The 72,089-nt window shown below is 33.4% G+C and overlaps 5 protein-coding genes and 1 long non-coding RNA gene across 6 annotated transcripts; 5 read left to right on the forward strand and 1 right to left on the reverse strand.

The window, feature by feature from the left end:
- The first annotated feature begins 27,173 nt into the window (after positions 1-27,173).
- LOC145569321 (uncharacterized) lies at positions 27,174-28,454 on the forward strand. The gene is made up of 2 exons (XM_081628674.1): positions 27,174-28,128; positions 28,228-28,454. Exons 1-2 carry the CDS (start codon positions 27,174-27,176, stop codon positions 28,452-28,454), a joined length of 1,182 nt encoding a protein of 393 aa, XP_081484800.1.
- Positions 28,455-30,245: 1,791 nt separating this feature from the next.
- On the forward strand, positions 30,246-31,579 carry LOC145569331 (uncharacterized). Its single transcript, XM_081628684.1, has 3 exons — positions 30,246-30,925; positions 31,017-31,223; positions 31,328-31,579. Exons 1-3 carry the CDS (start codon positions 30,641-30,643, stop codon positions 31,577-31,579), a joined length of 744 nt encoding a protein of 247 aa, XP_081484810.1. The 5' UTR covers positions 30,246-30,640.
- Positions 31,580-32,911: 1,332 nt separating this feature from the next.
- LOC145583770 (uncharacterized) lies at positions 32,912-33,733 on the reverse strand. The gene is made up of 3 exons (XM_081640750.1): positions 33,639-33,733; positions 33,329-33,543; positions 32,912-33,075 (listed from the first exon to the last, which is right to left on the reverse strand). Exons 1-3 carry the CDS (start codon positions 33,702-33,704, stop codon positions 33,000-33,002), a joined length of 357 nt encoding a protein of 118 aa, XP_081496876.1. The 5' UTR covers positions 33,705-33,733; the 3' UTR covers positions 32,912-32,999.
- A 4,075-nt stretch (positions 33,734-37,808) lies between these two features.
- LOC145583778 (uncharacterized) lies at positions 37,809-41,296 on the forward strand. The gene is made up of 3 exons (XR_014100313.1): positions 37,809-39,085; positions 39,174-39,359; positions 41,117-41,296. It is a non-coding gene; the product is annotated as an uncharacterized LOC145583778 (long non-coding RNA).
- Positions 41,297-42,652: 1,356 nt separating this feature from the next.
- On the forward strand, positions 42,653-43,825 carry LOC145569341 (protein FAR1-RELATED SEQUENCE 5-like). Its single transcript, XM_081628695.1, has 3 exons — positions 42,653-42,727; positions 42,994-43,466; positions 43,570-43,825. The coding sequence occupies exons 1-3, from the start codon at positions 42,653-42,655 to the stop codon at positions 43,823-43,825; spliced, it is 804 nt and encodes a 267-aa protein (XP_081484821.1).
- A 29-nt stretch (positions 43,826-43,854) lies between these two features.
- Positions 43,855-45,300, forward strand: LOC145569352 (protein FAR1-RELATED SEQUENCE 5-like). Its single transcript, XM_081628703.1, has 2 exons — positions 43,855-44,392; positions 45,191-45,300. The coding sequence occupies exons 1-2, from the start codon at positions 43,855-43,857 to the stop codon at positions 45,298-45,300; spliced, it is 648 nt and encodes a 215-aa protein (XP_081484829.1).
- The last annotated feature ends 26,789 nt before the right edge of the window (positions 45,301-72,089 follow it).

Genomic DNA, 72,089 nt, shown 5'->3' on the forward strand with positions numbered 1-72,089 from the left:
ATTAGTATTTACCATACTTTAAAATGTCTACATGCCACCATAACAGTTTCGCCACATTGGGCCAAAATACATGCTTGTACCCACATAATAATTTACTACTTAAAATGTCTTAGGATCATAGTTGAGAAAACAAAAATACAACAATAATAGTATATAGTTCCCTCGCATACATAGATCGATACATAGACGAAGCCTAAGTATCATAGAAGTCTTCATTTCCAGAATCATCATCTTCTTCAACAGGTGTAGAAGGAGCCTTTTGTACTCTCCTAGAGTGGTCGCCCTCACCATCACCTACATCTTCATCGTCAGCAATATCTTCATCTTCCCAACAAAGAACAAATGTAATTCGGTTAAATGTCAGTAATTGATACTGAAAAAAAAGGGGTAATAACACTAAAAACATATGGTTATTACCCATTTATATACAAAACATACTTGTTATGTAGAATTCAGCAATACAAGTACACTACAAAATGCAGTTATTCAATTATATAAATGACAAAATAGGTGTACACTACAACTATTTTTTATTTATGAATGGTACAATATACAACTATGTTTAAGGTCATTACGTGAGATTGAATAAGTGCATTAAATTATAAATAAAAAAATACCAGTATGTCACTGGAACTGAAATTAACATAAAAAAATTGTCAGGTAATAACCCGAAAAATTATTAGTAATTATCTGTTTAATATTAAAACATAGTATTTTTATCAGGCATTCATCAATATAAATGATTTTCAAAATCAGGTAATCACCAGTGACAAAACAGAGAACAACCAGATCACAAACTAATAGGCAATGTAATATAACATATAAGGTCATTACATATAGGATCATATATGATTTTAAGGTCGACATGACCAGAATGTCCATAGAAAATTAAGCGCAAGGACAATATAAAAAAGGCTATAACATGAAATATAGTTAGTCATTCCCCATGGTTTTACAAAATAGAAATGTAACATGCATTCATTAATATAGGTTATAACCTAACATTATAAAATATATATCAAATGAAAAAACAGATAAAACCTTAACATCACAATACATAATTGGCAACGTACAACAGCATAAAATGTAATTACATATGTAATTAGACATGAGATTAAGGTTAACAATGCCAGAAATTCAACAGAAAATGAAACATAAGGACAGTAGATACCTGAGTTCTCATTAAGGGCATCTATTCGAGACTGTATGGTCTCTTGGACCTCAAGCATAACAACATTAGTGAAGATATCCTGCCTAATGCGCTTTAACATTTCTTGCACAGTCATGCTTTCACGTATGACAGCTTCAAAGGATGTCGCATAACGGTTTCCTTTACCATTTTCCTCAGATAAATCTTTACCCTCTTCTTCCTCAACACGCTGCCGCTTTCGAACAAGAGCACGCGGCACCTCTTTATTTACCCACCTTTCATTGTCGCCATCATATACATAACCCAAAGCATTATGAATTGTATTTGAGTTGAATGGTTGTTTTGGTCTAATTTTACTCACTTTATCGGATAAATCGACCTCAAAACTCTCAAACACCTTGGTCAACCACATACCATAAGGAAGGAACAACCCTACCTTTGTTCCCTTTTGAACGGTAATCATGTAATCAATCATCATCCTCGGCATATTCATCTTCACATCGACAAGGACAAAGTACATGACCAACATGTCTAGGTATGTTAAGGAGGATAGTCTCCCCTTTCGCATAATGAAGGACTTGAAGAGAATCAAATGCAAAAGTCGAGTTTGTAGCGGCAGTTCATACACTTCTGGCTTTTTATCTCTGCCAGATTCATCTTCCATAAGCATAAGATTGAGACATTTCTCAACATCAAATTCTATTTGTGTACTCCATTTTTTCCCCGGGAGCTTAGCTTACACCCCTTGTCTGGGAATATTCAAGATGCGGCTCAAGGTAACTTCATCCAACTTTATATCCTTCCCCTTCACCCAAGTGTATATTACTCCATCTTGTTTGTTTGCATGATCGAAGTGGGTGTAGAACTGTCTAACAAGCTCGAGGTATATGGGGTAATTTTCTGTGAGCAATTCCTCCCATCCTCGGTATTTAAACCACTTTCGTAAAAAATCAGCATGTGCTAAGTCAAGGGAGTCAAAGTCTACATGTTTCCCTTCACAAATTTTTCGTTTCGCAAATGTCTTAAAGTACAATTCACGGTACAGGGAGGACTTGAACCTTTCATCACCAGTTGATGTTTGGCCTCTATTACTGCCCTCGGGAGCAGTAGAGGGTGGGGTAGTAGAGGAAGAAGCTTGCCTTCTTGACCTTGTAGTTGGTGAGTTGGTCGGTTGAATGCTAATGATTGTATGTGGCCCTGTTCTTTTACGCGGGTTTTGTCGCCTTGCTGTTTGCTTCATTCTAGCCATTTTGCTAAAAATAAATAAATAAATGTAGCATAATAAGAAACAAAACACATAAAGGGAAAAAAAAGGGCCTAACATGATGACAAGACTTTTAAAGAATGACAGGTAATCACCAATACACACAAAGGTCATTGCCAACACAAAATTAAGATTATATCATGCTTTTAAATAAAGACAGGTATTAACCAATATGCCTAAAGGTCATTGCTAACACAAACACAATATGTAGTTGTAGGGAATAATTTCAAGCCGTTAATCCCACTAGCTTGAACCCCACTGTGAATATACACTAAAGTACGGTGACGTCCAAAAGGGAAGAAGATAGAGCAAAAGAGTCGCCAACAAGTTTTTTAGGAACTTGTAAACCATTCACGAGGTGAAGGTTACACCCCTTAACGATCCAAGAGATCGTCAACTCCCTAAGGTCTAGAACCAAATAAGGGTTCGGGGATTAAGGTACAAATCCAACCTAAAAGAGATTGAACCTGCCCTAATAATAGGCCTCTACTTTATTCTGATCGTATTCATGTGCGCTTTTTAATTAACATGCAATCAATAAGTTTACCCTAAACCTGTTTATCTATGTTAGTTGAATATAATGCACAAATAAATCTAATATTGACGATCACTTGAAATCATAATCAAATTAACCTAACAAGATTATTAATTATCTTATTAAGTGTGATTACAAGTACCAAATTCCCTTTAAACATGCATAAAAGGCGTGATCAAGCAATAACAATAAATAAATATCAAGCAACATAATATTCATAAATAATAATTATAACAATTATAATAATCATCATAAACATGTTAAAGCATAATATTAATAGCAAGATCCTAGGCATGATACTAACAAGATTAATAACAAACCCTAGCATGTCACTAAGCAATAAAAATCAAAGCTTTAACCCTAACATGATACTACAATCATAAATATTAGGAAGAACATAGGAAGTATCGTAACAATCATATTTAATATTAAAAATACCCTAGACATGATACTAGGAATATCATAATAACAATATAAACATGATTTCTACATCATAATATCAATTAAAACCAGTAAAGTACTTACTTTGATGCCTCGTACCTCTTTCTAATAACAAAATACACACGTTAGTAACTTCAAGGAAAATAATTGAAAGAGAGATTTGGGACCAAACCCTCATAAATTAAACCTTTCACGTCTAGGGCGAAGGCAACTTCGAATATGGCTAGGTGTTTCTAGATCTTGTGAATGCGGAATTTTGTATTTAAAAGCAAGGTTTAGAAAAAGAAAGAGAGATGAATGTATGATTATAGAAAAGAATGAGAGAGAATTGGAGAATTAAAGATTGCGAATGAAAAACTGATTGTTGATTGAGAATTCGTGAGAATTGGTGAATCATTAGTGAATGAAAACGGAGTTTTTAATACGATATTTATAGAGAAAATCAGCTAAAAAGATAAATTAAACAAAACAGAGTCTGACGCACAGAAAACAGAGCTGGCGCCACCCTTGGCTAACTAGCGCCAGGCACCATCACTAGCGCCAGGCGCCAAGGCCTGGGGTTAGGCGCCAAGCTTATTTCCAACGCGTTTTCAAAAATCAGATAAGTTTACCGTACTGGAGGATAAAATCATATAATTTTCTCGAAAATGGTATTTGATTTTGATTAAAACTCTGAAAAGTCAACAAAAGTCAATTTATCAATACTAATTGAATTAGGAATGAAAAGAACCTTCTAGAAGATTCTAGAAGACTAAAACCATTCCTAATTGCATTAGGAATGATAAATCATATTAGGCCCTCCCCTAGATCATTGGGCCGTATATAAGGCTCAAACCGGGCCCAGTTTAGTAAATTGGCCATAACTTCCTCAATATTCATCGGAATTGGGCTTATAATATATCGTTGGAAAGGTCTTTGCAAGCCCCATCCAACTACACTACTATTGGACCCATATCATGGACCAACCAAACTAGATTGGCTGTTTTCTTAAAATAAGTTTTCAAAAACAGAGAGAAGAGAAAAGAAAATAAAACTTTCCGCAACACTAGACTTTCCACACTTTCACTTCATTCATTATGATTCGACGTGAAAGGTACTCATCACTGGGTTTGGTTTTGGGGAGACACAAATGGGTGTCTACAGAAGCCCCCACTTTGACTGAGTTTGGAGAAACGCAAGTTTTGAAAACAAAAGTCAAAGTAGTGATAGGGACGGAGAATGATTCAGAACGTTCTGCGATCCTAAATCACTCTTGTAACGCCGATACCTGCAAAACTAGCGTTAGTTAAAAAGATAAAAGAGTTAAGAAACGCGTATCTTGCACCGTCGAGCACACGTCTCTGAAAGTAACCGATTTGCTGCTTTACTGTTGTTTTGATGTTTTGATGACCTCCTATAAGCTAGAGAATGCCATCCCGCTTGAAAATCGCTACGCCCGTAACTGCTTCCAAATATAGAAGATTGCTTTGCCTGAAACGATCCTCATCCGCATTGATAATATTCCACGTCCAAGGGAATACCATCGAAGATTGCTTCTCTTGAAACAAACCCTCATCCGTATTGATAATATTCCACGTCCAAGGGAATACTATCGAAGATAACTTCGCCCGAAATTACCTCCAGTTGTTCGTGACAACTCTCCGCAAGCTAGGGAATGCTGCCTTGCTGTTTCGATGTTCACTTGCCTCTGAACAAAGAGCTTATTTTGATATGACTCCAATTTCCGCTGTGATAGTCTTCGAAAAGATCACTGCTTCTTAATGTTTGCTATGCCAGTACGTCGGCGCTTTGCTGCTTGTGAACCAGTATGTCGGTGCTTTTGCTGTGATGACGATCCTCTTTTCTTTGGGAATAGTTGCAAACACAACTCTTGTATGATGTATGACAATCTGATTTAGGGAAAGTTATCAATGCCACGTAACAATCCATCCTTGGAAATGTTGCCACGATGAAGCGACAATCCGTATCTCGGAAAATTTATCAAAATCCAATCATTGGAAAAGTTGCCAATGCTTCGTAACAATCTTTTATAAGAATTTTGCTACGATTGACAATCCACATCTTGGAATATAACTCTTGCAAGCAATCCACCTTAGAATTTTGCCAACGCTATGCGACAATCCTTTTAGGAAAATATTGCCACAATTGACAATCCGTGTCTTGGAACATTTGCAAAAAAGAGTCGACCGACAATCCACTTCGGGAAAATTTTCCACTTACTGAAATGAATGACAATCCACGTTGAGGAACCTTAGCCGAAATTTATGATGAATAGAGACCTACAACAATCCTTTGGGAAATTTTGCCATAGGGAACTAGGTGTATGACAATTTAAACTCGGAAAACTTGCCAACGAGCCGATGAATGTATGACAATCCGAACTTGGAAAAACTTGCCAATAAAGAAGGAGCACGACAATCCACGCTTGGAAGCTTTGCCAGAGATGACAATCCAATCTTGGAAAAATTGTCGTTGAAGAAGATGCACGACAATCCATTTTTGGAAATATTGTCAGTTGGGGATGACAATCCAATTTTTGGAAATATTGTCGTTTTAGTGCTTGCTTTTAAACCGATTGTAATGACCCAGTGTTTTAGGCGCTTAAGCTAAGTGAGACGATATTTCGTCAGGTCGATCACTTAGACTGTAATCAAACCGACTACTTAATCATGTCAAATTGCTTATAGGGGCTAACTAGCGTACCAAGGAACCCGAAGTTGTTGTATGAAGTCGAAATCACCTTTTGGAGAGGCTCCAAGCTCTATCGCTGCTGAGATATCTCTGGCGCCAGGCGCTGGAGTAGGGTCTTCCCTGTTCTGCCGCACCTGTATTTATTTTGACTATAGAACTTTGCCAATCTTTTTAATCATCTTAGGGTTGACCTAAGGCTTAAAATGTTGCTTGACTCATCGACTTGGCACGACTCAAGGCATAAACTTGACTCGCTGTGATCAACTGACTCGAGGTTGACTCGACTCAAAGTGAAATGACACGTGTGACTCGTGACCCGTGTGTGCATAGTGTTGATTATGCGACTCGAAAATGCAAAAAGCAAAAATTTTCCGTCATTTTTGTGGAGGGTACCGACTTTCTCCCGAAAAAGAAAGACGTGAAAAAGAATCGAAGTTTTCGAATGCATGTTGAATGAGCTTAGTCAAATGTTGTTTGATACTAATCCATCCTAGGCTATCTCAATGGTTGACTCAATGATGAAAGTATTTGGGTAACTTAGGCACGGAGGCTAAGCACTTCATACTTCGTGATGCAATGATGATTATGATTGATGAGTGATTTTGATATGACAAGGCATGCTTCAGCGTTGTGTTAAGATTCCATGACAAAGGGTTCCTAAGGGAAGTATATTTGGTCATGTATCTGTGATGTGTGTGAAAGTGACACTAAAGTTAGGCCGCAAGGGCTAAGTGTGTGGAAAAATATATTGAAAAGAGCCAAATGGTGGTGACTCTTAGGCTAGGTAAGCTAATGATGTAGAGATCAAGCCCCCAAGTCTATCTCTAAATGAAAAGGGATGAGCATAGGGAATCCCTTGATATGATCATGGTGTGAGTGTGTGAATGTGAATATGAATGTATGTTTATTACGGCCGCACCTCGATGTGAGGTTGCCTACGTATCCGTTAGGAATCAGGCCGAACGTAGCTCTATTCGAACCTCGCACAAGTGTGTATACCTCAAAAAGGTATTTTTAAGGGTTGTAACGTGGTTAGGCTAAAGGTTTAAAGAAGAAGGGGATAAAGGCTCAAGACCCTAGATAAGCCCCCAAGGTGTGCGATCTTGCTTTTGAATCTTTGAGTTTCTACTCTTTTTTAGCTCTCTTTGTTTTAGAATTTATTTCATTTTTATAAGTGTGGGAAATCCCGATCATGCGGTCTATCACTCACTTGGCATTCATGTTTCTCAGGCACGGTACCGAGCACTCGATAAGAGACGCAATCTGAGACGTGTTCATATCAAAGATATTTTCATATCAAAGACATTGGAACACTTGCCCTTTTGTACACTTTATTTATTTATTTTTGCTGTTTTATTCTTTTGAATTTGCTCAAGCTTTCTTTAGAATTGCAAAAGTTGCACACCATCCCATCCCAAGGTTAGGTAGATGTAGGTTGAAAAAAGAAAGGTCTATCGTTAGATGAGGCTCAAAGTGGTTTATGAAGAAAGGATTGCATATTTGAAAGGTGAAAGGAGATATGAAGTGGCTACAAGGGTTGCCTTAAATCATTGGTATACCTTGTGTTTAATTCGACATTGTTTTTTTTTTTTTTTTTTTTTTTTTTTTTTTTTTTTGCAAAATAATGAAATGATCATATGTAAGGAAATAAATGCTCATTTTATTAAAGGAAAATAAATAATGATCCTACAAAATAAATCTAAGGGAAAAGAAAGGTGCTATGCTAGACTTATTGGGGAAAGGAAAAAATGAAAAAGAAATAGAAAAAGATGTCTCGAAATCTTGTCGTTGAAGCTCGCCTCTTGTCTTGTGTTGTTCCCTTTATCATCACTCGCTCTTCTCGCTAGCTAGAGGCAATGGGACCTTGTTTGCTTCTATGAGATCTTGAATGAGGTTTTGAAACTTGCAGAATTCATCAGTAGTATGACCGCGCCCTCGATGGTACTTGCAATAGGAGTTTGGATTCCATCTCGAAGATCAATTTTCTGGTGTTGGATCCTCGGTAGGGCCAATAGGTTTGATTAATCCTCGATCGTAAAGACGATCGAAAGCAGCATCGTAGGTCATTCCAATGGGTGTGAACTCTCGCCTTGGTTTCTTTTTAGATCCTTGATTGTCCATGGCTAAGACACCACTATGGTCAAAGGTACTAACATTATTACTAGAGTGGGCGTTTTCGGAAGAAGAAGGATTGTCGTTCTTCTTTCCTTTCCAGTCACCGTGGTTACTATTGTTAGTAGCTTTTTGCTTTGCGAGGTCGTCTTCGATCTCGATACCTATGTCATAGACGGCTCTGAAAGTATTCAAGTTGTGTTGATATTTTAAGTGCTTTGAATACTTCTCTTGAAGATTCTTGATAAACATCCTCACAGACTCCTTTTCGGTGGGGACTTCAATCATCTTGGCGGAAGTTTCCCTCCATTTATTAAAGAAAGAAGTAAAGCCTTCATTCTCTTTTTGTCTTAGAATCTCAAGTTGTCTATGATCGGTTTCAACTTGAATATTGCACTTGTATCTACCAACGAAAGCGTTTACTATCGATTCCCAGGTAGAGGTTTTCTCCTTGTCAAGGGAGAAGTACCATTGTTGGCAAACAGTTTCAAGAGATAGTGAGAACAGAGAAGGGAACACCTTCTTATCGATACCCTTAATACTCATTATGGTTTCAAAAGCTCTTAGATGAAAGTAAGGATTATCCGTTGCCTTGAATTTTGGGATGTCAGTGGCGTTGAACTTATGCGGAAGAAGTTCCTTGTCCTGCGAGACCCCTTATGATGTAAGCTCTTGAAACTTGTAATCGCTAGACAACTAGCTTAAGCTCTCTTGCATGAGGTCCATCTGTTGTTGCTTCACGGGGTCATCGATCTTGAGTGCGAGAAGCTTCAGTGTTTCAGTCACTGTAGCCAGTTGGTTCTTAAGATCATTGACTTCTTCTTGAGTTGCCATTATCTTCTTAGTCTTCCTCTTTTGGTGAATCGGTTTATCAAAAAGTGAGACTTGAATAAAGAGGTTGTCCTTGATTAATCGCCCTTCTCTCCTTGACCAAGTACTGTGGAAAAGGAATTTGGGGATACTTATTGTTAATTATTTGACTCAAACTTTATTCAACATGCAATGGATGGAGGAAGTGAAGAAATATGGAAGAATGTGAAGAAGATTTAGGTGGAGGGATATGAAGAATTAGGAATAAAATGTACCCCCCAACTCAAATGACGGAAAGACTGACTCATGCATGGACCTAAGACATGGTCATGGTGATGTACTCAAAGTGTGTGCTAAGACTAGTGAGTGTAGGTGATATGTTAAGACTCGTGTCATGACCATGTGGCTAGACTATGTGACTTAGACTCGATTAATGACTCGACAAGGTGTTATCGACAACAAAAATTAACCGAATTAATTAGCAACTGGTTAATTGGACACTAGGTGATGACTCGACCAATAATCCGAACTGTCGGCCAAACGACAGGACTGGCGTCACACCATGGAGCTTGGCGCCAGACGACAGAGCTATCGTCAGGCGCTACACTTCATAGTGTGGCGCTACAGCTCAGACCTTGGCGCCAATATTGGAGCTTCGGTCTGGGACTGTTTTCGGTATTATTAGTCAATTGGGGTATGCCTAAAGTCGTACTAGGTCAATTCTGATTAAAATATTAGACTTTAATGACTCTAATTAATTAATTAATTAATTAGGCAAAGTTCTTTAAGCCATTAATTTTTTAGTCTCAACACAAGTTAACAAACGGTTAAGAAAAACATAGAATATATATGCACAACAAATAATGCACACTTAGTCAAGTAGGCACAATATGATGCAATGCGTTTGCAACCTAACCATGGCTTTAGTTCTCTAAAGTTCGGGATATGGTTTAGTCAAAGAGGGTCCATGGTTAATTGTCCGGATGCACTGCGCGGAAGCCTAACCGTGAAGGGTTGGCGCGAGTGGATGGGACACCGCGAGTTTTAGAAAAAACTCGCTTCCATGGTTTGGTGAATTCAACATCTCGGATGTACCCTTTGTTGCACGGAGCGTTCAATCGGGTAGATGAAGCATGAATTCCCAGAGGGTTATGTCCATTTGTAGAACACATATGGGTTTCAGAAAAGTGAGAAAAAATTCAATCAGGAAGTAGGATCGAGCAAACAATACGAAAAACCGGTCGAAATTAGAACTCATATTTCTGGCTCGGTATTGGGGGAAATTGGCGCCAACAATCAGAGATTGGCGCTAGCTTTTAACTGTAGTGCCTGGCGCCAATACTAGCGTCTGGCGCTACGACTAAAATACTGCCGCCAAGCTCTGGCCCCTGACGCTACTTCCCACATGCCTCAACAGCTTTCTGTGCGCGATAAAATTTTCCAGTTTCGCGCGGTGTTATCTCAGTCCTAGTTGTGAAAGATATATCTCAAATTTCCTACGTGTAAAATCCTATGTTTTTAACTCATTACGGATGGTCTTTCCAATGAGATCTTTTTTATGCATATGACAATAATGTTAATCAAAATTACGCACATGAAATACTTAGAACTTTTCGAGTCTCATCCACTCATTCTAAATCATTGCCGAAACAAATTCAGGAATAAAAATAGAAATCCTCCCCAGTGGAGTCGCCAAAAACTGTAGGGAATAATTTTAAGCCGTTAATCCCACTAGCTTGAACCCCACTGTGATCATACACTAAAGTACGGTGGCGTCCAAAAGGGAAGAAGATAGAGCAAAAGAGTCGCCAACAAGTTTTTTAGGAACTTGTAAACCATTCACGAGGTGAAGGTTACACCCCTTAACGATCCAAGAGATCGTCAACTCCATAAGGTCTAGAACCAAATAAGGGTTCGGGGATGAAGGTACAAATCCAACCTAAAAGAGATTGAACCTGCCCTAATAATAGGCCTCTACTTTATTCTGATCGTATTCATGTGCGCTTTTTAATTAACATGCAATCAATAAGTTTACCCTAAACCTGTTTATCTATGTTAGTTGAATATAATGCACAAATAAATCTATTATTGACGATCACTTGAAATCATAATCAAATTAACCTAACAAGATTATTAATTATCTTATTAAGCGTGATTACAAGTACCAAATTCCCTTTAAACATGCATAAAAGGCGTGATCAAGCAATAACAATAAATAAATATCAAGCAACATAATATTCATAAATAATAATTATAACAATTATAATAATCATCATAAACATGTTAAAGCATAATATTAATAGCAAGATCCTAGGCATGATACTAACAAGATTAATAACAAACCCTAGCATGTCACTAAGCAATAAAAATCAAAGCTTTAACCCTAACATGATACTACAATCATAAATAATAGGAAGAACATAGGAAGTATCGTAACAATCATATTTAATATTAAAAATACCCTAGACATGATACTAAGAATATCATAATAACAATATAAACATGATTTCTACATCATAATATCAATTAAAACCAGTAAAGTACTTACTTTGATGCCTCGTACCTCTTTCTAATAACAAAATACACACGTTAGTAACTTCAAGGAAAAAATAATTGAAAGAGAGATTTGGGACCAAACCCTCAGAAATTAAACCTTTCACGTCTAGGGCGAAGGCAACTTCGAATATGACTAGGTGTTTCTAGATCTTGTGAATGCGGAATTTTGTATTTAAAAGCAAGGTTTAGAAAAAGAAAGAGAGATGAATGAATGATTATAGAAGAGAATGAGAGAGAATTGGAGAATTAAAGATTGCGAATGAAAACTGATTGTTGATTGAGAATTCGTGAGAATTGGTGAATCATTAGTGAATGAAAACGGAGTTTTTAATACGATATTTATAGAGAAAATCAGCCAAAAAGATAAATTAAACAAAACAGAGTCTGACGCATAGAAAACAGAGCTGGCGCCACCCTTGGCTAACTGGCGCCAGGCACCATCACTAGCGCCAGGCGCCAGGCCTGGTTCCAGGCGCCAAGGCCTGGGGTTAGGCGCCAAGCTTATTTCCAACGCGTTTTCGAAATTCAGATAAGTTTACCGTACTGGAGGATAAAATCATATAATTTCCTCGAAAATGGTATTTGATTTTGATTAAAACTCTGAAAAGTCAACATAAGTCAATTTATCAATACTAATTGAATTAGGAATGAAAAGAACCTTCTAGAAGATTCTAGAGAACTAAAACCATTCCTAATTGCATTAGGAATGATAAATCATATTAGGCCCTCCCCTAGATCATTGGGCCGTATATAAGGCTCAAACCGGGCCCAGTTTAGTAAATTGGCCATAACTTCCTCAATATTCATCGGAATTGGGCTTATAATATATCGTTGGAAAGGTCTTTTCAATCCCCTCCAACTACACTACTATTGGACCCATATCATGGACCAACCAAACTAGATTGACTGTTTTCTTAAAATAAGTTTTCAAAAATAGAGAGAAGAGAAAAGAAAATAAAACTTTCCGCAACACTAGACTTTCCACACTTTCACTTCATTCGATTATGATTCGACGTGAAAGGTACTCATCACTGGGTTTGGTTTTGGGGAGACACAAATGGGTGTCTACAGTAGTATGTTTATACCCTGACATTACTTTTAAAGAATAACAGGTATTCACTAACATATCCAAATGTCAATGCCAACAAAAACATAAGATGTATATACCCAAAGATACAAAAATTTTAAGTCATTGCCAAAAAAAAAAAAAAAAAAACAGTGTGTCATTGGTAAACTGGTAGTCACCATAATTCTAAATGGCCAATGCCAAAAACAACTTGGATGAAGTGTATATACCCACAGATGCAAAAATTAAGAGGTCAACAAACTAGTATTCACTAAAATACCAAAAAGGTCATTTCAAACATAAACATAAGATGTATATACCCAAAGATACAAATTTTCAAGTCAACAAAGTACAATTTTCATTTTTCAAACAAGTGGAGTAAAACTATTGTCATGTGCAAGACAATAGAATATACATATTGTTGGAAATACAGCAAAATTAACAACATATGAATCCTTTCTTTCTAAATTGAAAAACATATACCATAACAAAATAAAAAAAATGCAAATTTGAACATGACAATACTTAGTTTATTTATGTTAAAAGGGGTAAATTTGGACACTATACTTTTTCAATCGACATGACAATATTATACTAACACAGTTAGAGATATGAACTACAAAAGTAACCTATAATTGGAACCGGAAAAAAAAAATTGGCAATTTATTTAAGGAAAAAAAAAACAGAGTTAATTCAATCACTCTAAAACAACGGAATTGAATTATAAATTGAAATCAAATCTAAATATACCATTTATGCACAACATATACATAAAATCGACGACGGCAATTCTATTAATAAATTTCACAAGAATGTTGTAGTTCACATTTTTGACAAAATTTTGTACATAATTTTTCATTTTTAAGGAATAATAATGCCGTAAATTTTGTAAATGCTATAATTAACAACATTTAAAATAAAGTAAAAAAGAATTGACATACCTTGTGCCCGAGTTTGAAGAAGGTTGAATGTGAATGGTGAAGTTGGAGAGGTTTTAGTTGAGAAGAGTGGTTTTGGAAAATTGGGGATTGTGAATGGCGGTTTATGGGAAATTTTTTTGACCTTTTATTTTAAATTTTGACGGTTTTCTTTTGAATTTTTTTTTTAATTTCCCTCTAACCGAGGTGGGTGTATGTGGTTGGGGTTTGATTGAGTGTTTAGGTGGATGTGGTAATGATGACATGCAAAATATTTATTTTTAATAAATTTTACATATATTTATTTGTCTAGAAGTTGTAACAAAAATCTAATTGAGGTTGTAATAATGTGACAATTGTAGGCGTCGCTCGAAGTGCGCCTACGTTAAAAGCATGTTGTGAATATGCTTGGCACTCATAGGAAGTGGGAATTGACATTACGATTAGGGACAACGATTAGGGACAAATAAAGTAGGGAGCCGCCAACAAGTTTTTAAGGAACTTGTAAACCGTCCACGGATCATAAAAAGGCAACCACGATAAGGGACAACGATAGGCAACAACGATTGACCCGTGAAGGTTACACCCCATTCATAATCCATGAGATTACTAACTCCATATGGTTCGGAACCACGAAAGGAGGATCGGGGATGATGGTACGAAGTGAGTCATGGAGTCACATTCGCCCGTATTGGCCTCTACTCGATTCTTATAGTGAAAAGTGATTCCTGCGATCTCAAAGGCATACAAACAAAATATTCAATTTGCTCCAAACTATTATTAAGCTAAATTGGTTCAAAATTAATGCACACGTAATTCTAAAATATTGTGATCGCTTGATTAAACACCAAGATTAAAAGGAACCTAAACCGGTTGTCCAAATTATCTTATTAGTCGTGATGTTCAATTACATATTCCCTTTAACATGCAATATTGTGATCAATATAATAGAATCAATATAAACATAAAAAGAACCAATTTAATCATAATTCTAACAACAGAAAAAATCGTTAGAAAAATAATAATAAAAAGAGCATAACTCTTACTTTGAATCTGTTTGCTTGCAACTACAAAATAATAAAACGAGTTAGTAACTTCAAGGAAATAATAAAACAACAATTAAATTAAATTAAATAAAAACAAGGTTAATTTTGGGGCCAAACCCTCAAACGATTCTACCTTTCACGCCTTGGTTTAAGGACAGAACCTTGAGTAAAATATGGACTCCTTTGAGTGCTTGAAGAGGGAATTTTGAAGTGAAAAGGGTAGGCTAGTGTTTAGGTTAAGAGCATAGAAGAGAGGAAAAAACAAGAATCATAGAATTCTCCTTGCCCCGTTCATCAGAAATGAGGGGGTATTTATAGGGAAATGTGCTGAGGGAGCACACGGAACCCTAAAATGATAAAAAAAACCCTAAAAAATATCCCGTGACACGGTCAGACTGTACCGTGACACGGTTAGACTGTACCGTCAGACGGTACAAGTTCCCGTGACACGGTCAGTCTTTGGAGTGTCGCGGGAAATTTTCAGAAAACGGAACGGAAAACGCGTTAAGGGTTTACGCGGAAAGGACACGGAACTCCCCGTGTCACGGCAGACCTCCCGTGTCACGGGAAGTCCCACCATCAGACGGGAAGTGTTCCCGTGACACGGTCAATTCCAGTTCACTTTTCCGTCTAAATTCATTTTAAACCCTAATTTCATTCGGCTTTTTGAGTGCCGATTGATGATTACGGGCTTTTTTCTGACTTTTAATATTCGGGCTAAAATAAGAAAATAATAAATAAAATATTTGGGCCAAAAATAATAATAATAAAATAAAAAAGGTTTGGGCTTAAAATTAATTAACAAATTAAAACTATGCTTTTATCAAACACCAAGACTGATTCATGGACCTTTCAAAAATATGAATTTAATAAAATACAATTTTTTAAGCACTCTCGGGATTAAATACTAAACCCGACCAACAGTGGCGGTGAAAGGTTATTTATCATCGGGCTTGGTTTTGGGGAGACATTCTTAGGTGTCTACAACAATGCTTTCTTTTTAAAAAAAAAATAAATTTGTGACAATGCTAAATTGTATTTCCTATATTTTGCACTGTTAACTGTTAATATCCTACTGCAACTTGTGTCAAACACCTTTGAAATGCAATCCGATTCATTTATTTATTTTCTTAATCAACTCGTGTATTTATTTTCACAAACAACTCGTTCATTCATGTGCATGAATTTTTTATTTATTCACATTTGTTTATTTAATTATCAAGTTTATACGGTATAATTAAGATGTAAATATTATGCTACTAATGAGATTTTCATATCTCAAAAGTACGAAGCTCGTTTAGTATAAAAGCTCGTTTATTATTAAGCTTGTTTATTATTAAGCTCGTTCATTTATCAGCTCGTTTAATAAACGAGTTGTTCATGAACTATTTGTCAACATACATTATACTAAATGAGCCGATCTTGAACAGATTTTTGAGCTCGATTGAAAGCTCGAGATCCTGCTCGGACTCGCCTAAGTAAAATGAACTCATTGTTTTCTGTAATTGTTCATTATCATATAGGTTAATACCGTCCATTCACACAATACTAAAGTTGGTAATCTAAATTAGTTGTTCTAAATCTAAATGAAGGACATATATTGTATACAAAACTTTTATATGCAAATATTTGAAAATACGGGTAATTTTATACTACAATAATTAGTTGAGCGTGGCACATGTAGCATATGAGTGGTCATGCCATTGTTTTATGTTAATTGTATGTATTTCCTTCTATTAATGTGTTTTGTGTTATATTTAGCTATATATTGATTTAACAAAAAATTTTAATATATGGGATCATTTTTCCTATAAGTAATCAATCACCATTAATTACAACCCGAGACAATATTTTATATTGGATACACCTGCCATTATGCAATATCTTGTATAGAATACATGCCATTAATATATAGTGGTTTTGTTTTATTTAAAATTACCATTTTTGTTAATGAATTAGTTATTTTTGATTAACATATGTCAAGGTATAAATTGTTTACATTAATATACAAAAAACCTGCCATTATTCACTACAGGTCCAATATTGAGTAGCTGCTATGAAGCTAGGTTTTATTAAATATATGTTAGGTTACTCATTTTTATTAAAAATAATACATTTTTAAATTTTATATAAACGTTTATAAAAAAAGTTAATAAACTATAAAGTAACAGTTATTTTTATTCTTTTTTTTGGTTGAGGGAAGTTATTTTTATTTTCTATTTTTAGAAAAAGGGAAAAACTATAAATTCCCTTATCAAAAAAAAAAAAATTGTACTTTCATACTGTAGTGTGGTAAAAAAAACGGTTACACTACAATGATATAACATTAATAATCATTTTTTATTTTTATTTTATTTTATAAAAAAAAAACGGTTTTTGCTTCAAAAAAAAAAAGAAAAGAAAAAACGGTTTCGTTTTTTGGTTGAGGGAAGTTATTTTTATTTTCTATTTTTTTAAAAAAGGAAAAAACTATACATTCCCTTATCCAAAAAAAAAAACCCGGTTACAATTACCTTATATATAAAGCATTACATTGTGCATCACCCTGTTTTAATTTATTTTCACATAACTCTAGTAATATTCATCACATTTGGAAATGGAGTTTGAAGAGAGTAATCCACGCAACATGGAGGCTGATTAAGAAATTGTATGTGTCTATATCTAATTTATTCTTAATTATTTCACTTTATTTATTAGAGTTCTATACAATATCTTTTATTTAGTAAAGTTCAAAATTACTGCATTTCCTATATTTGATTCATTTATTAGAGCATATGTAAGAGTAGATCACATAATCATGTCTTAAATTGTAAAGTACTAATTTTTATTTTTAACTTATCATCTGTTTTCTATATCTTTTATTTAAAAATAATTAATTAATATTTGTATTTATCCTATATTGTAGAGTTATTGTAGTGAAGACGCATAATTTATACTCTTGTAAAATGTGTGTGGACACACATTGAACACATTGACTCTGGTTTCTACATAATGTACTTGACAGGATGTTATTAACGAACACAAAAGGCCATCGTGCGATGAAGGAATCAACACCTTACCTTCCAAAAAACAAAAGGCAAATGATGTCTCACTTCACGAGGAATGGCTTTTGAGAAGAAAGAGGATAATAAATGAACAAAACCGACCAATAGACACAACAGTTTGCAATTGCCTACAGAATATAATGGAAGATAAAATGAGAGACCCTCAGTGGTCATTTCCTCCATTGCCAAAAGCATTGTGGTTTCAATTGTGCACATTTCATGAGGTGCATCCCATAGATGCTAAAAGTCCTTGCATTGGTGGAGTGAAGTCCGTGATGGAGTTAATCTGGTCAAAAATGAGTGAAAAAAGGGTTGCTCAATGCATGCTTGTCTGTCGAGAATGGGGTAGGGCAATACCTTTCTTTGTGAACGATTCCGTAGTACGTCGTAAATGGACTTGGTTTAATGACAACCGCGCTGAACACAAAATCAAGAGACCAAAGCCTAATTACGTCAGACTTCTGAATTTACAACATCTACGTAACAATTAGATGTACTATCCTTAATATCAATTAATCTTTTGTTTTGTTTATGTCTAAATGGAATTTCTCCTTATGAAGTTGTGATATTGTTTTTAATATGTAACGTGTAATGCATTGTACAGACATTACTATAAGTAATTTTCTGTTATGTAGTTGTAATATCCTATTAATGTGCAACGACCTATGCATTGTATTGACATTACTTGTATTGCTAATGCTGAATCACAAAAAAATTATATTTGAGTTATATCCAAAACTAACATCATATAATTCTACTTTTATATAATTTTGTTGTTAGATAAGATCTTTATTTTTACCTATCCCTTAAACTTATTTATTTTGGAAGATAATCCTTCAAAATATAATGACCTATATAAATTAAACTTAGTTTAAATAACTGCTTGAATATTTATAGTAAATAATTTGAAATTAAAAATCTTTTTTTTTTTTAAAAAAAAGGTAATTCAATCACTGTTTTTTTTTTAAAAAAAATTGGAAATAATCTTGCATACAGCTGTTTAATTCCATTATTATATTTAATTATTAAATTAGAGTTAATATTAGACAACGACATAAAAAAACGTTCATTATTTAATCACAGAAAAAAAAAGTACATATATAACTCAGATAATGCCGATAATCACCTATGTATATGTATGTCAATTCCAATAATTATAAAATTAAAGTGTTTGTTAGAGAATTCGTTCATAGTAAAATACCTAAGTGAAGTACATGCAGTCACTTACAGGTTCTTATGTAATTACCTATGCCTTGTTAAACAATTATTTAAACTATAAATTCCAACCATTAATATGATATTTCAAATTTATTGTAGTATATAGTTATCATTTTTTATTATATCACCAAAAGTTTATATTATTAATTTGGGAAGACAATCCTTCAAAATATAATGACCAATATAACCAACTTAATTTTTATAACTTCTAGATTTTTTATAGTAAAAAAATTTAAAGATAAAATCTCTTAAAAAAATAGCTGTAAACATTTTTTTAAATAACTTTTACAAGTACCATTATTTGATTTACCAATTTTACAAATATATGGTATTACCTATTCAAAAAAATTATATGATATTCGAAATATATTCACAAAATAACATCTTTATCTATATTGCTATTTCTCGAATTTGATTCACCTTCGCTATAATTTTGTGCTGTGATATGATCCTTTCTTATTTTATAAAAAGTAAAAGTATAGCGATTTACATATTAATATGGGAAGATAATCTTTCATAATATAATGAGCAATATAAATGCTAGATTATTTATAGTAAATAAATTGGAAGATAAAATCTTAACATAAAAATAGATGATAATGTACTCCTAAATTTTCGCCTAATCTAGTGATACATGACACACTTTAAGGGATAACTATCATAATTGTATTTACTTTCATTGAAAACAATCTTGAAGAACACTTTTTTATTCCAATGCTGTTTTTACTTTTTAAATTAGAATTATTATTAGATAACAACATAAAAAATGTACACTATGCTATTACGAAAATAATAAAACATAGATTATAAATCAAATTATTAAAGTCATCACCTATGTATATGTATGTCAACACCAATCAACTGTAATAAGAATGTGTTTGTAAGATTATTCGTTCATCTTAAAATGCTTAAAATGTATTATATGGATTAACTTACAAGGTATTATGTCAATACCTATTTGTTATACCAATTATTTAATATATAAATTTCAACAATCAATATACTTCTATTCATCTCTTTGGATGATTTCAGTTTTTCAATGATATTGTATTTTAAAAAATTATAATTAATATGTGCGCACTGTAATTATAAATTGTCATTGTATACATTAACCATAATTGAGCGCCTTTAATTATGGACAATAGTGTATACCAAAAAAAAAAAGAAAAACATATATACATAAATATATTGAAAAGATTTTATAAATATCTTTTACAAGTACCAAAAAATTAATAAAATATACCAGATAACCCACGACAAAATGAAACAAACAAAATAGGTTATAACATAAAATGTTGTATGAAATTACATATTATATTGAATACACCATTGTTTTTACTTATTAATCATATTTCAGGTAATTAATTATTCAAATATACAACATTGTCTTGAGTTATTAACTGTATTTCGGGTTAAATTATGTCATGAATTACCTAATACATTACAGATTACTACCAAATACATTGGTTGCTCCTTGGGAGGAGCTTTATTTATATAAGCATGCATAAAGGAAAAAAAAGAATGAGTAGATATTTAACATAAATAAACAGATTGCTAAGAAATAAAATGATAAAGAGTAAATTAAGATATAAAATACTGTTTACAAAATTATAACAAGAATTTATTCTGTATGTGTAATATAAATTATGAAGTTCGGTTATTAGTAAATCAATTTATTCTATTTAATTTCATATTGATGTAATATATGACTAGTTCATATTTGGAGGGAAATAAATATTAAAATTATAGCAATTTACATATTAATATGGGAAGATAATCTTTCAAAATATAATGAGCAATATAACTGATAGATTATGTATAGGAAATAAATTGAAAGATAAAATCTTAACATAAAAATAGATGATGATGTACTCCTAAAATTTCGCCTACTTTAATGATACATGGCACACTTTAAGGGATAACTATCATAATTGTATTTACTTTCATTGAAAACAATCTTGAAGAACACTTTTTTATTTCATTGTTAATTTTATTTTTTAAATAAGAATTATTATTAGATAACAACATAAAAAATGTACAATATGTTATTACAAAAAAATTAAGACATAGATGAGTGAAATTAAGTAGGTAATCACTTATTGAATATGATAAAAACATCAACCATTAAAAACCCTAATGGTTTATCCAAAATAAACTATGCACATTATCAAATAAAAACATAACCATAATTAACGACAATGAATGTGATTAAATATAGCTAATCCTCCAACGTAAGATTAACAAAATCAATATATTTTGTAATCTTGGGGACTTTTTCTGGACGTTTGGTGAAGGAATCGGTCGACCCCGTTTCTTCATTTAACACAATATCATATAGCGTTTCCGCCACCTCAAGAACACGTTTCCCATTATAATTCAATGGCAACTTGTTGAACATGAATTGCTCTCTGTAGTAAGAGTTTAGCTCGAGTCGAAAGATATTTTTAAGAAATTTGGAAATGGTTACATCATCAATCAAAGACTCGGCTTGTGTAACACCACAAACGATGATTAGTCTTTTCATAAATATCCGGAATTCGATTCAATCTTTTACATGACTTACATCATCACCCAATATTCCGGGAAGAGGCCCATCATCAGGGTTTTCATCGTAGGGCATTCCGTTATCCATACGATACATCGTAACTTCATCGGCAAAAATCATTTCAACCGTAGGTAATTGCCCACATGCAATCAATATGTCACTTATCTTTTTTTCCCCAATACAATAAAGTAAATGAGTGACACTACTACAAAAAATGGTTTAGAGAACGGTTTAAATAGACTTTATAGAACGTCTCAGGACCGTTCTTCTGCTAAGCGATGTATAAAGTATAAAGAACGGTTCGAATAGGCGTTTTGTATTCTCAATTATAGAGAACGGTTGTGTATGATCACCGTCCTCTATTCCATGCCTAAAATTAGAAAATGATGAAGGAAAAGACAACTGTCATAATACTTAACCGTTTTGTTTTGCTAATACCAAAGAGAACGGTTTGGTATGCCAACAGTTCTCTATTCCTCCTTTTTTATAAAAAAAAAAATAATAAAAAAAAAATCATTTGCGATATATATTAGGCAGCTAATTGCAAATTGAAAACTTACTCAACGTAAATACATAGAAGTCTCCGTAAAAAAAAATACATAGAAGTCAAATGAAAATACCAACTACCAAAGTACTCAAAACTTATTATTAAAACTGATAATATTTTCATACAACTAAATTGCAAATGAAAAAGGAATACCAAGATATCAAATAAAAATAAATTTTCTACAAAGATCTCTTTTTCTTTCAATGATTCTGATCGACCGACAATAAATCATATACTTGTATGCAGTACTTGATCTTCTTTTATGAATAATCTGCATTAATATGAAAGTAACATTCAAATTTCGAATTCACAAGACATGCATGTCCTGCAATTAAACAAATCTCCTAGAGTGTTAAAAAATTCTTCGTAATCAAACAACATACAATGAAAAAAAAAAAAAACAAAGCAAAATTTATAACTCTAAGATTGTGAGGAATATATTTTCAAAATAACATCAAAATTAGGATCTAAATAAGAATCAAGAAAAATCAAACAATAAGAATCGAAATCATAAGAAATTGGATACAATAACAAGACCTGCAAACTAAATTGAAACTAAATTAAACGAAATAAAAGTGGAATGATTTACCTTGAAGTTGGATCTTATTGACTTCATTTTGTTGATATAGCTTTGAAATTGTTCAAAATATAGGAAAAGCTTATAATTATAAATTGTGGCTCGCCATTGTCAAGAATCTCTAAGGTTGAAGCTTCTCTTTCCTTATTAATGACCAATCAGTTAGGGTCAGATTAATGGAGGAAGGAACTCTTAACTAGATCTAAGGAGAAAGAAAAGAGTGAGATTTCCTTTAATGGGAGGGATGAGAGTGAAAGAATAGAGTGGCGGCTGAAAAGTTAATAGTATAGAAAGAGGATGGAGCGACAGTCGTGCTAGGGTTAACAATACAGAATGTGAAAGTGAAAATGAACGTGCAAAGTGAAAATGAAATTGATGAGCGGGCCTTTGATTAATTTGGGTAAATTATTACTCCTTATATTTTTTCGTCCTAATTTAAAAAAAAACAATTATTTAATACAATACAAAAACGGTTGTCAAGATGACCGTTCTATAACATCTATAATAATTAATTATTTTTTTAATTATTTGAGTAAAAAGAAATAGAGAACGGTTAACATAGTTAACCGTTCCATATGTATTAATATACAGAACGTCTCTTATATAAACACGTTCTATGTTCTTCTAGAGAACGCCTACCTTTGGTAACCGTTCTATACTTTGCGATCTCTAATCTAGTTTTTGGTGTAGTGTGATAAATAACCTAAATTCAAATATGTCAAACTCATTATCAAAGACTGCTTCCGCACTTGGAGGCATTTCTGGAAAAAAAATGAAATGATAAAGAGAAATTTTGGAGGTATTCACTAAAAGAGAAAAAGATTGAGAGAGAATAACTGTGACGCTTTAAATTGGAGGTTTAGCTACGTATATAAAATAAGAAAAATGGCGCCAAAATGATCAATTTTCACACCATTTTTGGCGCCAAAATGTGAAACCGATTTCATTCCATATATCAAGTGATTCAATATTAGATTGATTTGAGTTAAAACAGAATACATCAAGTAGAAAATAAAAAAAGAAAAAGAAATGTTTATTAAAGTAAATTTCATACTACCATAACTAATCAAATTTAAAACTTTGATATAGTTTTATTTTTTAACTTAATATAAATTTGAAATACTAAAACAAACATGAATGATAAAAAATTAATTAAATATACCAGATAACCCCGACAAAATGAAACAAACAAAATAGATTATAACATAAAATGTTGTATGACATTACATATTATATTGAATACACCATTGTTTTTACTTATTAATCATATTTCAGGTAATTAATTATTTAAATATATAACATTGTCTTGAGTTATTATCTGTATTTCGGGTTAAATTATGTCATGAATTACCAAATACATTACAGATTAATACCAAATACATTGGTTGCTCCTTGAGAGGAGCTTTATTTATATAAACATAAAGGAAAAAAAAAGAAAGAGTAGATATTTAACATAAATAAACAGATTGCTAAGGAATAAATGATAAAGAGTAAATTAAGATATAAAATACTGTTTACAAAATTATAACAAGAATTTATTCTGTATGTGTAATATAAATTATAAAGTTCGGTTATTAGTAAATCAATTTATTCTGTTTAATTTCATATCAATGTAATATATGAATAGTTCATATTTGGAGGGAAATAAATATTAAAATTATGGCGCCACATTTTGGTGGGAAAACTCGTACTTTTTGGCGCCATTTGAATTCTATATATTCATAGCTAATTAACCACTGTAAAGCCTCATAATCTCGCAATCGAATTCTCTTTTAATATTTCTTTCCACGGTTTAAATTTGTCTTTTAAAAACCCTTATCTTTTCAGTTTATTCTGAAATGGCACCTAATCCTGATGCAGTATTTGATCATTTGTTTGACATTATTCATTTTAGTTTATTCATTTCCCACTTACTTTATAGTATTGGGGAAAAAAAAGTTAGGGACACATTGCATGCTTGTGGGCAAATACCTACAGTTGAAATGGTTTTTACCGATGAAGTTACTGTCTATCGTATGGACAACGGGTTGCCATACGATGACAATCCGGTTGGTGGGCCTCCTCCAGGAACACTTGGTGATGCTGTAAGCCAAGCCAAAGATTTCATTCAATTTAGAATATTTATGAAAAGACTAATTGTCGAATGTGGTATAACACCAACTGAGCGTTTGGTTGTTGGTCAGCCAGAGTTTCTTAAAAAAATATTTTATCTTGAGCGCAATTCCTACTATAGAGAACATTTTATGTTCGAATACATGCCATTGAATGAGAACAGAAAGCGTGTTCTTGAGGTTGCTGAAACGCTTGATGATTTGGTTTCAAATGAAGAAACATGGACACCTACATCCTTCACCAAGCGTCCTGAAAAAGTCCCCAAGATAACGAAATTCATTGACTTTGTTGATCTTACGTTGGGGGATTAAATTTTCTTTTACAACTTAGTGACCTTTTTAATTTTTTTGTGCTATTTATTTAGGGTTTCAAAGTTTATGTAATTTTATTAATCAATAATAATTTTTTTAATGAATTATTGGTTATGACCAACAATTTTATGTGTTATTACCTAAAGTACTATGTCAACTATATACATAACCCTAAATTGTAGTCTATTCAATATCGAATGTTCAGTGCAATAACTTTTAACTTTTTATGTAATCAATATAGTTAGTTTTTATTATCCGAAAAAATAAGGTTTTATGACTTATCAAACAGTTTTATTTCCGTTTTTTTTTTTAAAAAAATTGAAATTCTATAATGATATATCCTAATTTTAAGTTAACAAAGCTAATAAGGTTCCATAACATGCTATATATTAGGAGTAATGCGCAGAATAAATAAGATAACTATGTGATTCCATATCTTTAATCCATTGACTTATCAAACTAAAGATTTTGTAACAATAATTTTGAAATAAACTAAAATTATAAAATATATATTAATTATTTTTTTAAAAAAACAGAATATATAAATTTTGGTGATGAACAAAATTTTTATGTATTCACTACTACAAAATTGGCCAAAGAGACCCAATATAATAGACCTGTTTACTACATAAGCGGTCTCTTTGTTTCAAGAGACCATTTACCATTAATAACCGGTCTCAAAATAAATTCAAAAGACCATTTTTTAAAGATAACGTGTCTCTAGCAGTTTTTTAGAATATTCTTATTTTTTAACTAAAATAATTTGAGACCAATTGTTTTAGAAAACCGGTCTCTTGGTGTTTTTTTTTTCAAATTAAAAATTGGTAGAGACCAGTGAAAAGTAATAACCGGTCTCTGCTTTTCCTAATTCTAAACCGCCAAAATCCCTAAAATTTCACTTTCTAATTCTTCCAAATTTTTTGCTTTTGCCTTACTCTACTGTTTACTGTCGATTGAATTACTCAATCACTCAGACGGCGCTACCTCCTTCTCCACTTGCCGGCGTACCTCCGTCCACCTCCACCTAAAGGCTGCCGACGCGACATGCACTCAAATTCCATCCTTGACTGCACTCCATAATTGCATAATTGCATTCACTCCATTGTTACACCACCGTTCCATTGCAATCAAACTCCATTGTTCGCACTCCATCTTCCGGCGCAGCGTAGCAACCGCAATTCCACCACTGAAGTTCGATTTTTCATTCAATTGTTGGAGCTTGAGAATTCTGCAATTGTAGGATTAAAACCCTAACTTTGGAGAAGGCCGCGCGCGAGGTATTTTTTTTTTCTTTCAGTTTTGATTTTTCATTCAATTGCTGTTGTAACTATGTATGTGCTACATATAATTCATAAAAATGAATGATTTTTGTTCATAATCTACTGTTTTATTGAGGTTGCCTTGTTTGTTTTGCTATATTATAAGAAGAATACTGTTATAAAAATGCATAATGATTCAAATTCTTTTCACTTTTTCTATTATATATATTTGCATAAAATTTGTATGTTAATCGTCTTGTTATACTGGTTAGTTGATTTTGCTTAGAGAGCTTTGTTTAAGATACGAGCAGTTATATATAGTAGTTCTTAGGAATTTGATTTTCTCGCAAAACAACTGTTTTGTACCTTTGTAAAAGGTGTATAAAATATAGTATATAAGCTAACCCCACATGTAAGAATTCCTAAAATAATTGCATGTGAAAAAATATGTGCTATAAAAAATGACAGAACATGAATATGGAAGCTCTTCAGATTTGATGTTCATGCTGCTCACATTCAAAAATAAATAGTAAATGACCAGTGGTCCATGTTTCTACTCTTTACTTTGTATAGTATATTATTTGTGCTTAAAAAATGAATAGAAAAATGGATCCCAAAATTGCTATTGTTTAATGAATATCATATTTGTTTTTGTACACAATATTAATATACTCATGCAATTATTTTTTATATACACATATATATATATTTTATAGATTTTGTAAATCTTGTGGTTATATTCCAAATTTCCTTTATATAAGCTTTACATATGTGATATTTTTAAGTAAATTTATCTCAATCTCGTTTTTTGACTTTTATACAATATTAATATACTCATGCAATTATTGTTTTATTTATATATAATGTTTTATAGATGTTGTAAATCTTGTGGTTATATTCCAAATTGCCTTTATATGAGCTTTACATATGTGATATTTTTAAGAATTGAGGTCTTGTTCTTGGTGGTTAGAAATGGATCGAAATTGGATACCAACATCAAAGCCGGGTGACCCTGAATATGAAGCAGGGGTTAAGGAATTTATTAAATTTGCAGTAGAAAACAGTGGAGGCCGCTCCAAGCTACGTTGTCCTTGTTTTATGTGCCATAATTTTTTGCATAAGAGACCCGATGAAATTCTCAATCATTTGAGTAAATGGGCATTTGATAAAACATATACCCGTTGGATCTGGCATGGAGAATTTAGGGACATACAAGATAGTGGTAGTGGTGAGAAAAGGGATGATGTGCGCGAAGTTTATAATAATAATGAGGGTGATCGGTTGGAGGACATGTTGTATGCAGTTGAGGATCAATTTGATAACAACCCTTCCATGTTGGAGAGCTTGTTAAACGACTCTGAAAAACCATTGTATGAAGGTTGCACCAAGTACACAAGGTTATCAGCCATACTCAAATTATACAACCTGATGGTTGGTCATGGTTGGACAAACACAAGTTTTAATTTGTTATTGGAATTGGTGAAAGACATGCTTCCCAAAGACAATGTCCTTCCTATTGGTACATATGAGGCGAAAAAGACACTAAGCTCTATGGGTTTACCTTATGTGAAAATGCATGCTTGCCCTAATGATTGTGTATTGTATCGTAATCAATATGAATCGTTAGAGAGTTGTCCAATTTGTAAAGCCTCACGGTATAAGAAAGGGGATCGGGGAGTACCTGCCAAAACATTATGGTATTTTCCGATAGTACCAAGCTTTAAAAGGTTATTTTCAAAATCAGAAGATGCAAAGAAGTTAACATGGCATTTTGATGGTCGAGTAGACGATGGAATGCTTAGACACCCGGCTGACTCTCCGCAGTGGAGGTTTATCGATGCAAAATACCCCGAATTTGCGCATGAAAAGCGTAATTTACGCCTTGCATTGTCTACATATGGTTTCAATCCATTTGGTTCCATGAGTAGTACGTAGAGTACTTGTCCCGTTATGTTGGTGACATACAATTTACCCCCATCATTGTGCATGAAGAGAAGGTATATGTTCCTTTCGTTGCTAATTTCAGGGCCAAAACAACCGAGAAATGACATTGATGTGTACTTGGCACCTCTTATTGACGATTTGATTATGCTTTGGGAAGAAGGTGTGGAAGTGTTTGATGCACATCGCAATGAGAAGTTTAATATGAAAGCAATGCTATTTTGCACCATTCAAGATTTTCCGGCTTATGAAAATCTTTCTGGGTATACTCTGAAAGGGGAAACAGCTTGTCCTATTGGTATGGAGGATTGAAAAGGACAATGGTTAAAGGAATCTGGAAAGCATGTTTATCCGGTTCATCGTCAATTTTTGCCGTCTGATTATCCATATCGAAAGAGAAAAAATGCGTTTGATGGGACACAAGAATTCAAAGGGCGACCAAAAGTCATGTTAGGTGAAGAGGTCTTCGAAAAGGTGAAGGACATTGAAATTACTTTTGGAAAGAAACACAAATCCACTCTTTCTAAGAAGGGTTTCAAAAAGTGTTCATGTTTTTGGCAACTGTCCTATTGGAAATTTCTCTTTGTGAGACATTCACTTGATGTTATGCATATTGAGAAGAATGTGTGTGACAGTTTGATTGGTACATTACTTAATATCCCCGGTAAGACCAAGGATGGTAAAAAAGCTAGAGATGATTTGAAGCATATGGGGATTAGAGATGAATTGCATGCTGTTACGAATGAGAAAGGTCGAGTATACTTGCCTCCTGCTGCTTACACATTGTCCAGAAAAGAAAAAATCGAGTTTTGTGAAAGCTTGGCTGGAGTAAAAGTGTCCGAAGGTTATTCTTCGAATATTCGCAGCCTTGTGAAATGGAAACTTTGAAACTTGTAGGCCTTAAGTCTCATGATTGCCATGTTTTTATGCAGCACTTGTTACCTGTAGCAATTCGTTCTATTCTGCCTAAAAATGTTCATTATGCTATAATTAGACTTTGCAGATTTTTTCATGCGATTTATAGCAAAGTGATTGATCCAAGAGAGTTGACTGCATTAGAGGATGAAATTGTTGCAATTTTGTGTCAATTGGAGATGTTTTTTCCTCCATCATTTTTTGATATCATGATCCATTGACCGATTCACTTGGTTAGAGAGATAAGATATTGTGGTCCAGTTCACATGAGAAATCAATGGTGTTTTGAAAGGCAAATGAGAACCTATAAGGGATATGTGAAGAACGCTTTTCATCCTGAAGGTTGTATTGCCGAACGACTATTTTACGAAGAAGTTGTTTCTTATTCCAATGACTATGTGCTAAATGCAATACGGATAGGGCTTCCTGTATCTCGTCATAGTGGAAGAATGGATGGTGAGGGGACCATAGGTCGAAAAGTACGTGACCTATCCTATGTTGATTGGCATAAGGCTCATTTATACATTCTTCATAATGAGGATGAAGTTATGCCGTATGTTGAGAAACACATGAGCTACTTGAGGAAAAGCAACAGGAGAGCAAATGAGAAGTCATTAGCTGCTGAACATAGTAGGTCATTTATTAGTTGGCTGAAGGATTATGTAATGAAGGAGCTTATAGATTCTTCGACTCCATTTTCTGATCGACTAAAGAGTTTGGCATTTGGACCTGATTTTAGTGCAACTTATTATTCTGCTTATGTTATTAACGGTTGCACATTTTACACAAGGTTTCAAGATGAACTTAGTACTATGCAGAATAGTGGGGTTACTTTAGAGGCTGAAGCTATGCATTTCGCTAGTGCTAAAGACAAAAATCCTGTGTGTAGTATGATGAACTATTATGGGGTCATCGAAGAGATTTGTGAGCTGCATTACTCTACTTTTTCGATACCAGTTTTTAAATTCCAATGGGTCGACAATAACAACGGGGTTGAACATGATAGGTTTGGGCTTACATTGGTGAATTTGAAAAAAGTTGGTCACAAAGAAGATCCTTTCATACTAGCAAGTCAGGTAAGACAAGTCTTTTATATGACCGACCCATCGAACAAGAGAATGTCAGCAGTTATAGCACCAAAGCCCCGACATGTTTTTGATGATTATGGTGAAGATAATGTGTTGGATGATGGTTATGTTTAGGAGAAAGGAGCAAGTACCCATTGAGGTTGATGTTACAGATGATATTTCAATATATGTTTGAGATGACCACAATGAAGGAGTGTGGGTTGACAAAGAAAAAAAGGGGAAAAAGCGAAAGCGTGGACATAATAAGTCCTTATGTATTTGAGGTGTGTTTCACATACTAGGTGGTAACATTAATTTTCAAGTCTTACTTTGTTTATGCAACTTGATTTATAAATGTTTGCTTGTCAAAATCATTTCTCATTACCATCTATTTACTAATATTTAATTCACGTTATGGTTTTTATAGCTTTTTTTTTTTCCGAGGGAGTGGTTTTTATAGCATTTTATTTATTTAACTAACCAATTTTTTTTTTTTTTTATCTTTTCAATAGGTTGATGGCTCGGAAAAGAAAGCGAGTGCGTGAAACCGAAAATTCTGACAACAACGAATGCGAGGAAGAAAGAGGTCGCACGGTGCTTAGAATGGTTGGGAAAGCTATCCATCCTGGCTCCAAAATCCCTTTAGAATGGCATCCAACCAAAAGAATCCATATTGGGAGTCATAGAGGTCATTTTTCCACGTATATTGGTGTAGTTGTGCGTGAAAGAGTAAGTATCACCTACAACAAGTGGTTAGATGTTCCACGAGCAGTCCTAGATCATTTGTATGACAATATCTCGGTAAATAAAACTGAGTTCATATGTTACATAATAAAAAAAAATTTAGGGTTATATATATGTATGTCTAACATATGACTTTATATGAATGTAGAGGGGGTTTCATGTCCTTGAAGGTCGCAAACGATGGATACTAAATCGAGCTTGTGTTCTTTGGAGAGCTTTCAAGACTAGACTAAGACTTAGGTGGTTGTATCTCAAAGATGGATCAATTAACAATACACCACCTTTGAAATATCCTTTTATAACTCCGGATGATTGGGGGGCATTCATCACAGCTTGTAGTTCTAATGACTTCAAGGTGCTAGTTCATCATTATGGCATTACCTTTTTATTTTATTTTTTGTATGCCTTTATAATTTTAATGTTTGTGTGAAATAACTTTGAATGTGAACTTAATTGCAGAAATTGAGTGAAAGTAATCGTGAAATGTCTAAAAAGAAGACCTCAAAATATCGAGGTGGGAGACTTGACTATCAATATTTTGAAGAAGAAATTGTAAGTATATGTTGCTTTTATTCTGCCCTTGATATTATCTATACTAAAGTGCCAGCTGTGATTTTGATTGTTTTGTCTTTTTTCTATACTTCACCTTTGTCTTGTTGCTATCCAGCTATCACTAAGCCTTCTGCATTGTTGTTGTCCCGCTGTCACTAAAATTTGCAGCCACCTGTTGATCTATTTTGTATGTGGTTGATTGAGTTGCATTATCATCATATTATACTGTTATATGTTAGTCTGTTATTTAACTCATTGAACCTGTGTTTTAATTCTTGTTTCTGGGTGAATTCCAGTCAAATTTGCTTAGCACCCTTTTGTTGAACATCTTTTTGAATTCAATCAATTTCGTTAATTATTAGCCAAATGTATAAAGAAGGTTCCTACGAACTTTCTCATGTTGCATTCTGCTAAATTTTGCAAGGTTTTTAGTTTCAGGTCCCTTTAATTATACTATTACCAGTATAAAAGTTTTGAGATAATTTGGTTCTAGTAAATCGGGTTCTAGTACCTATCTCTGTTTAATGTCGTAATTTGGTTATTTAGTCTTGTTTCTAGATTTTGTCATAGTTTCAAATGAATTCATACTGCCGTACAGGTTTCAATTTGATTAGCACGATTCGTTTGGAAGCTGATCAAGCATGTATTCTGTTAGAGTTTGTTTAAACTGTTGAAATGAATGAATCCTTTTTATGTTATGTTTTCCTCTCTTACATACTTTGTAGTTCTCTGTTTTGAATTTGTTTATGATAAAAAAGTTTAGATTAATTGATCAAAAAGTTTAATGACTTAAGTTACTGATATTGTTCCTATGAGGGTGGGGGGAGTTGTATGCTGGGATGCTCGGGGGAAGTTGGTTGCTTGCTGCTTCTGTGAGGTTCAAAAGTTGGTATAAAAGGATTAAGGATGGTTAAAGATGTTTGTGGTGAATGATCAATTGATCAGCTAGCCACATCTGGATCGGATGTGTGAATATTCAGAAAGTCACTTAAATAACATGGTTATGGCAGAAATATGTGCTGAATTATTTGGGTTTTACGTTTAACATTCACCTATTCTATTTCCTTGAGCTACATTGACAAAGGTGAAAGTCAATATGGAACAATTAAAAAGAAATGGGAAGTCTTTGTATATACTGTCAGTGTATATTTCTTATAGTCTTAACTTAAAGATGATTGATTAAAGATTTTAATGATAAAAAAGAAGATAAAGACTGTATACTAATTCATCAGATGAAAAATAGGATTTAGTAATTAAAGTGTAGACCTTGCTAATCTGATCCCACCCTAAAACCCAAACTCTGCTTGAAATCGCTTTTCTTAACTTGGCCCAAATTGATAGGACAATAATTGTGTATAATAAAGATTAAATGATCATAATAATCAAAATGAAATAGCAATAGAATTGATGTGACCTGGCCGGCTCAGCCCCCCAAATTCACCTTATGCCCAAATTCACCTTGCCCAAATTCATCTTATGCCCAAAGTCGGTTGTATTGCAGTTTTTTCAGCAAGAATACAACAAGCATCTTCTGAGATGAGAAAAAAGGGATGAATATACAGGGTTATTTCTGTACTCTTTACAATAATCCAACAACGCAGCTAAGGTGTAATATGTTTTCCAAGCCTCGCAAGTGATGTCCTAACAGCATACACCTGCCAGCAATGAAGACGCCACTTAGAATCAAACCAAATAATTGTTAACACAACACAATCTACCAAAAGATGACTATTAGTCTATTACGTATGTGATAAACTATAGCTACCTAAATTTCGTAGTGCAATCAGTGAAAGAGATGAAGCGTAAGGGAAAATAATGATAGAAATTTAATAGCTTGATGTCATTTAGTATTGTAGATGACTCTAGAGTCTTGACTAATTGCAAGCAACAAAGTAAGAGATTACTCACCAGAACAAAAGTTTTGCAAGCGAATCCCTGGAAGTGGTGATCATTTCAAAACCTTCACTGTCACCAACTTGGTGGTTCTTTATGCTAGCTATGGTCGGAGTCTCAATGGATTTGGATATAGGGCTATCTTTGAAAAATCTATGTATAGTATTTTGAACTAATTCATGGATTACTTCCTTTACCTCTACTGAATTAGGCTGTGAGAGTTCAGACACCTGTATATGCCAAATATGATGTCAACACTTGCACATGAACATTTAAGATGACAACAAAGACGCTAACATTAAGATCAAAATCTTTTAACACTCACCATAGATGACTCCAAGGACCCGAGGTACTCCAGCAGATTATTATTGTTACCCTTACTTGATTCCATTTGCACAGAATCTTGCCTCTGTGTGTCTAGTTCCTGAAATGAGAGAAGTTACAAGTTTAGAATAAACACTGGTACGAGTGGTATCTCATAACATACACATCAAAATTAACATACATTTCTACAATAAAACCTTGTATCCATAAATGTCGCCTCAACAGTAGGACAACATATCAACAATGAGCTCAAGACAACATGGAGTTGAGCTGTAGAACAAAAATGTAGGGTAGTTCTCACAGTAATCCAGTAAAAAACATATTTTTGTAGTCTTCTAAATGGTGCTAGTTAATGTACAGAAGCTTAGCATATACTTCTGTTCACCTACTCCCATGATTTTATGAGTTACCCAAAATTTTCCACTGTGATACTAGGCCCATCCAATCAGAGAAATGATAGCCAGGGAAGAAGAAGATCCAAATTTATGAATAAGACCTTATCCGGTAGCATCATACCACACCTTCCTCATTCAACTGCCTATAACTCTTATAAGAAAAATGGTTGTTGGTGTTCTTTGTCCCACTCCATTGCATATACCTTTTTCAAAGCAGTTTATTTTATGATTATGTATTTTCACAATGTAGGAGAAAGATCTCGAAAAGCAAGGAATACATGTCTCAAACGTGCCTCGACATTTGACTTGGATTAAAGCTCATTCTCACGTCAAGAATGGAGTTTTGACCGTTGACATTCCTGCTGATAAAGAAATCCATGATGCAATAGTAAGTTAGCAACAATCTGATGCAATTTCTTGGTGTTTTGGTAAACACCTGCTTGTAATATAAGTTCCTTTTCGGCTAAAAATAGATACTAACCGTTTATGATCTTGGCCTCGTTTTACAGATTAGATTGGAGGCCCAAGTACAAAAAGGTGAAATAGTTGCTACAGGTCGAGATGATATCTTTTCAAGAGCTTTAAACAAACCAGAGCATGGAGGTTCTGTTAGGGCTGTTGGATCAGGCATAACTAACAAGGAGTACTTTGGATACAACAAACCAACCGCACCTAGCGAATTACATGCTAGAATGAATGCGATGAATTCAAGGATGGCAACAATGAGCAAGCAACAAAACTTTATAATTTCCTTCATGATGTCATGCTTAACCCAAGAGAAATTAGGAGCATTCATGGCTGGTGGTGCTTAGCAAGGTGTTTTTGGTGGCGATCTTGCAAATTCAGGTGGGGTGCTTGGTGGGGAGGCAGCAGGTTCGGGTGGTTTCCTTGGTGCTTTTGGGAACCATTTTGGTTCTGGTGACATGAATGGTTCTAGTAGCCAAGGGGCAGCTGGAAATGTGTTGGATGCTGCTCATTTAGACAACTCATTTGGTAATGGTGTCCCTCTTACACAACTCTTGATGGGAGGTATGGAAAGACATGACATTGAAAGGCATCTGTAGGGGTCGCTCGAAGTGCGCCTACGTTAAAGCATGTGTGAATATGCTTGGCACTCATAGGAAGTGGGAATTGACATAATACGATTAGGGACAAGGAAAGTAGGGAGCCGCCAACAAGTTTTTAAGGAACTTGTAAACCGTTCACGGATCATAAAAAGGCAACCACGATAAAGGGACAACGATAGGCAACAACGATTGACCCGTGAAGGTTACACCCCATTCATAATCCATGAGATTACTAACTCCATATGGTTCGGAACCACGAAAGGAAGATCGGGGATGATGGTACGAAGTGAGTCATGGAGTCACATTCGCCCGTATTGGCCTCTACTCGATTCTTATAGTGAAAAGTGATTTCTGCGATCTCAAAGGCATGCAAACAAAATATTCAATTTGCTCCAAACTATTATTTAGCTAAATTGGTTGAATATTAATGCAACACATAATTCTAAAATATTTGTGATCACTTGAATTAATTAACAAGATTAAAAAGGAACCTAAATCGATTGTCCAAATTATCTTATTATGCGTGATTTTCAATTACATATTCCCTTTAACATGCAATATGGTGATCATAATAACAATAATAGAATTACCATTAATATTGGAAGCAATTTAACAATAATAGCGTTAGTCAAATCAAATAATAAAATAACCTAATCATGATACTAACAATATAAAATAAAATAAGAGTAATTAAATTAATTAATTACTCACATTACGCGCGTTCCTTTAAATTGCTACATCATGAATAAACTGTTAGTAACTTCAATAAAAATATAAAGTAAATGAAAATTAAATTAAATAAATATAGATTTGATTTGGTCCAAACCCTCAGTTAATTATACCTATTACGCCTTGGTTAAAGTATAGAACTTCAGGTATTGTATGGACTCCTTGGAGTGTTTAAAGGAAGAAATAGTGAAATAGTGGGGAGGCTAGTGTTTAGGCTAAAGAGGGAGAAGAGAATTATTTGATGATAAAGATTGTTGATGAATGGAAAAGGGGAGATATGATCTCTATTTATAGAGAAAAAATAAGGTCGAAGAATAAAAAAAAGATAAGAATTCGAATCGGATAAAACTCTTGCGATAGACAACAGTTTTTGCGGTTTTTGTTTTTATCATATCTTTTGATCCAGAAATTGGAATAAGATGAATAAGATATAGTTGGAAAGATCTTGAAGTTTACTTTCTAACTCAATTGAAATCAGATTAAAATATTTTGTAGAAGTAAAGATATGCCCGAAATAGTGGGACAGTGTCAGTTTTGGATAGAGTTTTTTATTTAATTCATATCTTTTTCGTTATAGCTCGAAATTGATATTATAATATATCATTAGAAAGATAATTTCAAGGGCTATCCAACCATATAAAATTTGGATAAAAAATATGATTCACGAAAATAATATCTGTCTATCTTTGAACGTCTTTCAATTCGGATATAAATAGGATTTTCAAAAAAAGGAGTTTTATTCAATTTCAAACCATTTAATCTTATCTTTTCAAAAAGGATAATTAAGATATTTTAGAAAATTATACAAGATTCCAATTAATCCTAATTGGTTTAGGAATGGGATTAAATAATTTGGACCCTCCCCATGATCATTGGGTCGTAGGTAAGGTGGACTTAGGTTCGGTTTGGGCTCGGTTTAATATTTTGGCCATAATTTATTCGTTATAACTCGGATTTGGGCTTATAATATATCGTTGGAAAGCTCTTTTAAAGCCCCATACAACTATTATATCATTGGACCCAGATTATGGACCAAAATAAACTGGATCAAACGTTTTTATAAAAAGGACACGAAATGAATGATTTTAAAGGACACGAAATGAATTATTTTGGGTTTAAAGGCACGAAAAGAGGAAAATAAGTTATGGTTTGGGGAAATGGGCTAGGAATTGGGTTGGTTTATGAAATTGAAATATGGATTTAAGCACTCCAAAAATAAATACTCAACCCAACCAATAATGGCGGTGAAAGGTTGTTCATCATCGGGTTTGGTTTTGAGGAGACATTTTTAGGTGTCTACAGCATCACTTTGGACATGATTCACCTATGGATAAATCTCACGAACAAGCCTATACTGATCAAAGAATTGCGACAAACTCAGAACCTCAGTACACAAAAAGCCCAATCGTGGTCCATCCTCAACTTCAGAACCTCGAGACAGCGGCAGAGGCATACCATGTTCCTTGGCCTGAGGAGAAACATATGATTCCAGTTGAGCATACTCCAATCCCCCCACATCAAAGTCAAGTTGTGAATCCCAACAGCAACTATACATTTCCCGAGGTAATACCTGCTTGAATTATGGGCTTTGTTTTCAAGTCTCGTATAATGCTAAGGTCATTTAAGCGAGATTTCATGTTTGATATCTGGTGGAGCCTTTTATTTTCAGGGATGGAGTGATTGCCGCTTGGCAATTGAGGGAAGCGACAAAGAGCTACAAATTGTTGCTAACGGAAAAGTTTACATAGAAAACAACACGGAAGTTCTTGGTAATCATACCATATCGTTGCCCCATGGTAATCGTCGAGTAACCATTACAGAAGATTTAATGCCTTCTGCTCCCTTGCCATGTCCCAACGATGAATTGATCTTTGTTTGTCAAGCTAAGAAGGCTTTCACAGCTTGGCCAAATCATTTGATACTGCCCCCACAGGTAAAGGAGCAAATCTGCATTCTTTTTCTACTATGATGTTGCTACTGCTTCTGCATTCTGCATTCTGGTAATCTGCATTTTGCATTCTGGTAATCTGCATTCTACATTCTGGTAATTTGCATTCTGCATTCTGATAATTTAATAAAGTTGCAGATATGTGCTACTAATTTGTAGATTATGTTGGATAGTTGATGAGCGTTAAGGAGAGGCTGTGCCAAGATTCAATCAAGGGAGATTAAGAATTTCAGATACAATAAAGAAAAAACTTGATTAAAAACCATAATTAGTATAAAAGCAAGGGAGATTAAGAACTAACCCAATTCTTCTGGAACATGCCAATTTTCAAAGAAGTAGGAACAACTTTACCATGAACAATTTCATACCCAAATAACTTGGGCATATCAGGAAGTTCATCAACAAATAACCTTAATTTGTTGGTACTAATTAGATTCTGGGAGTTAACCACTGTTCTAATTACTCCCAAAAATAGCAGAAAAATCATAAATTTAATCATTATAACTGATATTATGAGAAAGATGTAGAGAAAGAAAAGATGGTTATGAATTTTAAGTGTTGAGAGAATTCAGAGAATATAAAGGGTAGTGGAAAATAGACAGAGTATTCCAGTATTTTGGACAGAAAGAATCAGGATATGTTTTTAGAGGACTAAAAATAAATTTGAAGAAAATGCCAATTATTTTACTAAAAAGAAAGAGAGCTGTTGTGGACAGTCATACAACCATGCATTAAATTTGTGACTATACTCATTGGACTACCTATATTTTTACACTAGATTCCTATTATTAAATTTTTTGTTGTTTAATATGGGTTTTAATTAGAATTGTCAATGAAAAGGAGATTAGTTCACACCACTATTATTTAGGTATTCAAGATGGATTAGAGGAAAGAATTTGTACTTTGCTTGATTAAGTGATTTTTATGATTAATGTGCAAGCTTTCTTCTTTTAAAGCTTACATGCGTGTTATTTTTGTGTGAAACCATATTATTAAGGCGAACAAGCAACTACATAAAGAGTTGAATACGACCACACCATCCCCACGATCAACATCCTCCCAAGCATCAACCACTCGTAGCTATGTTGTTACCGACAAGGATCGTGAGAAGGTAACGTCTACTTGGATGCGTATTATGAGAAAAAAAAGCTATGGGAATGCAAAAGACGGGTGATACCATCTCCATAACTATACCGGAAAGCGTGTTTCTTAACGAAAATGGGTTGGATGTTTCACTTGACTTTGAAGACTTGCTTGATTGGTGTTTCCAAAGGGAGGTCGGAGAATCGCAAATGAAGGTCTTCATGAAGTAAGTTTCCATATAATACAGGTTCTAATTTTAATATTGTTTTTTTTGGGCCATTAACTAATATTCATATGACTTTTCATGGGACAAGGCACCTAAAAGAACGTTGTCAAAAAGAAGGTGTCTCAGGAATGTATGAGTTTTGTGACTGTAATGTTCTTTCACCATTGACACCGACAACGGATGAGCAAGTTTGATCTGACTACTTAGCCCATGTTTTTGGAACCAATGAGGGGAAAAATGTTAATCAATTATTCTTTGCTCCTTATAATGACAAGTAAGTGTAGTTTCTTTTTATTTATTTTTATAAATCTGATTTATGTAAAATCCTCAAATTTTAATTGATCCCATTACTAAGTATTTATTTTACAATATGTCTAGTCTGCATTGGAAGTTAGCGGTGATTAGTCCATGGAATGGGTTGGTGTATTGGTTAGATCCACTTGGAGCAGAAAACGAAATCAACTCATTTGCACAAAAAATCATCAATGAGTATGTACTACTAAAATATTCACTTGGTTAACTTGTGTTTTTCTTATTGTCTAATAAAAATTAATGCAACCGTTCCATCTTGAAATGATTTTGTAGGGGAATAGTTAAATTCAACATGAAGCATCGAAAAGATATCAAGAAAATAAAAAAGAATCCAAAAATAGGGTGGAAGCAACCACGTGTAAGTCATTATTATTTTTAGCATATTTCATACATAGTAGTGTAAAATCAGATCCAAAACTGTGTTAATGGTTATTGTTTTGTATCAGTGTCCTCTACAATCTGCATACACTTGTATTTCCTTTGGTATTGAAGATTACTCCCATCTTGATAATTGGACTGTGTTCATCAATTAAAATTTGAGGATTATAAATCATGCTCTGAATAAAAAATCACCATCACTTCAATTATCAGATGATGAACACAGTCCAATGATAAAGAGAAACACTGAATCATTCCTTCTAGATGGACATACAAACGCATGAACTATATGAAGCCAATCTATTGCCTACAACTTTAAAATCTTTTTACTTAAAACATCAATAAGTATTTAACTATAACACAGGATGTTTAAGAATCCTATCACAAGCCAAAATGACCAAAAATCCTATCACTGTTAGTACTATGATGCAACCAGCTAGGTAGTTGCTTTGGACCAATAGTCTTACTAAGTGAGGTAGGTTAAGCTCTAAAGGAACACTGGTGCACGACCATTCTGTTTTGTCTGAATTGCTCGAACAACTTGCAATGCATCACACTCAAGGAAAACCTCATAAAATCCCAGCCTTCAACCCAGCTCCAAGCCATATCTAGCAGCCCCTGCTTCTGCCATCAAGGTTGTCCAGCTGACAGCCTTGTGCTTCACTTCTGCCATCAGAATTTGCCCCACAGACCCACTGCTTCACTCCTGTCCCCCTACCAGTAGCACACACCTTAGCATTATAAGTACAATAGTAAAAGAAAAGCTTCAAACCCGACCCCCACACGCACAACATCAACACTGTTTTCACCCTTGAAAATATGGCTATTTTACAATGCCAAATTGCCCAAGTCAGAGAAGCAAACACACCCAATCGATCCTTGTTCACCTTGGATGCCATCCACCGTAGTCTCACATCAAAAGAACCTGAGGGAGCAACAACTAAGAGATCCCCAAATTCACTAGTTTCCTGCCCTTTTTGTTGCTTCTAATCTGGCATTTAGTTACCAAATGGTAAAATCTATGCATACCAAAAAGATTAACTTTATATTGATGATCCCTGTCTATAAAAAAAATAAAATATTAACTTTATATTGATGATCCCTGTCTACCAAAAAGAAGTGTGCCAAAAGATAACATTGTATTGATGATCCCTGTCTATAAAAAAAATAAAATAAAAAAAATAAAAAAAAAAACAACAACAACTTGATTAAAGGCCCTCGTTCATGTTGAAACTAATAATGGTGTTGAAACTAATTTTGTAATCTAATTTTTTGTTATTTCATAACTTTTATGTAATTATATATCTTTCTTTACTCATTTAGTAATGGCATATGTTGTAGATCTTTCCCAAAGATCCTTGCACATATTCTTCAGAAGATATTGACGAGATTAGAGACTTATGGATTCAATATGTTCTTGATCATGAGGAGCCGGAAGAACCTTAGTGATTGGTGATTACAGCATGAAAACTGTTAGTCTTGATACTTGAAAAATCTCTACATTTTGTATTTTGATACATTGGCAATTAGCTATTACTGTGTACATATATTAATACTGTGTTGGATATATATATATATATATATATATATATATATATATATATATATATATATATATATATATATATATATATATATATATATATATATATATATATATTTGAATGCTATTTGTATATAATATATTATCAGGTTCAAGGATTATGTTTGGTGCAATTTAATAATATTGAGCAGGATATATATACAGGATTATTTTTGGTGATTACAGGTTGGATTTAAAAAAAAAAAAAAGATTTATACAGGAACTATATCATTTGGCGCAAAAATTTAATGTAGCAGGATTTAAAAATTTGATTATTCGAAAGAAAAAAAAAAGTTTTTTTAAAAAAAATTTACCCATTTTGAGACCGGTTATCATACATGCATGGTCTATACACATACGCTGTAAATTTTTTTTAAAAAAAGAGAGACCGCTATGAAAGTGGTCTTAGTTATTTCAAAAAGAGAGACCGCCTAAGTAAAAAAAGCGGTCTTAGTTTGGTATACAAGAGACCGCTTTTCTGACAAAAACGGTCTCTTATGCTTCTACAATTTCAAAATATCAACCACCTAAAGAGACCGTTTTTCTTAGATAATAGGTCTCTGGTATAGCAACTTAAGACCGCCTCTTTAAATTACAAGCAGTCTCTTAGCCAAAGAGACCGCTTAGCTAGAGACCGCCTCTAAGGCAGTCTCTTTGGCTAATTTGGACAGGTCTCTTTGGCTATTTTTGTACTAGTGATTATTACCTAAATTACAGTGTCACATAGTTCATCTAATTTATTACGAAGTATTAATTTTTTTTTTCTTGACCTGACAATTACTACTATGTCAATAAGATACATAGCCCTAAATTGTAGTCTAGTAAATAACGTATGTTCAGCACAATAACTTTTTATTTAATCAATGTAGTTAGTTCTTGTTATCCGAAAAAAAAGAGTCATGACTTAACAAACAGTTTTTTTTTTTTTTTTTTTTTTTTAAAATTGAGATTATGTACTGCAATTTCCTAATTTTACGTTAACAAAACTAAGAAGGTTCCAAAAAATGCGATATATTAGGAGGCATGCTCAGAATAATAAGGTAACTGTGTAATTCCATATCTTTAATTCCATAACTTATCAAACAAAAGATTAGGTAACAATATTTTTAAAATAAACTAAAATTGTAAAAGATTTTTTAATATCTTTCTTTACATGGTTTTCATATGTATATATATATATATATATATTAATTTTTTTTAAAAAAAGAATATCTAAATATTTTATTCTTTATTTCACCATAGTACATATATATATATTTTTTTTATCACATAAGGGCTTTGTGTAATCGAAAAAAATGGAGTCGGGAGGAGAAGAAGTTGTGGATACACAAATTAATAATCTGGAACAAACTGAATGTCTTGAATCTGAGGTTGGTAACATTTTTTCAATGTTTATTTGTTAAACAAATTCAATTTATATAAACATTATTATTTTTTTTTATAAATTTATAATTTTTAATGACTTATTATTGTTAAATGTTTTTTTTTTAACATTGCTCATATGACAAGCTTAAAAATCAAGCGGAAACTAAGGATCATAGAGAGGTACTAACTTGTCTAATTTATTGGTATTATAATTATCTCAAATGGGACATTACATATAAAGTTACATTTCCAAATATTTCGTTTGATACAGGACAGTGAAAACGGAAATGAAAGTGATGTTGATACGGACACCGACACTGATGAGATTCCTTCAAATTTTCTAGACCTTGACGTTTGGGAAAAACTTGGGAAGAAGCTAGAAGACTTTACTTTAGCAGAAATGAAACAACTGTCCTTTAGAAGCCACCGCACGTGTATTCAATTCTATAGGATGTACGCTAAGGTGAAAGGGTTTGGAATCCGTCGCAAGCATACAACAAGAAGCAAAATTGACGGTCATCCAACTTCCCAAAAGCTTTGGTGTAATAGGGAAGGGTTTCGAGAATACAAACATTTGAATAGACCAGATAGGAAGTGTAGGGAAAAGGTTGTAACACGGTGTGGTTGCAACGCATCAATCAGTTTCAAATGGGATCACAGATCCGATTCATGGTACGTGAAGGATTTTGTACCTGAGCACAATGGCCATGACCTGATTCCTATGAATCAGATGTATTTCGAAAGGTCAGCTTTTTAAAATAAGTTAAACCAAAAAAATAACTTGATATCTAATTGGGTTATATTTTAAATTATTTATACTTTATTGAGTGTTTAAATTTTATTACAGGAGCCATAGAGAAGTCACCGGTGGTGATAAGATTCGTATTAAAGCCTTAATGAACTCTGAAGTGAAACCGTCCATCACAATGAGGAATTTGGCACAAAGTGCTGGGGGAATACGGGAAGTAGGATTCCTAAAGAAAGACTTGTACAACACCCGTGAGAAGTTCAAAAGAGAAGAAATAAAGGACGGAGATACAGAAACTGTGTTGGCTTATTTACTTGGAAAAACAGCCTCGGAACCATCTTTTTTTCTTAGATAAACACGAGATGACCACGATGGGATTGACAAATGTTTTGGTGTGATGGAATATGCCAAGCAGATTACAAGGCTTTCGGGAAGGTAATAGCGTTTGACACGACTTACAAAGTCAACGCATACCAGAAACCATTCGTTGTTGTCGTTGGAGTAAATCATCATAGGAAGACTGTACCCTTAGGTGTTGCATTGATTGCAAACGAAACAACTGACACATACATATGGGTGCTAGAACAATTAAAAGAGGTAGGTGGCAATGTTGCTCCATATACCATTGTCACAGATGGGGACAAGTCCATGGCTTTAACTATTAAAGAGGTTTTCCCACATGCGCATCATAGGTTATGTCTGTGGCATCTTATGTGCAACATCAAGGGCCACACAAACAAACGGTTTTGCAGTTGTTTTATGAAATGTGTAGACGGTGCTCGTACACCAGCTGAGTTTGAAGAGGCTTGGGAAGACTTAATGAAAGCATACGATGCACTGAGAGATAAAAAGTGGGCACAAGAGCTGTACAGTAATAAGGAAATATGGGCAGAGGCTTTCATGGTGGGACAATTTTATGCAGGTAAGTACATTTTAGATATTAATGTAATTACATATATCATATTCTATCATTACATATTTTAATTTGATAGCACTTATTATGTTTATCGGTGTTTGGTCATTACCTATATCACCCAAATAACACTTTGGTTATATGTATTCATCTGAATAAGCAAATAAGTATTAATTGTTGTATTTAATGTAATCTATAGTACAGTAATGGATCATTACATTAAAGATTTTCCGATCATTAGTTGCATAGGTAATCCTTAGTAAACCTAAGTGGTATTCCAAATATTTAATTGTAATCGAATATATATGTGATATTATTGATTACAGTATTGGTTAATACACATTTGTATGTAGGCATGAGAAGGACCCAAAGATGTGAGTCCATGAATAGTACATTGAAAACGGTTATAACATCCAAAAATAATGTTGTACCGTTTTGTGGAGTTGTATGACCAAGTCCTTGAGCATATACGATTTGAAGAAGATAAAGATGATTACATCTCAACACATACATTTCCAGTAATAACTGGGGTCTTGTCTGAAATAAAGACACAAGCAGCACGAACCTACACAAGGAACGTGTACAATTTGTTTTTGAAGGAACTAAGTTTTGAATCAGGACACATTGTGACCAAGACTAAGGAAGAAAAAGGACATCGTGATGGGGCTTAAACCACTTTTTGGTTAAACGACTGTGTGAACAAAGATTGCAATTACGTTGTGTGTTACAACCAGAAACTGCAACAAATGGTTTGTTGTTGTATGAAATACAACTCCATTGGTTTACCATGTCGACATATGTTTGCAGTAATGAAGTTCAAAGGAATGGTTGAGATACCATCCGGTTGTATTCTTCGTAGGTGGACAATCAGAGCCAAGGTGCATCTGCAGAATACATACAAGGAGCATGATTTTTAGAAGAGAAACGACCAGACATCAGCAAATGGACGTTATGCATTCCTCACTGGATTAAGTGCACAGCTTTGTAGAATGGTTTCTTCATCGTATGATCGATCAACTGATTGGGTGATAGACAAGTTAGCTAAAATGTTGTTGGAAATAGAAAATGAGAAAATAAATCACAAGGAAAAGGACATCATAAAAGACCAAAAGGTTAATAAAGGAAAAAGCAGGGGTAGACCCAAAAAGAGTGAAGTCAAAACCACTGGGAATGATAATATTATCCAGGGCATTCAAATTGGTCGTGATGTTCATGATATCACTCACGTGGTTCATAAAGCTCCAGCAACTTCTGAAACAAAAACGTCACCTGTCAAAAGTGGTGGTTTCGTTGAGCTATTGAGAAACTTCCTACCAAGGACATACAATACTCGCGATGCAGCAAACGCGACCGATTGTTATGAAGTCAGTGCATTTGAAAAGTTTCCCACCATCTTCGATTGGGACCCAAATACGGATTTTTAGATGCCATAGTTCGTTTTAATTTTGAATTAAGACTGTTTACAATTTTTGAATAGGTGATTGAGGTTTTTAATGTAATGAAGTTATAATAGGTATTTACCTATTAGCTTATATGATATTGCATACTGTGAGCTTTATTTTTCTTGGTACTTTCACAATCGCAGTATTTATTGGCACTGGGAATTGCTTTTGGATGCTATTATTCATAATTTTATTGTTTGAATAGCTTATATAGCACATTTCGCATTGAAATTAAGATTAAAATGTTACTACATTATCATCAATCTTTACTTAATTTATTCAATATCGCATTATTCTTACAACCTTATTTTTTTATTTTATTGGCAATGACATATATATGGGTGATTGAGGTTTTTAATGTAATGAAGTTATAATAGATATTTACCTATTACACTATATGTTATTGCATACTATGAGCTTTATTTTTTTTGGTACTTTCAGAATCGCAGTATTTTTTGGCACTGAGAATTGCTTTTGGATGCTATTATTTATAATTTTACTGTTTGAATACCTTATATAGCACATTTGGCATTGACATTAAGATTTAAATATTATTACATTATCATCAATCTTTACTTAATCTATTCAGTATCGCATTACTCTTACAACCTTTTTTTTATTATATTGGCAATGACATATATATGGGTGTTGTATTACCTATGTCTTCCACTGTAAATTTTCCCTTTGTTTTTTTAATTTTTTTTAACAAAGCACAGGTTTAGTTAAAACTAAGTATAATATGAAATTATTTATAAAAAAATAAATAAATAGTATTATGTGAAAATATTTTTTGAGGAATAGTGTTATGGATTACTTGAATACTTACTGTATATTTGAAATAAAAATATTAAAGAATCTTTATTTGTTGGTTATGTTTCCAAAAAACTAGAATTACAACTAAATCTTTACCAAATAAATAAATAAATAAATAAATAAATAAAACAAATAACAAAAAAAGATTGAAGTGCACAAATATACAAAAGGGTATTCCGGATTTTGCGTGCATCTAGTTGCCAAAAATTAAAAAAAAAAATTTAAAACAAAATGAATTTCAACCGTCACTTTTCAAACTTTTTACCTTTTGTGAAATAACCATTTATTCAAGTAAATATGTCGGTTACTATTCATTCTAGTTTATCTCTCTCCATTAATATCTTTCTCTCTCTAGCTTTCCCTCTAAAAACACAGTACAAGGCTAAACTCGGTGAAGAAGGCAGCGATTGCAACGACAATAATAACTAAGGAACTACACTCGATTACATTGTAAGTGACAGTGACTAATTTTACTCTAATTTTTGTATACATTTTGTGGAAATTTGTTTATTTTGTGTCTATAATTTTTGTTTTATAAATTTTTTTTTAATTTTTTTTAATATACAATTTGAAAACTAGAGTGATTTAAAATATAATTGTTTTGTTTTTTTGTAGAACGGATTTAATTACCGCCTGTTTAATTGGGTTCTAGGATTTTTTATTATCATTCCATTTGAGTATTTTTGTGGGGTTGTTCTATTTTTTTGTTTATATATAATTTGCAAACTAGCATAATTTACAATGCACTTGTTTTGTTTTTGTGTAGAATTAATGTAGTTAGCGCCTTTTAAATTGGGTTAAAGATGTTTGATTATTGGTTCTTTTGGATTTTTTTTGGGGATTGTTCTGTTTTATTTATTTCGTACTCCGTATTTATTTTTTAAGTTTTTTTTTTGTTAAATTATGATCACAATTCGTTATATTTGCGTTTGTGAAGATTTAAATTTACATGCAATTGGTTATTTTGACAACTATAAGTATGATATTGATTTTCGTAATTGTGATATGATACTTAATTGTGTAGTTCATCACTCTGTTTGTATGCTAATTAGATAATAGTGAATGATTTTGTGAAAAATTTGTTTGTGTAACATTGGTTAAGGAAAACATGTCTACAAGGAAAAAGAAGTCAGAACCATCTGTACCTGGAGAAAAAACCTAGAGGCCATTCCCTAAACGAGGTTCAACAACAACGACGGTATATATTTATATACTTTTGGTTTAATGTTGTTATTTTTATAATGTTCAGTAATTTCAAAGTTAAAGTTAAAATTATATGTATGTAGGTACCTTGGAATCCATTGTGTCAACTAGAAGCATTTGTGTCATTAGTAAAAGGATTTCCAAGAGATAAAAAAGATAAAGTAGAGGCTATGGGTTTTGGGTTTCTGTTACACTACATCACTAAGACAACGAGAAAGACTATGTGCAAGTGGGTTATAGACCACTTTGATCTGTCAACAAGAACATTAGGGGTTTATGGGGATAAAATACAGATCACAAACACCCATGTTGAGTACCTGTTGGGATTTAAAGATCATGGCTTTGATATTGATAGTGCGGAGTTAGCCGATATGAATGCCATTGATGAAAAACTTTTGAGGTTTACAGAACTGAAAGTCCAAGGCATGGCATCCGAACTAAGAAAAATTGCGTATGACGATCCACAATTTGAACGTATGTTTGTTGTTTTTTTCATGACTGCACTAATATACCCAAGCGTTGAGGAAAAGCCAAAAATGGGATGGCTTCATCTTGTTATCGAACTTGATTGTATAAAGCATTGGAATTTCGCAAAGTTTGTGCTTGATAGTTCGGTTGATGCTACATCTGAATTCAAGGCCGAGGAGAAACCTACACATTTGGGAGGGTGTTCCTTGCTCTTGATGGTAAGCTACTTTTAATTGTTAAAATTTATCTTTATCATATTTGACAACTTGAAAAAAAAAATCAAGTTGTTCTGTTTCGCACCAAATGTGTAGTTAGGTTATGTCAAATGTTATAGTAAAAGATTACAATAGTAAATATAGGTGTATTGTCCTGTATTTTATATGTTAGGTAATGACAAATGATAAATATTTTGATTACTTAAAGCTTATTTTGCTGTAAGGCATACTATTCCATATAATATATGTATAAATTGTATTTACATATTATATATTTAGTGATTACCTATGCCCTGCATAAAATATTCACTGTTTACACTTATGTTGTAGCTGTTGTTTCCAAAGTAAATATTAAGCTTTAGAGTAATGTATTTTATGTTTTAGGTAATGACAAATGATACATTTATTTGATTACCAGTATCACAACGTTTATAAATCTTACTCTATCATGGATTCTCTATATGCATGTATTGACTTAAATTTGTTTTGAGGATTACAAGTGCACAGTGTGAAATAAATTTTGAATGTCCTGTATTCACAACGTTAGGTAATGCTACTTTCTGACTTTAATGATTACCATAAACATTATTATTTCAAAATCCTAGTTAAGACCTCTCTTCTATACTAGTTACTATGGTATAAATGTGATCTGATATCATGTAGTGCCTTAAGGAAGTTTTGGTGATTACCTATGTACTGCATTTCAATAGATCTCTTGTGTAAACCCAAAATCAAAGTGTGATTGTTATTCTTGATGCAGGTAATATTTTGTGAGTTTTCCACCTCGGATTAGGGATTGGAGTGATGCGAACATGAAGAAAGTGCATGACTTAATCAGCGGTTTGAAGGATGGCTACAAGACAAGTAAAGTAAGTGCTAATATCTTTGTTTATAACATGTTTGTTTATATTATGTTTGTTTATAATGTACACTAATTTTTGTGGTGTGTAATGCAGTTAATGGGAGTGACCGACAGGGACAAAGCATAAATTGTTGGAAAGGTTCCACCACAATTTCAAGAGATCGCCGAGAAGGGGTTTCACTTAATTCAAGATAAGATTGATAGATGGGGTTCAGCCACGAATCAAATGTGGAGGTTGTTGGGGAGTTATATAGCATATTTGCACGAGGCAAGCGAAGAAACTGTTGAGGAAAATAAATTGAAAAAGAAAGGCAGGGGGAAAGGAAAAAATGCAGAAAGTGAAAGTGAAAGTGATTATGAAGATAAGGAGGATACTGGTGCGGATGATTTTGCAGATGATGATGATGAAAGTGAGGAAGAAAAAAAAATAAAAAAAAAAAGGCAAGGGGAAAAAGGCCATGAAGGAGGCAGTTAATGATGAGAGTGAGGAAGAAGAGAAAAAAAAAGGCAAGGGGAAGAAGGCCGTGAAAGAGGCAGATGAAGAAAGTGAAGATTACGAGGTTGAAGAGGAGGCTGAAAAAGAGAAGACTGTGTCAAAAGGAAGGAAGAATAAAAATGTTAAAGAAGTTCAAAAAAAAGGGCTGAAACAAGAGGGAAGGAAAGAAAGAGGACACTGTATGTAGACAGTGGAGTTGGGGTTGGAGTTGATGAAAAACAAACAAAAAAAGACTCAAAGAGTGTGAAGGAGAAAAACACTAGGGAAACCGAGGAGAAATCCTCAAGATAAAAACAGAAGGGGAAGAAGGATGACAATAATGAAGAAGGGAAACTCCCTGGATAGAGGAGGGAGATGAAATAAATCAGGCTAGCATTGAACATGTCATTTCCCGGGTAACATCATCAATTGAAGTTCCAGCAGAAGAAGTGCTTGAAAAGGAAATTGAGAGCCTCGAGGTTGAGAAAGTTGAGGACAAATCACTTGAGAAAGATGAAGACCTGCTGGCTGGTGGAGCCGAGACAGGCCACGACAATATTGAAGGTGGAGTTTCATCTACGGTGAAGCAACCAGAAGAAGTTCCACTTGAAGTTTCAAATGAGCCTACTGACCTTGAGAAGACAGCCACCAATGAAGAAGGAATAAGTGTGGTGGAAGGTGGCAGTGAAGATGCTGATGTTGCTGATCAGTGAAGATGCTGATGTTACCCCTGTTTTTTTCAGTTTGGCTTTATCATTTTGCCAGTAAGGATATTACATATTATCTTTTGTCTGGTGTATTGTATGGACAACTTTATTTTCTTTCTTTTTTTATTTATTTTTTATTTTTATTTTTTATGTCTTCTTTAGTTTAATATGGACAAGGTATGCTTAATCTCAGTTTATGTAATTCTGTATGTTATTTATGTATGTATGAAGGTGTTAAATGCTTTAAATTGTTCTTAAAAATACTAATTTGGAAAAAAATAGTTATGTCAAATACTTGTTTTAACATAACTTTTTCAAATAATGAGCAAATTAGTTTTAAAAACTTCATTTTGCAAAACATATTATGTGCATAACTAGCATAATGTAATTTCCAAACGTGCTTATAATTGAAACAGGACATTACCTATTTATAATAAAATAGTGTATTATAAGTTGCTTATAATTGCAACAAGACATTACAAATTTATAATAAAATAGTGTATTATTTTTCTTTGAACTTGTTATTTTTGTTCTTTGGAAGGATATATTATTGTATATTTTGGACAATGCAATGCCTAAAATTAAAGTAGGATAATTCCAATACACAAGCTTAGAATGTTAGTTTTCTTTAACATTTTTCACTATATAGATAAATTAATTAATTATAAACTTGTTATTAATTTAGAAAAAGTCATATATTCAAAATAGAAAATGAATTATGTATCACCTATAATTAGAGCAGGACTTTACCTATTAACAATTTATACCTTTTTCCCTAAACTGTACTTTTTATTTTTGAAAAGGATATTTTATTGTATATTTTCGATAATGCAATCCATAAAGGTAAAGTAGGTCAATTCCCACAAACTAACATTGAGTTTTTTTATTTAACAATAATTACTATAAGTTAGAAAAGTAATTATATTATGATTTGCACATAATTGAAACAGGACATTACCAATGTATAATAAAATAGTGTATTATTTTTCTTTGAACTTGTTATTTTTGTTCTTCGGAAGGATATATTATTGTATATTTTGGATAATGCAATGCCTAAAATTAAATTAGGATAATTCCAATACACAAGCGTAGATTTTTTTTTAACGTTTGTCACTGTATAGATAAATTAATTAAATATAAACTTGTTTTTAATTTAGAAAAAGTCATATATATAAAATAGAAATTTTATTATGTATTACCTATAATTAGAGCAGGACCTTACCTATTAACAATTTATACCTTTTTCCCTGAACTGTACTTTTTATTTTTGAAAAGAATATTTTATTGTATATTTTCGATAATGCAATGCATAAAGGTAAAGTAGGTCAATTCCAACAAACTAACATTGAATTTTTTTATTTAACGATAGTTACTATAATTTAGAAAAGTAATTATTTTATGATTTGCACATAATTGCAACAGGACATTACCTATGTTGAGTTTATACCTTTTGTTGTCAACTTGCATTTTTTTTTTTATTAGAAATGATATTATATCGTATATTTTATATAATGTAATTCCTAAATCTAAAGTAGGACATATCCAATAACCAACATTGAATTTTGTGACATATCCAATAACCGAACATTAACTTTTTTCCTCTAACTTTAATACTATATAGATATTCTTTTGAATCCAAAATTGTTTTTAAATTATAAAGTCAATGTTTATAATAGAAATTATCTTATGTATTTCTTGTCACTACAACATGACACAACCTAATAACAATTTTTTCCTCATGCTGTGAACTTGTATTTTTTTTTTTAAGAGAAATGGTATCTAATCAATGTAATGCCTAAAATTAAAGTATGAAATTTCCAATACACGAACATTTTAAAAAAGTCATTATTCATTATAGAAAATATAAAATGTATTGTGTAATATTGTTACAGGATATTTCTAGTCATAATATAAACTATAATTTTATTAGAGTATTAGTGCTCTACCCATAAATAGTGGTGAAGACTTGAATCATTATTTAATAACTTGTCAAAGTAGAAGTTATAGTATGAATATGAGTAAAGACTTGAAAACATAATCTAAGACTGAACAGTGTCTTCTATAGTTTTTCATATTCAGACGGAAGAATCACCAATCAACCTCTCGATGTTACTTTCAATATTGTGCTTGCTAAGAAGAATCCTTGCCAAGCACTTTAATCGTTCAACACGCATGTCAGTTGTCTGGTCAAATCCAAAAAAAAAAAATAAAATAAAATAAATTAAAGAGATTTATATAATTTGCGATAATAGTAAATGTTATGTTTAACAAGTAATAAAGTTTTATCCATACCGTGTAGGTAATTTCCTTCATGGCCCTGATATCACCACACTCGATATATTTCAAAACATACATTCCACAATCATGACTGAATAACAAAAAGTTTAAATTAGCTAAAGATTAGAATAATGAAAACACTTAGGTAAATGGAAAGATGTTAGATATACCCATTCGGTTGATTCTGATTATCTAAAACTTCAAACACAATACTTTTGGAGTTTTTGAAAAATCGACCCAAGGGATTTCTCCGCATTGTAATAGCAGCAAAGTTAATCTAATCACAAATTCAGAAACACAATCAATTTCAGAATAGGTATCTGTTATCTTGTGTCAGTGATAGTTACCATATCCATAGCAAGACGGTTTCATTTGTCAGTGATCTCTAGCGAATCAACAATGTATACCTTTCTGCTAGAGACATGATATACCAATAGGAACCAATGATTCACAAAAGATTCTGTAACGGGTATGAATATCTGATGACCAAACACATTTGGAACAGTCATATCATCAAAGACATTACAATTTTAGGTTGGACAGAACTTAGATTGCATATCTCAAATATCTCCAACCTGTTCAATCTTGTTGAGAACCAAAAGCTTTAAAAAAGCTTCATAAATTTTGGAACAGTAACCGAGAATGGATGGAGTTATGTAATGTTCGCATCGTGGATCTGACTTCAGTACTAAAGTCTACAAGCAGCATATATAATCTGAAATCATATCAACAGTGAAAAATAAACACTATGTACTTGAAATGTCCTACGTTAATTTTAGGCAGTACCTGGAATGATGCTGGAAAAATGAGCGTAGATTTGTCATTTAACCCCATTAGGATATCATACAGATAGACATTTATGAGCTGCAATTGAAAATAATTAAGGATCATGCTCCCTAAAACAAAGTCAATGAGGAATATTGAATAGTAGTATACCTGATTACTTAACCACATATCTGGATACAAACACCAAGGTTCACCAACAGACAACTGATAAGCGAGTGATCTTTTGTACAATAGAATTCTTCAGATTCTTCCGCTTTCTCAACCTGTATACATATCTGTTTCTCCAAGGGTGATAGTTGTAACACATAATTAAGATATAATGGTTGTTGTAAACACTCTTCCTGTAACTGACACACTCCCCCATTATCATCACCATTATGTACTTCAATCGCAGTTTTTTGTCCCTGAGGATTATGCAAAAAACTTTACCACACATATAACTATATATACATTTCATTTAGGTAATATCAAATTATTTTATATGTCTTTGTCAAATAAAATTATCAAATTATCAACATATCACCTCCTCAGCGATTGCTTCAGACGTGCATTTCTTAAGCCTCCTTGAATTTGATGATTTTGCCTACAGATACTATTGTTAAACGTTGTAACTCGCACCACAACATTGGTCAAATAAGTAAGGTTTTGGTAATTTCCTTACCATTTCAGAGATAGTTTGGTTTTCATTCTCCGCCGATCGTGTTATTGCTTTTGAATGAACAGGTTGCTATAGTACATGGTTTAAAAAGGGCTATGATATTAGTAACAACTTATTATGTAATTACATATAACATAATTAGTGAATACCTAGTAGAAAGTATTAATACATAATATTGTTTGTTATTGGTTTGTAGCCAGTACACAAATTTAGTTGCGTGTAAATACCACTGTAAAATAACCTTTGCACCTTTTTTCTCTTGCATAACTTTTCTTTTCCTTTTTTGGCTTTGATGATGATGATGGTACCTGTGACAGTAAATGGGGAGCAAAAGTTTATGTACAGTAATCTTTCTAGATTGTATATGTAATAACAAACCTTAGACTACAAGATAACCAATTATTTACCTCTTCCAAAATCACAGTGTTATCTACAATTTGACTCAATTGTCTTAGCCTTGGCCTCCTAAGCGGCCTCTTCTCCGAGTTTGATTCTGATTCACCTTTATCAATCGTTGTTATTGCTTTTGACTTTTGTGTTTTCACTTTAATGTCAGGGCTTTTCACTTTCTCTTTTGTTTTTTTGTCCTTCATTATTTCTTCATCCTCAATAAGGTCCTTGAGTGTTTCTAGACCCGAGGGAAATTATCGCTCAGTGAAACGGATATTTCTAATGTCGAATGAATCAACATCGAATCCTGCAAAGTGTTATTCTTCGACCTCGACTTCGTCGCCGGTGTCATTCACATCTAGCTTCCGTTTAGTGGTAGAGACACGTGAGCTAACTATCATCTCACCATCAGGGCTTAAGAAAGGAGAATAAGAACGATTTCGATGCGGAGTTTTACCGACGGTATCGCCATCTTTGTCACTCTTACAATCAGTTGATTCTGGAACCTTGGATATACTCTGTGATATAGTAGCAACTTCGGCTACGAGTTTATCCAATGTTAACTCAATTTTTGACAATTTGCAGTGAATATCTTTCTCCATTGCAGTACTTTTCTACAATGAAAAAGAATAGATCATGAGTGATTTGAAGATGGGATTTAACCATTATATATGAATTAAATTATTTACAACATAAACCCTATATCCAATTTAAAATCATTAATAAAAAATTGCATAATTATAACAAAATTGTGTAAGTTCTGAAAATACTTACTTCTGCTTTCTTAACCATGATTTGAGTTCCCAAGGTAGTTGTAATTGTGCAAGTTCTGAAAAAAATTTGGTGGAATAGTATGCGAGAATGATTCAGCAAAAAAAACCTAACGATAATGTTTTAAAAGATTCTTAAAATTTGAAAGATAATCTTTTCAAATTTCAAAAAATTATATTTTAGGAAAAGATAAAGTTGAGATCCCCTAACATCATAAATATTTCCTAATAATTGATGTAAATTTCTCTAGTTAGAAGATATTTAGATCATAATCTTTTAATCAAATGTGTATGAAAGATTCATTTACATATTTGTCTAGGTTCAACGTAAAATAAGTACGATTCAAATTAAATTATAATTCAATAATGGGTAATGTCCATTTTTACGTTTGGACGTAACCAATATATTTAAGTGATGTTTCAAACAGGTAATGTTCAATATATATTTGTGTTAATTGCTTATACACAAACAAAGTTTAGATTAACATAAGCGTTTTTTTTGGATCAAACATGTTTCGAAAAAAAATGTTATCTGTTTCTTCTTAGAAATTCATGTCGAACCTCAGATTCTTGAAAAGCGTAAAACTTATTGAATTCGATTGCATAAAACCGGTGATTTCGCATCAATTGAAGGATTTTGTAGAATAAAAACTAATTATTCAAGGGTAATTCACCAATACCATTTGCGCTAAAACTCATAATTCTAATAAGTTGTAATATCGAATATGATGTTTGGATCTGGCCCTATTTTTGATGATCGATGCGAAAGTAACCCTGAAGTTCAAAGATTATTAACAATAGGTTAAATTCATCCAAAGGAATTGAATAAGAATGAAGAACACGAAGAACAATGAAGAACAAATTTTTGGATTTTTTTAATTTAATTTAATTTTCGGATTTAATTAAAGATGATTTTTGTAAAATAATTTCGAAATAAAAAAAAAAAGAATTTCGAAAAATAAAATGTATTTTTAAGTAAATAGAAAATAAATATAAATAGAAAAATAAGAAAAGGTAAGTTTGACCAACAATTTAATGAAAGAGATTTCAACCAATAAAATTAAAGCATAGCTATGGTCATATTTGAAGATGACCACTGTAGAATTCCCCAATATAGTAATATGTAACAGAGGTAGTATACAAAATGACCTTATTTTAAAATTTAATCCCGACTATGACACTAATGAGTGTTTTTTTACATAAGAAATAAAACTATAGTTAGACAAATATTTTTTTTTATAATTTTTTTTTTTTTAAAAAAAAGAAAAACCGGGCTACCCAGCCACCTTCACTGTCAACCAGCTGTCGTCGTCACCTTCACCTTCAACCAACCGCCACCACCACCTCTACCCACATCCTTACCCTAAACTGACACCCCCCACTAGACCCACACTCGATACCTCCTTTAGGCCCAGAACCATACCCAACACGACCACTGTTCCTCTTCCCACCATAACCCACGACCCTCCCACCAATAGCAACCTATTTTAGTTTCAGCACTTGAAACCATCCCACTACCAAAATCTGAAAGTTATTTTGATTTAGGTGGGGGTTAGGGTTTCAGGTGAGGGGATGGTGGTTTTGGTTTAGCTGGTGATGGGTGAAAGGAAGGGGCGGAAACGAGATGGTGAAAGGGGAGGAGGGTGGGGCGATGACACGGGCTGCTGGCTGGGTTTAAGTTTTGGCTGAGGTGGTGTGGTGGGGTTAGGGTTTCGGTGGAGGTGCGTGGTGTAGGTGGCTATATTGGTGTTTGGGTAGGTTGACTTTTTTTTTTTTAACTTAAAAAAAACACAAATCTAACAATAGTTAACTTCAACTAACTTTTAAATAAATAAGGTTATAAGTGGGATAAAATTTGAACATGAGATCATTTTATACAATTAATTTTCAAGAGGGTCACCGTGTACGTGTAGCAGAGTTGAGGGTCACCATTGAGACTTTTCCTTGAATTTTTTTTATCATGGTATTAGAAGTCAATATTATGAAATAATCATATGTTCAAATCTCATTCACCCTTTCTGTCAAGTAAAATATTTTGTGATGGGAAGGGGGGCGTGAATGCGTAGTAAAGGTTTTTTTGGTACCATTCTTAATAGGCATATATGAACATATTTATATCTTAACGAACTAAGGGCCTATTCATTTCAGCTTAATTTCAGTTAAGTTTAGTTCAATTCAATTCAATTCAATTTAGTTCAGCTCCAATCACTTCAGTTCAGCTCTTATCAGTTCAGTTCAATTCATTTCATTTCTGCTCCTAATAGCCTAGCTTCTCTCATAAAATAATCATTCCAGCTCAGTTCAGTTTAGTTTAATCCAATTCAGTTCAGCTCCAATCAGTTCAGTTCAGCTCAGTTAAGTTATTTGAACAGGCCCTATATGGATATACAACTGCCTTCGTCTTCAAATATTATAAGTCAAATTTATGACATTAACTATATAACAAAAGCTTGTGGATGACATGAAACTTTTATCTATAAACCAATATAGTAATATTTTGAAACTTGGAATAGAAATCAGGTGTTGTTTGGGTGACAAAAAAAATCATGGGAAGTTAAAATTTCTAGGATTTAAAATTCTTTTGTGTTTTTTGGTTAACAAAATCATGGGAAGTAGATATTCCTAGAAATTAAAATTCTTTTGTATTGTTTGGTTAATAAAATTATGGGAAGTAGAAATTCCTATGAAGCACAAAATGGAGGATTATTTAATTATCTAGAGAGACATAGGTAGGGTAAATGGAACTTCCCATGGGAATTTTCTCTTCCCGTGGTTACCAAACACGATTTGGTATTTTCTAGGAATTTCAATTACATGGGTATATAAATTTCCAAGGAATATGCATTTCCCACATTCAATCAAACGAGCCCCAATATTGTAATACGCTTAAGAATTGCAAATTGATGAACAAGTGGCACATTTAATTTGTTGTTTGCGTATTATTATTATTATTATTATTATTATTATTATTATTATTATTATTATTATTATTATTATTATTATTATTATTATTATTATTATTATTATTATTATTATTATTATTATTATTATTATTATTATTATTATTATTATTATTATTATTATTATTATTATCTACTGTGATAATTTTCCGCCATTTATGTTAGAAATATTTTCTAGATTTGATCTAATCACTTATCATCAACTCTTTAAAAAGTCCCCAAGCACCTTACAGTAGCACAAGTTCTGCTCCAATTTTCTTGTTCTTTATGAACAGCAAAATACTGCTCCTACCATTTGCCTCCTTTAATGAATCACCAGATTTCCAAGGGTAGGATTGTCTTTTTAATTTCCTTTATTTCTTACTTTACATTTGTCTGCTCTCTCTTCATTCACTTTCTCTCTCCTCAATTGAATCCTTATTTGTTTGATCGTGATTGAGTTTTGATCATTAGGGTTTCTTATGAATTTAGGGTTTGTTCTTGGGAATTTGGGTGAAAATTTGAGAGAATTTTGTTGAGTGAAGAAGGATGGGGAGTATGGAAAGATTGGTGAAGCAACTTGGAGTGACAAAGCCAAATTCTATGGCGGGACCTTCTACTGTTGATTTGCTGAAGACTCGGGAATTGGAGAAGGTTTGTTGATTTGATTCTTGAATTTTTAATTTTAACTAAAGATTCTTGTTTATGGTAACTGATTGTTGTTGATCGCTCGTTTTGGAATTTCAGTTTTTGGTTGAGTTTGGTTTGTATGAAAGCGATGACGAGGCGGCAAAGAGGGAACGAAGCGGTTTTGGCTCGCCGTAGAGAGGTATATGAACTAAATTGGTGTGTGTTGAAGTTATGTTCTTATTTTTAACATGAATTTTAATTGATTTTGTCGAATTTGGGAATTCTGTCGATTGATTGTTGATTATAATTGTCAATTAGTTGACATAATTGTATGAATGCCCTAGACTTGCTGAATTTGTAATATGAGGTTGTTGTGATCATACATGAAAAGCGGATTGATTGTTGTTTACAGTTGATTAGATTGAGATTACTGTACGGTCAAGCTATTTTTTTTGTAAAGAATAAAAATGTTCGGAAGAGCGCGATAGCAAACCACTAAAGCAAAGCAAGCTAGCAATCAATCATGCCTTCCACTAATTTGCTTCTCAATGTAAAATATCAAATTAATTGAAATGCCAGAGATGAGTTGGAATCCGCGAAGTCCGCTAATGTTTGCAGCGAAGAAAAGGATGCTTGCATTGGGTTTTGATGGTGTTGAAACCCTTCTCTTTAATTTACCTTATTATGAGCATGGATATGGGTGAGATTTTCTGTATTTTGCAATTAAATTGGTTGTTTTGTTTGGGGATTTAAGGGATTGTTTGATGTAGGGTTGATTGAATTGTTTTGGTAACTGTTAGATTTTTTGTTTCAATTATGTTTGGTTATAATTGAAACTGATGATTAATCTGAGGTAGGTTTTCTTTTAATTTTGTTACCCTTTTGATTTTGGAAAATTCATTCGAGTTTATGCTCAAACTATTCATTTGGGAAGTTTTTATTGATGTTTCACTATTTTAAGAGCTACTTGGGATAATTTGTTATTCTAATTAACACCATTTCTTGATGACTTCTCTCTAAAATTCGAATTATTAGTGATTTTATGTGAAATTTAGAGTTTTGACTATCAGTGATTGCTAATTTGCCATAGTTTGGATAATCTCTATATTTTATACAAGTTAAGAGAGGTCAATAGTATTAGTTTTGCGGAATTTGTTATGCTTTGCTTTTTATTATCTTGTTTCCGATTTCTACTGGACTCTTATAGCTTGGGGTTCGTTTATTTTGCTAAGTTAGCTGCCCTTGCTGTAAATATCTGTTGTCTTACATTGTTAATATTCATTGTTTAAATAGATTAGGGATGAGTTGAATGTTGAATATGTTGCTGTAAAAGTTGCTTACGGTAATGATCGACATGTTAGATAAATTGATTATGCTTTGTTTTAATTTATATTTTTAAGGTATTAGGGCCTGTTCTCTTACGCTGAAATTCAGTTCAGTTCAGTTCAGCTCAGCTCAGTTCAGTTCAGTTCAGCTCAGTTCAGTTCAGCTCCTAATTTTCTTCTCTTATAAAATATTCATTTCATTTCAGTTCAGCTCAGTTCAGTTCAGTTCAGTTCAGCTCAGTTCAGCTCAGTTCAGTTCAGTTCAGCTCAATTTAGTTCAGTTCAGTTCAGCTGAGTTCAGTCAATGAGAACAGACCCTTAGTCTAAGGATTAATGAAAGCAACATCTCTCTAGTTAGAGGTTAAGGATTCTTAAGGCTTTGATATTAGTGTTATTACCTTAAATTAGGACCATACTCTCCGTAATTTTAGGGTGATGTGGTGAGATATTTTAGGGTTTTTGGTTGCTAGCTAATATTTATTTGATTGCATGTTTTAATAATCTTGATTATTTGTAATTAGGTTAATGTTTATCAGTAATTTATTTTCCAATAATATGATTCTTCTAAGTTGGATTATTGTATTGATAATCAAACTAATTTTATTTCAATAAGTTAAGACCCCCTGCAAAGTAAATGATTTTTTAGAAAATAACACCACAAATTTTCAAAAATTTTGATTATAACACCGCATTATCTGAAATTTTTATTATAACACCACCAAAAAAACCAAAAAAAATTAATTTCACCACCATCTAACGGATTTTTGGATGGAATCCGTTAGTGGGACCCAACAAATATACGTGGCACTCATTGATTAGTTAAAAAAAAGCCTAAACCCTAACCCAACCAGCCTTACCACCGCACCACCTTACCGCCGGCAATACAACTCCAGCTGAAAATCCCCAGTACCCCACCTTGACCGGCGAAACCAAGCGACTTCCACCCCTACACCGGAGAAACCGATTGAGCGACCACCACCCTTACCTGTTCACCCCTTCCCCCTCCTCGAAAACCAGCCCAACCAAGTCGTTCAAACCGCCGCGCAAAACCACAGTGTAAAACCACCCCCTTTTGCCCCAATCACCCTCGAAACGGCCAAATCGACCATCGAAATTGCTCATTCTAGGTTTCCATGGTCGATTCCGGCCATTTTGAGGGTGAAAGGGTAAAGGAGAGGTGCGACTTTTGGCTTCTATAACGCCGATCGTTGGGGTTTAATCGCCAATGTTCGGTGTTTCTAGGTTGGATTAGGTGCGTTTTCCGGTGGCTGGGGTGTTTCAAGGTGGGTTTTTGGTGGCTGGGGTGTTTTAAGGTGGGTTTTCGGTGGCTCGGAGCTTCGGGGGTTGGGTTTGGGTGACGGTGGTGGGAACCCACCGACAGTGGTGGCTGGTTTAACATTTTAGGAATTTTCTTTTTTTAATTTTTTTTAAACCAATAGATGAGTGACACATGTCAAAAGTGAGCCCCACTAACGGATTCCATCCAAGAATTCGTTAGTTGGTGGTGAAATCAATTTTTTTTGATTTTTATGTGGTGTTATAATATAAATTTGAGAAAAGGTGTTTTATAATCCATTTTTTTCAAAATATGTGGTGTTATTTTCAAAAAAAATCCCAAAGTAAATCAATCGAAAAATTCTCCATTTCTGTAAAAACTAATATGATTTTATTTTATGATTGATTCAGTATTTGGTGTTGTGCAGATGTGTCAACTACTATGATTGTTTAGATAGGGCCAATGGTTTTTTTTTAATTGCTAATTGGAATGTTAGGGATCCCTATTCCATTGACTGGAATAAGGTATCAACCTTTTCTGTGCTGCAAGCAGTTTGTAAATAATGTTTAATTCAATGTTTAACTTATTCATATTTGGATATGCAATGCTACAAACAAAAAGAATGCTTAAGAATTCAAAATTACTAGTTTGAGTGAAAAGCCATGCAGAGAGCAGACGTATGTCTTCTTTTCTAGAAGTTAGTTTTGTACTTGTTCGTTGTACTTTATCTAGTAATACAATGCAGTCTTTTGCTTTAATTTGTACCAGCAATGTAGCTTCTCCTTGAAGCAACGAGGTAATGCAAATGGTAAAGGTGAGGCTCTAGAAGTTACAGTGTATGACTACTTTGTTAATAATCGCAAAATTGAGTTGTGTTACTCTGCTGACTTACCATGCATCCCATTGGAGGTGAACCTTGAGTATGAAGTTACTTGCTTGTTTCTGCATTACGACATCACTACAACAAAATAAAGCAAAAGTAACAGTGCAAAACCATTGCTGAATATTAAAAAAAAATGTTTCCTTGCAGCCAAGGCAACACATATGAGGCGTAGTATATGCCCCCGTTGTCTATTCATAAGGTGTATGGAATATTTCAAGCATCCCACACTTGAGCTCCACTTTGATCATACACTTAAGCATGGTGGCGTCCAAAGGGAAGGAAGCTAGAGTAAAAGAGTTGCCAACAAGTTTTAGGAACTTGTAATCCGTTCACAGGGTGAAGGTTACACCCCTTCACGATCCATGAGATTGTTAATTCTATAGTGGTCTGGAACCATGACTGGATATTTGGGGATGAAGGTACAGATACAACCTAAAGAGATTGAACCTGTCCTAATAATAGGCCTCTACTTTATTCTTCTCATATTCATGTGCGCTTTCTGACTAATCTGTTTAATCTATGTTGGTTGAATATTAATGCACAAACAAAACTATTATTGGTGATCACTTGAATTATAATCATATTAACCTAAACAAGATTATTAATTATCTTATTAAGCGTGATTACAAGTACAAATTCCCTATAAACATGCATAAAAGGCGTGATCAAGCGATAACAATAATAATATAAAGCAACTATAACAATAACAATCATTATCATCATAATATCAATAAAGCATATATACTAATATTAGCAAGTTCCTAGGCATTATACTAACAAGATTAATAACAAATCCTAGCATGTCACTAAACAATAAAGATCAAAGCTTTATTTAGCCCTAACATGATACTAACATGATAGAAGAAAAAATTATAGGAATCATCACATAGAAACATATATGATATTAGAAGTCTTAGATATTACCTTAAACATGATACTAGAAAGCTATAAAAAAATCCTAACATGATACTAGGAATCAAAATAATTAAAGCATGATTTCTATATCAAAGGAATTGAATAAGTAAAGTAAATTAAATTACTTACTTGGATGCCTTATATCTCTTTCTAATAACAAAATACACACGTTAGTAACTTCAAGGAAAATATTAAACAATAAATCTAATCAAAGAATTGAAATAAGATTTGGGACCAAACCCTCAAAATTTATCAACCTTTCACGTCTAGGGCGAAGGCAACTTCGAACTTGGCTAGGTGTGTCTAGAACTTGTGAATGTGGAATTTTGTAAGAGGGAAAGGTTTAGAGAGAATAGATATTGTTGATGATTGTGAATGATAAAAACGGGGGTCTAGGACCCTATTTATAGTAAAATAGTCCGGTAACTGATCGAAAAGAAATTGAGTTCCATTCGGAATAACAAAACGTACTCCTGTCGTGAACGACAAGAGCCAGCGCCAGACGACAGGCACCAGCGCCAGATGACAGGCACCAGCGCCAGGCGACAAGTATTAGCGCCATGCGACAGGCTCGTTGCCTTTCGCAAAGTCAGAAATAAAACGCGCTTTTGCACGCGGAATCCTCTTCTTAATATGGTTAAGCAGCAAATTCCGCGTTTATCAATTAAAACCGGGTTTATCATAAAACACTTATTTTATTCCAAATAAAACTCTCTAAAATATAATTATCAATCCTAATTCTGTAGAATTTAGGGTCTGTTCTGTTCACCTTATTTTCACTTATTTCAGGTTTAATAAGTTCAGTTAAGTTCAGATAAGGGTTAATAAGTTCAGATAAGTTCAGGGTTAATAAGTTCTAAATTAACGTTATCCTCACCTTATTTCCACTTATTATATTTATATAGAGTTATTACTAATCAAGATTGCTTTTCACTTTTTTTATTTTTTTTGTTTTGTAAAATTTTATGTGTTTTATTATCATGATGAGAATGATGATGATGAAGCATTAGAAGATTAAAATTTTATTTGGTGTTATTGCAACATACACTTTTGCTTGTTTCAGGGTTTATTTTTTTAATATTTGAAATTACCAAAAATGCTAATATTTTCATATTTTATTGCTTTTATTTTAATATATTGTTATATATATACTCATATTACCAATATGTTACACAATATGTTTCAAGAATGACAAATAATGTCTAATAAAGTCTTATAAGTGTTAATAAGGTTTAATAAGTCAAATAAGTGAAAATAAGTGTTAATAAGGTGTAATAAGTTCAGATAAGTTCAGATAAGGGTTGATAAGTTCAGATAAGTAAAAATCAGGTGAATAGAACACACCCTTAAAGGAACCTTCTAAATATCCTAGAAGATTAAAGTCAATCCTAATAATTTTAGGAATAATAATTATAGGCCCTCCTCTAGATCATTGGGCCGCATATAAAATTCATTTCGGGCCCAATTTAATATTTCGGCCATAACTTCCTCATTAGTCATCGAAATTGGGTATCGTTGGAAAGTTCTTTACGAGCCCAATCCAACTACACTATTATTGGACCCTTATCATGGACCAAACTAAATTGGACTGGCTATTTTCATAAATAGTGTATAAAAAGAAATATTTTCAAAACCAGAAAGAGAGATATTTTAATAAAAACAACCGCATCACTAGACTTTCCACACTTTCACTTTGTTCGATAAACAAATGACGTGAAAGGTATTTATCACTGGGTTTGCTTTTGGGGAGACACATTTGAGTGTCTACATAAGGCAACACATTTTTATTCGAAGGCAACAATTTTGAAAGCCAAGGTAAAATGATACATAAGGCAATACTTTTACAAAAACAACAAATGAAAAATGTTGCCATCTAAGGAGACAATTAAAAAATGTTTCTAAATGTTACCACTCCCAAGCATTTAGTAGATGGTAGGGCTCGAACTTGTGACCTCAAAGTCACAAGGTGAGTTCCTTATATATATGTAACATCTTAAATTATGGTGTCTTTTTAATATAAATGTTGCCATAGATGGCAACATAGATATTAATGTTACATTTTCAAACAATAGTTTTGTTATTGTTATCTTTTCAAGCAACAATTATTATGTTTGTTGTCTTAAACAAGAAAAAGGTAACACTTTAAGCGACTGTTGCATTATATAGTCTAGAACAACACTTTTTTTTTTGTTACTTTTGTTCAAGTTAACAAATAAATATTGTTACGTTAGATTATTAAGAGTAACATTTCTGTAAGTGTTGCAATCTTAAGTGTTGCCTTTTTTTTTTTTTTGTAGTGATGTAAATGCTGTCTTTTACAAGTCTAATATTTTTCTTTGGTGTCTCTTCGGCCATACACAAAATCTTTATATGGTCTTTAGTGTGTGTCATTGGTTGAAAAAAAATCTAGGCGAAAGCCCCAGGAGTATTGTTGACCCTTATGAGGTTTTGATGATGATGTTAAGAATTGAGCAAACTTCCTTTCAATAAGGATTTTCTAGTGTTGTGATGTTTGCAGGTTCAGTAGGCGTTGAGGGCTGAAGTAGGAACTGGGACAAAGGAACTTTAGAAGATCCATGAGGACAAGTAAAAGACAGAAGAAGAGTTCCAGCAATGGAACTTCCCGAAGTTTCTCAACAGGAACTTCAAAACGGGTTGTAACGACCTGGTTCCGGTGTAATGCTGGGGCAAGCCTCAATAACCAAGGATCAGTGCAAAGATCGAGATATCAACTGAAAAAGATGGACTTCATAACTTATAGTTGTATAAAAGATAAGTTTGTTTTATAGGTTGATGTAAACCCATTAATGGTTGTTGCGCATGAAACTTATTAGAAATCAGATAAAGCTTGGCAAACAAACTAATTCGTAAAATATAATTATAAGTTTTATGAAAAAGTATTTATTTGATTTTATCCTTTAAAATCTGGTTTAACTCGGTTTTATCTTTTTTCATAAAATTCTATCTTTTAACAAAAACGAATTTGATAAAATTTGGTTTTCATAAAAAACGGAATTAAATCTGTTTAGTTTCGGTTTTAAAAAGATAAGTTTAGATTTCTATTTAACTTATCTTGTTTGCGAAAAACCTAGTTTATGAGCTGAGAAACTCCTATAAATATAGAAGTAATTCAGCTTAGCAAAATGAGAGTTTTAAGCGTGAAAACCACTTAGTGCTTAAGAGTAAGTTTGCCAAAGGTTTAAGCTTTATCATTTTGATTTTGGGTTTCATGTGTAGCTTTCCATTTATGTGTTATGTGTCTTTGCGTTGTAATTGGTTTTGGGGTGAGATTGTGAATTCTCTTAAATTCACGTTTGAGTGTATGAGTTTGAATTCTCTAAAATTTGAGTGGTAGTCAGTCACACCGAGTGTGTCTTGGGTTGCACAGTGGGAAAAAGGAACATGAGTGTGTCTTAGGTCGAGAAAGAAACCTGAGTGTGTCTTGGGACGAGAAAGGTGCCTGAGTTTGTCTTAGGTCTGATAGGATAGGTTCATATAAATTAGCAAGTGTCTTAGGAGGAACTTGCGAAGCAAAGGTCTGTGTAATAGGTTGTACTAGGAGAGTTGCCTATTATAGTGGAATTTGTTTATAAGTCCCAATAGGGTCGAGGTTTTACTTCCAGTTAGGAACTGGATGGTTTCCTCGTAAAACTTGCTGTGTGCTTTAAGTTTATTTATGTTTTTATTGTTTATTTCCGCATAAGTTCCGCGATTGGAACCTACTACCATTCACCCCCCTTTCGTAGTAGTTCATCTAAACTAACAATTGGTATCAGAGAAGATTCTCACGAAGTTACAAGCAACCTTGTAGAGTAAAGTTCCTGAAGAGATGAATGTTCACGAGAAACTTGAAGAAGGGTATTCTACCCAAAGACTACCGATGTTCAATGGCAAGTTTTATTCATACTGGGAGAATAGAATGGAGATATTCATCAAAGCTGAAAATTACCAAGTATGGAGAGTCATTGAAAGTGGTGACTTCGAGGTAATGAAAACCAATGCAAATAAAGAGGTAATCCCTAAACCACTAGCTGAATTTGATAAAGAAGATTACGAAAATATGAGTTAAATGTTCAAGCAGTTAAAATCTTGCATTGTGGACTAGGACCTGATGAGCACAATAGAATCATGGGTTGTAAGTCCGCAAAGCAGATGTGGGATTTACTGCAAGTAACACATGAAGGAACGAATGAAGTTAAACGTTCCAAAATTGACTTACTAATGTCAAAATATGAACGATTTGAAATGCTACACAAAGAATCCATTCAGGATATGTTCACTAGATTTACTAACATTGTCAATGAGTTAGAATCTTTAGGCAGGTCCATACCCATTGATGAACATGTAAGGAAAGTCCTTAGAAGTCTTCCTCAAGAAGAGAGGTGGAGATCCAAGGTCACTGCTCTACAGGAATCCAAGGACTTCACCAAGTTCAACCTTGAACAGATCAATGGTTCCCTAATCACTCATGAACTTCGTCTTGGAGCAAAGTCTGAAAGTTCCAGGAATAAGAGCCTTGCTCTAAAGGCTTGTGAATCAAGCGACTCTGAAAATGATGATATGGAGACTGCCATGCTTGTACGGAGGTTCAGGAGAATGCTAGGAAAAAGAGGAGAAAAGAACAGACGAGGAAAACTAAGTTCCAAAGAGTTCAAATGCTACAGATGCGGTTCCAAAGAACATCTTCTCAAAGACTGCCCTAATCCTAAGGAGGATGAGAAAGCCAACTACAAAGGCAAGGAACAGAACAAGTATTACAAATCATCATTCTCCAAGGAAGATGTAAGAAAAGCCATGATGGCTGCATGGGGAAACTCTGATTCAGAAGATGAAGGAGAAGGAGAATCCGTAGAAGAAACAACAAGGCTAAAGCTGATGATGAAGCTCGTTTGAAGGAACTTGAATCTGAGGTATGGTATGACTATTGTAGACACCCATTTGTGTCTCCCCAAAACCAAACCCAGTGATCAGTACCTTTCGTGTCGAATCATAATCGAATGAAGCACAAGTGTGGAAAGTTTAGTGTTGCGGATAATTTTAATTTCTTTTCTCTTCTCTCTGTTTTTGAAAACTTATTTTAAGAAAACAGATAATCCAGTTTGGTTGGTCCATGATATGGTTCCAATAGTAGTGTAGTTGGATGGGGCTTGCCAAGACCTTTCCAATGATATATTATAAGCCCAATTCCGATGAATATTGAGGAAGTTATGGCCAATTTACTAAACTAGGCCCGGTTTGAGCCTTATATGCGGCCCAATGATCTAGGGGAGGGCCTAATATGATTTATCATTCCTAATGCAATTAGGAATGGTTTTAGTCTTCTAGATTATTCTAGAAGGTTCTTTTCATTCCTAATTCAATTAGCATTGATAAATTGACCTTTGTTGACTTTTCAGAGTTTTAATTAAAATCAAATAGCATTTTTGAGGAAAATATACGATTTTATCCTCCAGTACGACAAACTTATCTGATTTTCGAAAACGCGTCAAAACAGGCTTGGCGCCTGACTCCAGGCATTGGCGCCTGGAGCTAGGCCTGGCGCAAGACATTGGCGCCTGACGCTAGTGTTGGCGCCTGGCGCAAGTGAGCCAGGGTTGGCGCCAGCTCTGTTTCAGTTGCGCCAGGACTCTGTTATGTTATTTTATCTTTTTGGCTGATTTCTCTATAAATAACGACGTAAAAACTCCGTTTTCATTCACCTACAACCAGTTTTCATTCATCAATTCTCTCATTCTCTTTAATCATTCACCATCTCTTTCTCTCTTTTTTCTAAACTTGCTTTTTACATAAAAAATTCCGCATGCACAAGATCTACAAACACCTAGCCATATTCGAAATTGCCTTCGCCCTAGACGTGAAAGGTTTAATTTCTGAGGGTTTGGTCCAAAATCTCTATTTCAATTATTTAATTTAATTGTTTGATTATTATTTTCCTTGAAGTTACTAACGTGTGTATTTTGTTATTAGAAAGAGGTACGAGGCATCGAAGTAAGTACTTTAATGATTTATTGATGTTATGATGTAGAAATCATGTTTATATTGTTATTATGATATTCCTAGTATCATGTCTAGGGTAATTTTAATATTAAATATGATTGTTACGATGCTTCCTATGTTCTTCCTAATATTTATGATTATTAGTATCATGTTAGGGTTAAAGATTTGATTTTTATTGCTTAGTGACGTGCTAGGGTTTGTTATTAATCTTGTTAGTATCATGCCTAGGATCTTGCTATTTTTATTATGCTTTAACATGAACATGATTATGATTATAATGATTATAATTTATGATGATTATGAATATTATTATTATTATTATTATTATTATTATTATTATTTTGATGATTATTATTTTAATATGACGATTATTATTATGATTATTATTATCTTGATGATGATTATAATTTTATTGTCATGATATTTATTATTATTATGTTGCTTGATGATATTTTTTATTCATTGCTTGATCACGCTTTTATGCATGTTTAAAGGGAATTTGTACTTGTAATCACGCTTAATAAGATATTTAATAATCTTGTTTAGGGTTAATTGTGATTATAATTCAAGTGATCGCCAATAATAGTTTTATTTGTGCATTAAAATTCAACCAACATAGATAAACAGGTTTAGGGTTAATCTTATTGATTGTATGTTAATCAAAAACCGCACATGAATACGATCTGAACAAAGTAGAGGCCTATTATTAGGGCAGGTTCAATCTCTTTTAGGTTGGATTTGTACCTTCATCCCCGAACCCTTATTTGGTTCTAGACCTTATGGAGTTGACGATCTCTTGGATCGTTAAGGGGTGTAACCTTCACCCTGTGAATGGTTTATAAGTTCCTAAAACTTGTTGGCGACTCTTTTGCTCTATCTTCTTCCCTTTTGGACGCCATCGTACTTTAGTGTATGATCACAGTGGGGTTCAAGCTAGAGGTTAACGCTTGAAATATTCCCCACAGTTTTTAGTGACTCCGCTGGGGAGGATTTCTATTTTAATTCCTGAATCTGTTTCGGCAATGATTTAGAATGAGTGGATGAAACTCGAAACGTTCTAAGTATTTCATGTGCGTAATTTTGATTAACAATTATTGTGATATGCATAAAAAAGATCTCATTGGAAAGACCATCCGTAATGATTTAAAAACATAGGATTTTACACGTAGGAAATTTGAGAAATATCTTTCACAACTAGGACCGAAATAACACCGCGCAAAACTGGAAAATTTTATCGAGCACAGAAAGCTGCTGAGGCATGTGGGAAGTAGCGCCAGGGGCCAGAGCTTGGCGCCAGACTTTTAGCCGTAGCGCCAGACGCCAGTATTGGAGCCAGGCGCTATAGTTAAAAATTGGCGCCAGTCTCTGTTTGCTGGCGCCAACTTCCCCCAATACCGAGCCAGAAATATGCGTTCTAATTTCGACCGATTTTTCGTATTGTTTGCTCGATCCTACTTCCTGATTGAATTTTTTCTCGTTTTTCCGAAACCCATATGTGTTCTACATATGGACATAAACCTCTGGGAATTCATGCTCCATCTACCTGATTGAACGCTCCGTGCAACAAAGGGTACATCCGAGATGTTGAATTCACCAAACCATGGAAGCGAGTTTTTTTTCTAAAGCTCGCGGTGTCCCATCCACTCGCGCCAACCCTTCACGGTTAGGCTTCCGCGCGGTGCGTCCGGACAATTAACCATGGACCCTCTTTGACTAAACCATATCCCGAACTTTAGAGAACTAGAGCCATGGTTAGGTTGCGAACTCATTGCATCATATTGTGCCTACTTGACTAATTGTGCATTATTTGTTGTGCATATATTCTATGTTTCTCTTAACCATTTGTTTGACTTGTGTTGAGATTAAATAAATTAATGACTTAAAGAACTTTGCCTAATTAATTAATTAATTAATTAATTAATTTGAGTAAATAAAGTCTAATATTTTAATCGGAATTGACCTAGTACGACTTCAGGCATACCCTAGTAGATTAATAACACCGAAAACAGTCCCAGACTGAAGCTCCAATATTGGCGCCAAAGTCTGAGCTGTAGCGCCACAATGTGGAGTGTGGCGCCTGGCGACAGCTCTGTCGTCTGGCGCCAAGCTACACAAAGTGACGCCAGTTCTGTCGTTTGGCCGACAGTTCGGATTATTGGTCGAGTCATCACCTAGTATATAATTAATCAGTTTGCTAATTAATTCGGTTAAGTTTTGCTGTCAATCATACCTTGTCGAGTCATTAATTGATTCTAGTCACATAGTCTAGCCACATGGTCATGACACGAGTCTTAACATATCACCTACACTCACTAGTCTTAGCACACACTTTGAGTACACATGTCACTATGGCCATGTCTTAGGTTCATGCATAAGTTGGTGTTTTCGTCATTTAATTTGGGGGGTATGTTCTATTCCTTATTCTTCATATCCCTCCACCTCCATCATCTTTTTCTTTTTTCACTTTCCATTCCATATTTCTTCACTTCCTCCATCCATTGAATGTTGAATAAAGTTTGAGTCAAATAATTAACAATAAATATCCCCAAAATTCCTTTTCCACAGTACTTGGTCGAGGAGAGATGGACGATTAATCAAGGACAACCTCTTTATTCAAGTTTCACCTTTCGATAAACCGATTCGTCAAAAGAGGAAGGCTAAAAGGATAATGGCAA

This window comes from Chenopodium album, chromosome 2, assembly GCF_948465745.1.
Source record: "Chenopodium album chromosome 2, dcCheAlbu1.1, whole genome shotgun sequence".
NCBI lineage: Eukaryota > Viridiplantae > Streptophyta > Magnoliopsida > Caryophyllales > Amaranthaceae > Chenopodium > Chenopodium album.

Bases quoted from the DNA above. Each gene is read 5' to 3' on its own strand.
- LOC145569321 (XM_081628674.1), top strand. From the start codon at position 27,174: ATGGATCGAAATTGGATACCAACATCAAAGCCGGGTGACCCTGAATAT. The intron at 28,129-28,227 runs GTACGTAGAGTA...TGCTAATTTCAG, and splicing joins TCCATTTGGTTCCATGAGTA to GGCCAAAACAACCGAGAAAT.
- LOC145569331 (XM_081628684.1), top strand. From the start codon at position 30,641: ATGGCTCGGAAAAGAAAGCGAGTGCGTGAAACCGAAAATTCTGACAAC. The intron at 30,926-31,016 runs GTAAATAAAACT...ATATGAATGTAG, and splicing joins ATTTGTATGACAATATCTCG to AGGGGGTTTCATGTCCTTGA. The intron at 31,224-31,327 runs GTGCTAGTTCAT...ACTTAATTGCAG, and splicing joins GTAGTTCTAATGACTTCAAG to AAATTGAGTGAAAGTAATCG.
- LOC145583770 (XM_081640750.1), bottom strand. From the start codon at position 33,704: ATGGAATCAAGTAAGGGTAACAATAATAATCTGCTGGAGTACCTCGGG. The intron at 33,544-33,638 runs GTGAGTGTTAAA...TGGCATATACAG, and splicing joins GGTCCTTGGAGTCATCTATG to GTGTCTGAACTCTCACAGCC. The intron at 33,076-33,328 runs GTGAGTAATCTC...CATTGCTGGCAG, and splicing joins CTTGCAAAACTTTTGTTCTG to GTGTATGCTGTTAGGACATC.
- LOC145569341 (XM_081628695.1), top strand. From the start codon at position 42,653: ATGGAGTCGGGAGGAGAAGAAGTTGTGGATACACAAATTAATAATCTG. The intron at 42,728-42,993 runs GTTGGTAACATT...CGTTTGATACAG, and splicing joins CTGAATGTCTTGAATCTGAG to GACAGTGAAAACGGAAATGA. The intron at 43,467-43,569 runs GTCAGCTTTTTA...ATTTTATTACAG, and splicing joins AATCAGATGTATTTCGAAAG to GAGCCATAGAGAAGTCACCG.
- LOC145569352 (XM_081628703.1), top strand. From the start codon at position 43,855: ATGTTTTGGTGTGATGGAATATGCCAAGCAGATTACAAGGCTTTCGGG. The intron at 44,393-45,190 runs GTAAGTACATTT...ATATGTTTGCAG, and splicing joins GGTGGGACAATTTTATGCAG to TAATGAAGTTCAAAGGAATG.